The 55,728-nt window shown below is 38.3% G+C and overlaps 7 protein-coding genes across 14 annotated transcripts; 5 read left to right on the forward strand and 2 right to left on the reverse strand.

The window, feature by feature from the left end:
- Window positions 1-419: 419 nt before the first annotated feature.
- Window positions 420-6,095, forward strand: LOC110687339 (pentatricopeptide repeat-containing protein At2g37320-like). Of its 2 annotated transcripts, XM_021863978.1 has the most exons (4): window positions 420-794; window positions 1,448-1,523; window positions 3,177-4,924; window positions 5,524-6,095. In XM_021863978.1, exon 3 carries the CDS (start codon window positions 3,237-3,239, stop codon window positions 4,842-4,844), a length of 1,608 nt encoding a protein of 535 aa, XP_021719670.1. In that variant the 5' UTR covers window positions 420-794; window positions 1,448-1,523; window positions 3,177-3,236; the 3' UTR covers window positions 4,845-4,924; window positions 5,524-6,095. The 2 variants fall into 2 exon arrangements, with proteins under 2 accessions (XP_021719670.1, XP_021719669.1); XM_021863977.1 differs by lacking the exon at window positions 1,448-1,523 and having other exon boundaries at window positions 421-794.
- A 14,071-nt stretch (window positions 6,096-20,166) lies between these two features.
- Window positions 20,167-22,037, forward strand: LOC110687084 (peroxidase 29-like). The gene is made up of 3 exons (XM_021863711.1): window positions 20,167-20,473; window positions 20,859-21,225; window positions 21,506-22,037. The coding sequence occupies exons 1-3, from the start codon at window positions 20,240-20,242 to the stop codon at window positions 21,913-21,915; spliced, it is 1,011 nt and encodes a 336-aa protein (XP_021719403.1). The 5' UTR covers window positions 20,167-20,239; the 3' UTR covers window positions 21,916-22,037.
- A 2,951-nt stretch (window positions 22,038-24,988) lies between these two features.
- LOC110687340 (adenosine deaminase-like protein) lies at window positions 24,989-28,712 on the forward strand. 6 transcript variants are annotated; one of them, XR_002504427.1, is made up of 11 exons: window positions 24,990-25,372; window positions 25,529-25,599; window positions 25,685-25,776; window positions 26,399-26,458; window positions 26,559-26,792; window positions 26,913-26,989; window positions 27,088-27,157; window positions 27,268-27,381; window positions 27,559-27,686; window positions 28,065-28,131; window positions 28,227-28,323. XR_002504427.1 is itself a non-coding variant. In XM_021863979.1 (11 exons), the coding sequence occupies exons 1-11, from the start codon at window positions 25,287-25,289 to the stop codon at window positions 28,568-28,570; spliced, it is 1,107 nt and encodes a 368-aa protein (XP_021719671.1). In that variant the 5' UTR covers window positions 25,001-25,286; the 3' UTR covers window positions 28,571-28,712. The 6 variants fall into 6 exon arrangements, 3 of the variants coding, with proteins under 3 accessions (XP_021719673.1, XP_021719672.1, XP_021719671.1); XR_002504428.1 differs by having other exon boundaries at window positions 24,991-25,372; window positions 27,559-27,665; XM_021863979.1 differs by lacking the exon at window positions 27,559-27,686 and adding an exon at window positions 28,440-28,712 and having other exon boundaries at window positions 25,001-25,372; window positions 28,227-28,331.
- Window positions 28,713-31,757: 3,045 nt separating this feature from the next.
- LOC110687341 (phospholipase A I-like) lies at window positions 31,758-39,593 on the forward strand. The gene is made up of 18 exons (XM_021863982.1): window positions 31,758-32,674; window positions 33,788-33,935; window positions 34,076-34,154; window positions 34,283-34,436; window positions 34,531-34,740; window positions 34,824-35,069; window positions 35,146-35,308; window positions 35,386-35,646; window positions 35,759-35,880; window positions 35,982-36,143; window positions 36,300-36,492; window positions 36,584-36,720; window positions 36,844-36,982; window positions 37,193-37,396; window positions 37,575-38,046; window positions 38,185-38,395; window positions 38,476-38,565; window positions 38,858-39,593. Exons 1-18 carry the CDS (start codon window positions 32,162-32,164, stop codon window positions 39,308-39,310), a joined length of 3,957 nt encoding a protein of 1,318 aa, XP_021719674.1. The 5' UTR covers window positions 31,758-32,161; the 3' UTR covers window positions 39,311-39,593.
- Window positions 39,594-41,483: 1,890 nt separating this feature from the next.
- On the forward strand, window positions 41,484-42,395 carry LOC110687342. The gene has a single exon (XM_021863983.1). The coding sequence runs from the start codon at window positions 41,662-41,664 to the stop codon at window positions 42,094-42,096; it is 435 nt and encodes a 144-aa protein (XP_021719675.1). The 5' UTR covers window positions 41,484-41,661; the 3' UTR covers window positions 42,097-42,395.
- A 1,165-nt stretch (window positions 42,396-43,560) lies between these two features.
- Window positions 43,561-49,335, reverse strand: LOC110687343 (protein NRT1/ PTR FAMILY 1.2-like). The gene is made up of 5 exons (XM_021863984.1): window positions 48,678-49,335; window positions 48,379-48,523; window positions 46,364-46,581; window positions 45,096-45,646; window positions 43,561-44,648 (listed from the first exon to the last, which is right to left on the reverse strand). The coding sequence occupies exons 2-5, from the start codon at window positions 48,500-48,502 to the stop codon at window positions 43,772-43,774; spliced, it is 1,770 nt and encodes a 589-aa protein (XP_021719676.1). The 5' UTR covers window positions 48,503-48,523; window positions 48,678-49,335; the 3' UTR covers window positions 43,561-43,771.
- Window positions 49,336-51,720: 2,385 nt separating this feature from the next.
- LOC110687344 (probable serine/threonine-protein kinase PBL23) lies at window positions 51,721-55,334 on the reverse strand. 2 transcript variants are annotated; one of them, XM_021863986.1, is made up of 5 exons: window positions 55,078-55,334; window positions 54,197-54,381; window positions 53,659-53,848; window positions 52,894-53,285; window positions 51,721-52,448 (listed from the first exon to the last, which is right to left on the reverse strand). In XM_021863986.1, the coding sequence occupies exons 1-5, from the start codon at window positions 55,217-55,219 to the stop codon at window positions 52,035-52,037; spliced, it is 1,323 nt and encodes a 440-aa protein (XP_021719678.1). In that variant the 5' UTR covers window positions 55,220-55,334; the 3' UTR covers window positions 51,721-52,034. The 2 variants fall into 2 exon arrangements, with proteins under 2 accessions (XP_021719678.1, XP_021719677.1); XM_021863985.1 differs by having other exon boundaries at window positions 55,012-55,334.
- Between the last annotated feature and the right edge of the window lie 394 nt (window positions 55,335-55,728).

Consider the following 55,728-nt stretch of genomic DNA (forward strand, 5'->3'; position numbering starts at 1 on the left):
AATTGAATAGTTTAACTTATAAAAAGAGTTTATGACAGAAAAAAGATTTGAAGCATATTTTTATCCTTGATAGGTACAAACAATAACACAATGTATGATAATGTTGTACTCAATGTGTGTCAAGTGACTCAAGTCCTTATCATGGTTTGATGAATACAAGCATAATGGATATCTTGTTAGTTGTTCTTGATTTGACTTTTATTTATGATTGCACCCATCCTCATCAAGCTAGTTAATTCGTAGATTATTCTTTTTCTCAAGTATTAGAAAATTACAATTCAAATATGTTTATTTACATTCATCATTCTTCTTTATCAATTCAATTTTGAACTGTGAAATTAAATTAACGACTCTTAAAAAATCTTATAACTTATGTACACATAGTAAAAAGATACAAAGTATGTTACGGGCTAATTTTCTTATTACGCTCCTCGATTACGACAATATAACACAACTTACACAAGTGCGCTCCAATTGACAAACTACTTCAAAATAAAAATCCTCATGTCGTAGTCATTATTTTTTTTCTTGATCACTCTCTTTCTCTATAATCACTCGACGAAATTTCTCAAGAAAGTCTACTCAGTGCTCAACCAACAACTTTCTTCCTCCAGTCAATCTCTCTCCTACCCAGTTTCCATTTCATTGATTTCTCTTCAATTTCCAAAAGATCTGCAATTTTAGTCAACGGGTTTTCAAATTTACTTCGATTTTTCTGAATGAAAACACAAATTTATACTCAGCTTATGTATTGATTTTGATCGTTTGTGGTTTATTCATAGTCATGCAGTCTGGTAAGCTTTCTGCTATCTTCAATTTATTCACATTTTTCATAATAATTATGTAAGTTCTGCGAATTGCATGTTTTTCTATATGTTGTTGCTCTAGTTATTGATTGTAATTGTGAATTTGTGGGAATATTATGAAATTAGAGATTTAAAGATTGAATTTTTCGTGTAAAGTTACATTCTCTGGGTGTAATTTAGTTTATTTATGGGTGAAAACATTAAAAATTCCCCCAAATATAGTATTTTTACCCAAAAAATACACATGTACTTCGTATATTTTAGGAATACAGAAAATAATGCTCAAAAAAAGATTGGGGTTTTGAATTAATCATTATTCCTATTGGAAGCCGTACTTCAATTTTGTGAATTTGATCTTTAAAAGAGAAATGTTGCAACTCATTTGAAGCAGAGGAAATATATTAATGTAAATAGTTTTGTGTTTATTATTGTCAATTTGTCTAGGAGTATAATGAGTTGGATGGAGGTAGGTTAATGGTGACATTTTGGAATTAAAGAAATATTTGATGTGAGTAGATTGATTGTGTACGATGATTGTAATAGTGTTTTGAATTCCGAAGGTCAAATTAGCTGTTAGGTTGCAATTCCTTGAGAGAGCTTCACTTTCTAAGAAATGAGTAAAATTGCTTGGTTTATCGTAGGAAGCTGAAATTCTCATGGGGATTTTAAGTTACCACGCGGAGGGAGGGGAAGGGGAGGCGGTTTGATCGGGGGAAGGTAAGCAACTTTTTCCGTTTTATGGCAAGTAAAACTTTCTACTGGACTTTGTATGCTTGTGTCTACTAAGCAAACCTTCAAGTTATATCTACTTTCCATGTATTTGGATGTCGACCCAACAATTATTGATAGTCTAAGTCAAATTGAAAACAATTTGGTCATAACTTGTTGAGATGTTCAAAGCAGTAAAGCACATCTTTGCCCTCATATTTAAAATTGTAGAGTGTATCCTTTTCTTAAATATCATAACCTTATGTTCGTTGTTCAAAGAGTCCTGTAATTGTCAATATGGGTCTTATGGGTACTTATTTTTCCAAATAATGTGAAAAAGATAATGTAGGTCAAAGATGTGTCTCAAAGGCTTACATCTGTCAATTGGGAGTCATTTGGTTGACATACTGTGTAATCTGTACATCTCCAGAAGTAGAAACTTGAAATTGTTTAGTTGACTAGAATAAAAGTACAACTTGTTGGGAAGTTCTATTTTCTATAAGGGTTAGCTGTTTATCCTTTACCTAGCCCCTTCGAGTAAGTGGAACTTCATGGTAGTTAACTTACCAGATTTAGGCACTCATAAGGCTATAGGAATTTGGGCTACAACTTTGCAGGACTTACAATGTCTAATTTTTTTGGGAAGTGACCTGCATGTGTCCTCTTTACATGGGACATATTGGTGCAAAGTTTAATCTAAATTCTAAACAATTATCTTTATATTTTTAGGGCATTTGCTATAGTTTCAGCATAGCAGCAAATCCATGTCGAATTTGTCAATGTATCTGCCTATCTTTCTCATCCTAGACAACATTCACTTAGTGCAAGTGGGAAAGAAGTGGATTTTTAAGCAGCCCTTTTCAAAGTCTAGTATCTTTGAGATTTTTTATCTTAAAATTTGAGATGGTTAGTAAGGATTTTCTAAGCTTGATTGAAAACAAGTGATTTGAAGGAGACCTAGACTAACAGTTAGCTGTACTTTACCCTTGTCTCATGGTCCGGAGTACATCTTTGAAAGCTTTGGCATAGAGAAAATATGAGAGACAACCGCACCAGCTGTTTATTTGTTCAAAAATAAGAGATTAGTGAATTTCTTCGTTTTCCAAATCAGGCTAAGCGCTTTCTGATTAATCTCCCGAAACATTTGGTATTAGTTATTATTGTTTGGACCAAGGAACTTTGTTTGTGGTTTATATATATCAAGCTATCAACTTAACTATGTATTTGATTATTGAATCAAATATCCCTAAAATTATGTATTTTTGATTATTGAATGAAATATCCCTAAAATTATGAGCGTAATTTGATTATTGAATCAAATATCCCTAAAATTATGTATTTTTCGAGATAATCGAATATGAAATTAAATCTCTTTTCCCTGGGCCTAGGGCGGCCGCCCCTCCTGCCCTGAGACTTATCTACATTTCTACTGTTACTAATTCTAAGAGTATTTTTTTAAACTTGACACAAATTATACGTGCATCTTATATTCTTATGTCTTAACCAAAGTTGCATTTTATATTCTTATGTCTTAAGTTCTTAACTAATGTTAAATTTTACATTACTTGACAAAATCATTCAAGACCATGCTGCAATATTGTCTTGAGTGTAAACTACTTAATTGAGCTGACAATGCCAGGCTTTATTTCTCGAATATTTCAGTGATTTTAGCTCTCTGCAAGGGAGGGAGAAAAACATGGGACTGGTTTCCTTAGCTTAGGGATGAACATCTTGAATCTTTCCGGGTGCTATTGGAAGTGTAAAAGGACATTTTTCAAATCCACAGTGTACTTTACCATTTTGCAGACACTTTTTCAATTCAGGAGCTTCAGTATTCATAGACTAAAACAAAGCAGTGATATCAAAAGTCTGAACAAGGCATTGAGAATTATTGATCTTGTGTCTCCAAAATCCACCTATGTCAGTAATAACCAACATTGCCATCTTCAACTTATTCAGGACTTGCTACAAACGCATTCAAAGAATCTTAGTGAAGTTAAAGCATCCAATGACTTTGCAAATCCATTTTTCGGAAACCAAAATCCACCTGATCAAATGCTTCCATCTTTCTCTTTCAAGGATGATGTGATTTCAGGAGTTTTTAAACTACATAGGGAAGGGTTTAGAATTGATGTCACATTGCTTCCACATGCACTAAGTATTTGTGGCTATAGGGGGAATCTTCATTGTGGAACTCAGCTTCAGTGCTTAGCTATCAGAAATGGGTTGATTGTAAATGTCTATGTTGGAAGCTCTTTAATTAGCATGTACTCAAAGTGTGGGGACTTATGCTCTGCTTCTATGGCGTTTGAGGAGATGCCTGTGAGAAATGTTGTATCATGGACTGCTTTTATATCTGGATTTGCTCAAAAGTACCAAGTTGATGTCTGTTTGGAGCTATATAGCCAAATGAGACATTCATCTCTTGAACCTAATGATTATACACTAACAAGTCTCTTGAGTGCATGTGTTGGTAATGGCTCTCTTGGACAAGGAAGAAGTGCTCATTGTCTGGCCATTCTTTCGGGTTTTGATTCATATCTTCATGTTGTCAATGCTCTTGTCTCAATGTATTGCAAGTGTGGTGATGTCGAAGATGCATTTTCTATATTTGAATCAATTCATGATAAAGATATTGTTTCTTGGAATTCCATGATTTCAGGGTATGCGTTGCATGGACTAGCTTGGAAAGCAATTGATCTCTTTGAGGAGATGAAAAGGCAGAAAATGAAGCCCGACAGTATTACATTTCTAGGTGTTCTCTCATCATGTCGTCATGTTGGACTTGTTAAACAAGGTCATATGTATTTTGATTCAATGGTAGAATATGGTGTGGAGCCTGATTTGGGCCATTACTCATGCATTGTTGATCTTCTTGGTCGAGCTGGCTTGATTGATGAGGGTCGGAATTTAATTTTGGACATGCCAATAAAGCCCAATGCCATCATATGGGGCTCGCTTCTTGCTTCGTGTAGGCTTCATGATAATGTATGGATTGGTATAGAGGCTGCTGAGAACAGGCTTGCACTAGAACCTTCGTGTGCTGCCACCCATGTGCAGCTTGCAAAGTTATATGCAAGAGTTGGAATGTGGGACCAGGTGGCAAAAGTTTGGAAAATGATGAAGGACACCGATCTCCAATTAAATCCCGGATACAGCTGGATTGAGATAGGGAATGAAGTCCTCAGCTTTAAAGCAGATGACACTACCAACTCCAGAATGAATGAGGTTTTCTGTATGTTGGAGGGTTTGAAGTGTCAGCTCAAATCAGATCATGTGCCCGAATCTCACGAAGAGTTTGATATTTATTCCTGCACAAATATTTCATGATGAATGGGCAGAATTATGCTAATACACAAATTTGTTCAGCTGCTGCATGTGTCCAGCCATCCACTAATTGATTTTGTGAGGTACATGCATCCTTCTATTGGAGCACAGTTTTCAATGAGATGTTTTTGTTTCAATTTTTTCATGATGACAACCAAGTTTACTGCCTTTGTTTCTGGTTCTTTTGTTTAGCCCACCTACATTTTATAGTTTGTCTTGGACTCTTGGTGTACCTTTGTGGCCTTGTGCATGCTATGTACTAAGGGTGCGTTCTATTCACCTGATTTTCTCATATTTGAATTTAATAGAACTTAACTGAAATGATCTGACTTGAATTGAACTTATCTTTTATGGACTTATTTGAAATTAGTAAAAGTAAGGTGAACAAAATATGGCCTAATAGTAGCAAGTAATTAGTTTGTAAATCAAAACACCATTACATTACAATTCTTAATTAGCCTGGTAGGCTGTTCATGTTATCAGGCAGGGACCTATACATATCCATACACATTCAGTCAAGTATAGTCTCCACTCTGATGATTATGCTCTGCTCTAAATTCTCAATTGGCTTTTCCGTAGTTTTTTCTGGATGTCAATTGACTTGATATTGGATTCTGGTAAATCTGTTGTGCATGTAGTTTCTTCAAGAGATCTGTTCTTAATTGAGAAAATTTGACTTTAGGTGTTCAATCTCTCGTCGAATCTGGAAAAATAGAAGTTCTCATGCATCTGGCAAAAACCAAGACATGAAGACAAGATATGTTGGGTTTACCAGCCCCTATGGGATATGCTGGTTGTCTCTGCTCTGTTCTGCTCTACCTCAGCATGTAACCCTCCACAATGACACGGTAGCAACACATAGCTTCTTGGAAGAAGTAAGCAAATCATTGTTGATTTTCACAGTCCTGAGTTCATTTCCCATAGTGATAACTAATCCTGGTCCGTCAATACCTAGAAAACATCTGCTTGCAGACATTTCAGAATTGGGTTGTTTGTCCAGATTTTGGGGATCTTGTTAGGGATATAGGTAGTGGAGTTTTGAAGTATGTAGACATTTAGTCATGTATGTAATTCTCATAATATCTGCAAAATTTTGTTATGTTATGAATAACACATATGTACTCCCAATAAGCAAAGTTGAATAAAACTGAATCCATTTCTTGCACAGTATACTCGCTGAACAACTTTGAATCTCGCACACTCTCATGTAACCTAATTGATTTGATAGTGCATGACTTGTTTATAATTTTAACATCATAACGTGCACATCCATTTATTATAGTTGTTCAATTGTTGCTAAATTTATTTAACATTTATAATGCATTTTTTTTTTTTTTTGAGTCTCATCTGAAGGTAACCCTGCCGTAGAATGTCAGAGAATTCCTCTGCTGTACTTCATCTTGTTTTTGACCTCATAAACATTTAGTGTCTGAAGAACAGTTTCACAACATTTTTTCTTTGTAGTATTTGGCTGATGACAGATTCTCTTTCTTTGTGAATATCTCCCCGCCCTATTTTAGGAATCAGGAATGCAGGATGCCGCAATTATTGAACCAAAAGTGTATTATGGTACGAGTAGTTAGAAGTCCTTATCAATTATGACTCCAGTCAGGTAAAAGTGGTAATTTGAAGGGAACAGGGTTTATATTTTTCTTTTGCTGATAAAGCTATTGTGAGTCATTTTTTACTATCTAAAGAAACTTCTTGGAAACAGGGGAAAAATGATAGGGGGAAGGAATTTGGAAACATCCAATATTCATATTTTTATTTCTCTGCTATGAAAAACCCAAAACAAATGATAAGTTTATAGTCCCTATTGACCTTTACTTAATAATATAGTGCATAAAATTTGCGGTTGAAATCGAGCTTCAGAGGCCATTATTGACATAAAATTAGCACTGTTAACATATTCTGTTTGTTACTCTGTGACAGAAAAAAGTGATGACTTCCTAGGTTTGGTGTGTGGTAAATGGCTTTATGCCATTCTGGATTTCTTTTATAATTTGCAAGTTCAAATTTAGGTAAACCTGGCAGCAGGTAACATAACTCATTTGGGGGGGGGGGGGGGATGGATTGCAAGCAGTAGTATTATGAAATTTTCCGGGTTAGTCCACTTCGTCCTCTTATTATATACACCTACAATATTTTGGAAGCTTGTTTATAGGCATGAAATATAAATTAGTGAGGAGGAAATAAAAAGAGAGAGAGAATGGTTGGCTGGTTTACATCTGTGGAAAATAAGCAAGGACTGAAATATTGGGATGATTAAGCATGTTGATATATTTCTTGAACAAGTCTTTGGTGAGATTGTCTCATAAAATTACATCTTGGTCATCACCTGTAGAATATTTCATAGCAGACTAGAAATTTGAACATCAGGAAGTCCTTTCGAACGATGTTGCTGGAAAGACTAGAAATTTATTTAGACCAAAGACGGGAAAAGCAGAAGGCAGATAGCTAAAATTAGCTTGTGTGCGTAGTGCTAGATTATTATACTCTTGAGTCTCTGATGTCTGCAACGAATTTGAATGCCACAGATGTTATTAGTATTTTGTACTATAAAATAGAGTATGCATCATAAAAGAGAAAGTCTGTAATTCAGTAAAGATGTCAGCTTGCTAAAGATAGTATGCATCATCTAATATAATTTCTGCTTTCAGTTGTCTAAAATTACATATTCTGATCATGTGGTAGGTTTACAAATGTACTGTATGTTCATGTATTCATTCTTCTATAATGTAATGCATGATTGTTGTACTCTGCAAATTTATAGAGTTACTTGTTCGGTAAAATCAGATTACAGCAATTCATCTCCAAAAGAGGGAAGGTACTTCAGCCCATTACTCCAGCAATAGGAAATTACAGTTATGCTCGACTTGCTGTAAAATAAAAAACTATTTTTAGGTACGCTTGGATGTATGCATGCTTTGGCTTAAGACCTACGAAATATTTCAGAATTTAGAGATGGGGTAAACGTTTCTCCTGTGTTTATTTTATGTATAATCTTTGGAAGGTTTTATGAATTTCTTGCATTCAAATGTTCATTAAAACTTCAACCGAAAAATAATATTGAAAGGAGAGTGAACATCTATTTAGAGAATTAGAGATATTTCATAACAGAAACCGGCAAATTCATCTTTGTTATGCCCGATAATAATGACATACTCCGTATACAAGGTGAACCTTACTGTTTGGGTCCAATTTAGTCCAATTGGGCTTAGGCATTAAATGATCCAATTAAAAGCCCAAGGTCAAGGTTCATCTCTCCAATTGTGCTAAAGTCAAAGATCAGTCCTCAAGGCAAGCCAATTGGGCTAAGGCCCAACTTCTCCATGTATGCAGAGGTATAAAAGCCATCAATATTACATTTGTACATTTCATTCAAGCAAAGCCTCAAGCAATTAATTCTCTTGCATAGTGTTCTCTCTCTACGCACTGTACTGACTTTAGCATCGGAGGGGCCTTCCTCGGCAACACCCCCGAGGCTAGTTTACGTGTGTTTACTGTGCAGGAAACCTTCGGCCCAACATTTCTTGGATCGAATCTAGTCTTCACCACTTCATCGGACCTTCGGCAAGGTCCCATTGTTTTCACCCGAAACAATTTGGCGCCGTCTGTGGGGAAGACTTTAAAAAATCTTTAAGCCAAATTTCTAACCAAGATCATCTTGCAATTATCTTAGTAGCAATGACTAAGAACCGCAAGAGCAAAGGCCTCCGTCAAGGAGCGGGCGAAAAGCCTAAAACCCCTACACCATCACCCTCGCCGGACCGGAACTCTCCCAAGGGTGCCAGCTCGGGGGGAGGATCATACAGGGAGGATTCCCTTTCTCCCGTAATTCATGACTCTCATCATAGGCCGAGTCATTCTCGGTCTAGCAGGGGTGAGTCCGATCATAGGACACATTCAGTGCCCCAAAGCCAACCATCGACTGTGCGCCATCATTCCCATACTCGGCCGAGGACCCCTTTGACGGGGCCCAGCTCGGAGGAGGTGGCAAGAGCGCTGGCAGTGCTCATGGAGGCGATGAGGGCACAAAATATGCCACCACCTCGTGATCGAACTCCTCCGCATACCCGGCATCAACGGAGGAAGCTAGACCATGATGGTGGGAAGCTTCCTTCCTTCCGGGAACTGGAAGAGTGGGAAGAGGATACCTGGAAAAATGAAAAAGAGAGGAAAAAGAACCCTCAATTTTTCAAAGGATCCTCATCCTCCCGACCAGAAACGCATAAGAGCAGCAGCTCAGCTTCTCGGCCAGAATCTACTCACCGAGAACAACCTGAGACTGTTCGCCGAAGCGTCCTCGACCGACTCGGCGGCAAGGAACCGAGCGTGCGCAGTCGCCTCTCGTTCCCTGCGGCCGAGGCCCAGACTTCCCAGCCAGGGACAAAAACCACTCCTACCTCTCTAAGAGGGTGGAGCGCGGTCCCTTCGGCCAGGAACAAGGGCAAGGCCGTTATGCTACCCGCCAGTTCGCCATTCGAGCAATGGATACTGGAAGAGCACGTGCCCACAGTTAAAATACCGTCGCACATCACATATGACGGGACCTCGGATCCGAAGGACCACGTGGCCTCGTATGAGACTCATATGCATCTTTGCCCCAGATCCGAAGCGACTTGGTGCAAATATTTCCCAACCACTCTCAAGGGGGTCGCGCAAGCGTGGATCTCCAAGGGAGTAAAGCAAGGCTCCATAACAGGGTGGGATGATCTGTCCTCCAAATTTAGGAGCAAGTTTTCCACGGCAAACCGCCGAGAGAAGACTACTGCAGAACTCATGAGTCTGCAACAGGGGGAAACCGAAGGCCTCCGAGACTATCTGACCCGTTTCAGTAACGAGTCATCCAGCGTCTCTCAGCTGGACCAGGGGCTAGCCGTATTTGCAATGCAGAATGGCCTTCAGCCCGGGAAGTTCCTAGACTTCATGGTCATGCATACCCCGCAGACCTTGGAGGAAGCTCTGAATGCCTCGGATAAGTTCATCCGAGCCGAAGAATAGAACAAAGCAAAAACCCAACCTCAATTCGGGGGAGGGAAACAAAGACAAATACCCTTGTCTGAAGGCCAAGGCCATAAGGCAAAGGGAAAGTCAAAGGCCTCGGAGCAATCTTCGGCCAGCGACCCAAAGAAGGAAAAATCTGCCTCATACACAGGCAGATACGAGTCCTACACTCCGCTCTCTCTTCCACGCGCCAAAATTTACAGCGTGACGAAGGAGGAGCAGAGTTACCGAAAGCCGAGACCACTCCCAGAGTGGTATCAGCGAAAAAATAAAAATCAGTGGTGCGAGTTCCACGAGTCTCCGGGACACAACACTGAGGAGTGTATCCAACTGAAGGACCAGATAGAGGACATGGGCCGGAAGGGATACTTGAAAAAATACATCGCGGATCACCGCGAGAAAAAAGAGTCCGAGAAGTCAGCAAAGGACTCTCGGCAAGACCTCGACTTCCCCCGAAAGAACAGTAAAAAGCCGGAGGGGAAATTCTCTCCGATCAATGTTATCTCGGGAGGAATATTCTCTCGGAGGGAGCACAGGCGACACCTTAGGGCTTTGACTCACCAGGTGAACAACGCTGACATTCAGTCTCCCCAATCGCCGGTGCCGAACATGACGTTCACAGCCGCCGACTGCCGGGGGATAACGTTCCCTCACGAGGATCCGTTGGTGATCATCGCCACGGTGGCCAACCACGACGTCAGTAAGGTCCTTGTTGACGGTGGCAGCGGAGCAAACATTCTGTTCCGGAAGGCCTACAATCAAATCAAGCTGAAGCCCAAGCACCTTACGCCGGTACCCTACCCGGTATCCGGGTTTAACGGGGCTTCAACTTATCCAGATGGGAAGGTGACACTTCCTATCACCATCGGCTGCGATGAGGCAACCAGGAACGTCATGATTGAATTTTTGGTCATTGACGCTCCTTCAGTGTACAACGTGATTTTGGGGAGACCCATAATTCATGAGATCCAAGGGGTCGTCTCAACTTATCATCAGCTGATGATTTACGTCTCAGACGCCGGCTTCCCCGAAAGGATACAGGGCAACCAAAAGGACGCCCGAAGGTGCAACTACCTCAAGCCATCCAGTAGTCGCCCAGATGACGACAAGGATGAGGAGGAGAAAGAAAAAGAAAGAGAGCCAAGCACAAAAAGGTCGAAAGGCCTAAGTGCTTCGGCCCAAGGATCTGAACCCAGAGGTAAAGGGCCCGAAAGGGAAAAGGCTAGCTCTTCAGCTGAACAGCAAGACTCAGAGAGCCAGCCGAAGAACAAAAATACTGGGACACCTGCTGACATAGGCAGCAGGCCAGATTATGAAGAGTCCAGTCCATCAGCAATGGACATGGACCAACAGACTGAAACAGTTGAGTTGGCCGAAGGAGACGTTGAGAAATGTGTAACAATCGGGATGGACCTTGATCCGAACACCCGTTGTGAACTTATTCAGCTCCTTCGGGACAACAGAGATGTGTTTGCTTTCTCAGCAGCTGATATGCCCGGGATAAGTCCAGACCTCATCTCCCATAAGCTTAATGTTGACCCAATGTGTCGACCAGTTAAGCAAAAGAAGCGGAATTACTCCGCTAATAAGAACCGAGACATCGCAGCCGAGGTCAAAAAATTGTTGGAGGCAGGCTTCATCGAACCTTGCCAATATCCAGAATGGCTGGCAAATGTGGTGATGGTTCAGAAGGCCAATGGTACCTGGAGGATGTGCGTTGACTTCACGGACCTAAATAAGGCTTGTCCGAAGGATTTCTATCCCTTGCCGAGGATCGATCAGCTAGTCGATTCGACAAGTGGCCATGCCTTGCTTAGTTTCATGGACGCATTCTCGGGGTATCATCAGATCTTCATGCACCCCGACGATCGAGCAAAGACAGCATTCGTCACGAACACTGGGGTGTACAATTACAAAATGATGCCCTTCGGATTGAAAAATGCGGGGGCAACCTATCAAAGGCTGGTGGATCAAGTTTTTGCCGATCAAAAGGGCCGAAACATGGAAGTCTATGTCGACGATTCGATCGTCAAAAGCAAAAAACCTGAGGACCATGTTAAGGACCTGGCTAAAACTTTCGCCACCTTAAGAAAGCATCAAATGAAGCTGAATCCGAAGAAGTGTGTCTTCGGCGTGAAGTCAGGGAAATTCCTTGGGTTCATAGTCAGCAAAAGGGGGATTGATGCCAATCCCTCCAAAGTCAAAGCAGCGCTCGACCTTCCTGAGCCGAAAACAAAGCGGGATGTTCAGCGGCTCACCGGAAGAATGGCAGCCCTCTCGAGGTTCATTTCCAGAGCTTCGGATAAGGGGTTACCTTTCTTCAAAGCCCTGAAACTCCCGAAAACAAAAGAGCTCGTTTGGGAGGAAGAGCAAAAAGACGCCTTTAAACAGCTTCGGGAGCATCTGGCTCAACTCCCAACGCTGGCTAGCCCAGCAGAAGGAGAAACTTTGTACCTGTATGTGGCCGTTAGCCCAGCCACCATCAGTGCAGTACTGCTGAAGGAAGAAAGTAAAAGTCAGCAACCGATCTACTTTGTCAGTCATACACTGACGGATGCCGAGACTCGCTACCCTCTACTCGAGAAAGTCGCTTTCGCGGTAGTAGTAGCTGCTCGGAAGCTGAGGCCCTATTTTGATTGCCATCAGATAGTGGTCTTAACTGATCAGCCGTTGGAAAAAGTTCTCGGCAAGGTTGAAAAATATGGTAGGCTAGCCAAGTGGGCTTTTGAGCTCACCGAATTCAGCATCAGCTACCGTCCGAGGGCTGCCATTAAGGCTCAAGCTCTAGCGGATTTCTTGGCCGAATGCTCATACCAAGAAGCGCTAGACAATGAAAAGAAAGTCTGGACCGTGTTTACGGATGGATCTTCCACCGAAAACGGTTCGGGGGCAGGAGTAGTGATAACTTCTCCCGAAGGCAAATCCTTTGAGTATGCACTAAAATTTTCTTTTAAGGCCTCGAACAACGAAGCCGAATATGAGGCAGCAATCGCCGGCCTAGAATTGTGCATCTCCCTGGAAGCCGATCATGTCTGCCTGAAAACAGACTCTCAGCTAGTTGCATATCAGATTAGCGGCAGCTACGAGGCCAAAGAGCCCTCCATGATAGCTTATCTTGCCAAGACCAAGTCAGTTATTGCAGAGCTGAAAACGTTTGAGGTTCAGCTGATCCCAAGGGGTCAGAATACTCAAGCCGATGCACTCTCCAAACTTGCCAGTTCAACTCTTACCGAGTTGAACAGATCTGTATATGTAGAAGTGTGTCGAGAGAGAAGTGTCGACGAAGCACTTGAAGTGTGTTGTGCTGACCCAGAGCCTAGTTGGATGGACCCCATCCTAGCTTTCAAGCTTCGGGGAGAAACTCCCGGAGATAAAGCTTTGGCCTCCAAGATGAAGAGAACCAGCTCAAGGTTCATTGTCTTCAGGGGGGAACTTCTGAAAAAGTCCTTCTCAGCCCCATTGCTGAAATGCGTGGGACCAACAGATGCAGATTATATCCTACGGGAGATTCACCTCAGCATCTGTGGGAACCACATTGGGGGAATGACCTTAGCCCACAAGGCATTGAGGGCTGGATATTACTGGTCCACCATGATCGCAGATGCTAAGGAGTTGGTCCGGAATTGCGAAAAATGTCAAAAATACGCTCCAGTTATCCATCAGCCAGCAAGGGATCTTCAGCCGATCCTTAATCCACTCCCGTTTGCCCAATGGGGACTGGATATACTAGGACCATTTCCAGAGGCTGTGTACCAGAAAAAATGGCTGATAGTTGGTGTTGACTACTTCAGTAAATGGATCGAGGCCGAAGCAGCTTCGAACATTACAGAGCAAACTGTCAGAAAATTTATCTGGCAGAATATCATTACTCGTTTTGGCATCCTGAGAGTATTTGTCTTCGATCATGGGAGGCAATTTGATAACTTACCATTGAAGCGGTATACAGATCAGTTCGGCATCAAACTGGCATATTCAGCGGTATGCCACCCGCAAAGTAACGGACAAGCCGAAGCTGCAAATAAACAGATCCTAAATGCCCTCAAGAAGAGGGTGGAAGATCAAAAGTCCAAGTGGCTGGAGGAGCTCCCTGGGACCCTTTGGTCCCTTCGGACAACTGAAAAAGAGGCAACGGGCTATTCACCTTTTGAACTGGTGTATGGTGCCGAAGCCGTTCTTCCAGTGGAAATTGGCTCTGAGAGCCTACGAGTGCACCACTTCTCGGCTGAGAATGAGCGACTGATGAGGGAATCTCTCGATTTCCTCGACGAAGTAAGAGACTCAGCCCGAGACAGAATGGTCGCTTATAAGCAGAAAATCAGCAAATTTTATAAACGAAGGGTCCATGCAAGGCCTCTTAAAATTAGAGACCTTGTCCTTCGAAATGCTGCTGCAGTTCAGAAAGGCCGAATCCATGGGAAACTCTCAGCTGCATGGGAAGGGCCTTATGAAATCTGTGATGAGCTTCAGCCAGGGACATACCGACTTTGACAGTTGGATGGAACTGAGTTGAAAAATCACTGGAACGCTGATGTACTGAAAAAATATCATGTGTAAACCCTTCGGGGCTGAACAATCTTTGTAAGTACATTTTGAATTAATGAAAGGCCTTGGAGCCACCATTTATATAAATATTTGCAACTTTTTATCCTTTCAAAGTTTTCTTGGTTCTATCTACTCTTTAAGGGTTTTTTATTCAGCCTCGTCTGAAACCTTCGCCTTCGGGTAACTGGGTTTCAGATTGCTGACAAAACTCGTCTTTTTAAAGAACACTGGTCTTTCAGCTGAAGTCAAACTTTAGTAAGACTTGTTCTCCAAAGACATGAGTCCATGGACAATTCTGGGATATTGCCTTAACTGAGCCTTGTATCCCAGAAAGCCACTATCCGAAACATTGCCTTCAGTTGGCCCTGTGTTTCGGATATCCATTTTTCAATGATAAACAGAAAATCAAGGATAACAGTAACTGTTGGAAATTGTTTATTCAGCCTCGTCTGAATCCTTCGCCTTCGGGTAACTGGGTTTCAGATTGCTGACAAACTCGTCTTTTTAAAGTACTCTAGTCTTTCAGCTGAAGTCAAGCTTCAGTAAGGTTTGTTCTCCAAAGGCATGAGTCCATGGACAATTCTGGGATATTGCCTTAACTGAGCCTTGTATCCCATAAAGCCATTATCCGAAGCATTGCCTTCAGTTGACCCTGTGTTTCGAATACCCATTTTTAAGAAATAAAGAAATTGTTTATTCAGCTGAAGCCATACTTCAATTTCTGGGGGGGGGGCAAGAAGCACTACCAGTGCAAGTTTATGTTCAGCAGAATTGAAGAAACAGTAAAGCACTCAAAAACAAAGCAGCTGAAGAAAAGAACATCAAATTAATAATTTATGCTCAGAAATTGAGCTACAAGTTCAAATAAGTTAAGAAACTATATCGGAAGCCGCCCACAAGCGGAAAATAACAGCTGCTGAAATACGTACAAAAGCAAAAAATTAAACTGTTTTGTACGACAAGGCAAGCTGAAGCAAAAAACAAACAAGGCAAAAAATTCAGAAAGCGGCAAGTCTAAAGTTGAGCGCATGATGAACCGCAAGATTTTGAAGACGACTGCCCGAGTTCCTATGCTTCAGCTCGAGGATCAGACTGGTCAACATTGTTGAGCCTCATGGTGGTCTCAGCCCCAGCAGCAGAAGAAGCAGGCTTTGCACTCTGCCGAGCCTCCCTTTCCCTCTGTTCAGCCTCCAACTCCATTCTCTCAGCTTCTTCTTCGGCTTCCTCAGCCTTAAGGATTTCAGCTTCGACTGGAGTTGCATACTTCATATGAGGGTCTTCGGGATTCTGGACCCATTCAGCACATTTGGACCAGTCCAACTTCGGCTCAGCATGAAGGCAGACTCTTCGGCACACTCTGAACCCATTTCTGAAACCCATTTCATATTCTTCCTGGGTATAGACACGGACTTTGAGTAGAGCCTCAGCATCAGCCAACTTCTTCTGGGTCTCCTCCAAGTCTTCCTTGGATTTCTTCAGCTCATCGGCGAGCTTGAAGGAGGAACCTTTTAGCTCATTCAGCTGCTGCTGAACTTGGGAAGCCTCTGCCTGGGCCTGGGCCACTTCTTCCTTTTGGCCATCAGCTGATCCTCAGCTTCTTGGAGCTTAGCTCTCTGAGCTTCAGCGGCAGCAGCAGCCTCTGAGAGTAGGACATCCCTGGCTTGGAGCATCTCTTTAGCAGCCATTCTGCTGGCTTCAAGAGCTTCTGGCCGTTGCTGCACTTCAGCTTGTGCAGCAGCTCCTTCCTGGATTCGGCTCTCAATGGTAGCCTTGAATTTGGAGATGTCCACTCCCATGTGCTCTTGGAGGAATTTTTCCCCTTCCATCAGTGGGGGAAAAACTTCCTTCTCCATAGCGTCGCAGAAGGTTTTGAAGGCTTCAGCAGCTTTTTTCTCGTATTCCTCACCCTTCTGCTGCTTCTCTTCAGCTGCTGCTTGCTTCAGCTTAGCAAGCTTTAACTCCTCTTCGGCTACCTTTTTTGTCGTGCTCGGCAGCGTCAACCCTATCTTGTAGGGTATCTATCAGCTCAACAGTGAGAGTCTGATTGTGCACGAACTGAAAACAGGAGCACAAGTTAAAATAAAAAATAGAGCTGAATTTTAGAGGAGATAAAGGCAAGGAAAATCACCTGCATCATCAGCAGTTGGTTAGACCTGGCTGGGTCAGGAACTGATCTGCTGGATTCGCTCATCCCAGCAGTGGCCTTCAGCGACCAGATTCTTGCCCTATCTACTTCGGACGTGCCAGCAAAATCGCCGAAGTAGGCTGCAGCACCTTCTCGGTTCTGACCCCATATGAGGTCCCAGATGTGATCTGGGATTGGAATTCGGGGGGCCGAGAAACCCATTTCTCCAGATTGCAGAGTCTGGAAGGAAGGAAAGGATGACGACGGAGCTTCTTTAACTTTGGATGGCTCAGCATCCTCCTTCTCAGAAGAGTCAATTATTATGACCTCTTCTTCTTCAGGGGTGAGGACGAAAGCCTCAACCTCTCTTGCAATGTCTGCCGTGAAACCCTCAGCACTGGGCATCACGGCATCCTCATTCTTGTGCTCAGCAGCACTCTCCTGAACTTCTTCTTGGACCCCTCCCTTAGGTTCGGGAGTTTTCTGATCCACCTCCATCTCGGGAGGTGGCGGAGGGGTCTTTGGAGGTGATTGAGGTGGTGGCCGGGGAACCCTCGGCGATCCATTGCCTTCCTCGGGTTCCCTTATTCCAACGCCAATGGTCATCGGCCTCCGCTGAAAGTCATGGGGGCCGATGATGGCCATTCTTCGGCGCCTTTTCTGAAGCGGTTGCTCGTCCATGTCTGAGTTTGAAGACTCTTCTTGTATCTGGTCTTCGGGACGAATAGGGGCTTTCCCTTCTCTGTGTCTATTACTCTCTTCAGACTGTAAAAGACGGGGGAGGAAGAATGTGAGTAAAAACAAAACAAACAGAAACAGACAAAGTTAAGTCTGAAAGCTCACTGAGGTCTTCAGCAAAGCCTCGTCTTCTTCAGCTGCCCTAGCTGCAGCTTCTTCTTCAGCAGCCCTGGAGGACCCTTCTCCTCCTTCACAAGCTTCAATAACCCGTGCAACCTCTTCGGCCGTACGGGCAGCTTCAGCTTCTTCGTCCAGCAGCTGAAACCAGTGATCTCTCTTCTTCCACCAAGGCTTCTGCCTTTGATACAGAGCAACAACCTCAATTTGGAAGTGGGAAGAGTCTAGATGAACCTCTCTATGCCGCGGTTCAGTGATAGAGGGGGCCCGATCAGTTACAACTCGTTCTCGGTTGACGCCAAGACGAACGTAGTTAATGTCGACGTTGGTCTCGTCCCGCTCTGAAAAATAAAAGGGGAAAGGTCAGTTCAGTCAGGTTGGCACAGCATAAAAAAGCGAAGTGAGAGGAGAAAAAGAGATAATTTAAAAGCCTCGGCCCCAGCCGAAGAAGCTTACCATCCTTAAACTTTCGGCTGAGGCCGACAGCTGCTAGCATGTTCTCTTGGAAAACATAATGCGTATCGGGGAGCCAAGTCTCCGGGATATGCTGCATTCGGCCGCTGCCCCCCCGGTTCGGCAGCTTGCCGAAGATATTCTGTTGATTAAGGTTTGGATCTGGGCCGTTATCTGCGGGGGGACCTAGACTTCCCATGTCGGGATCAGGCTCAGCAAGGTACCGGGGAGCGCTGAAGACGCAAGGGTGGCCCGGGTCCGTGGGTGCCCTAACCCAAATCCATTGACCTCTCCAGTCCTTGTCTGAAGAGTCGTTCGGCCACATGGTTAGGTACTGGGGCCGAGACTCAATCCGGTACCACCCAGAACCATGACTTCCGTGCCCACTTTGAATATTTGGCACTAGCCGATGAAGCTTTTTGAAGCAGTGCAGGTTCGGCACATACTTGAAGAACTTGCAGACCCATAAGTATGTCATCACCCTTCGGATGCTAGTAGGAGTTAGCTGACATAGGGAAATATTGTAATGGATCAGCAAGTCTCGGACGAATACGTCCAAAGGGAACCTCAGCCCATACTGAAGTTGTCTTGTGTACACCCCCACATACCCCGGGGGTGGACGATGGATTCTATCGGATGCCACGGGCATTCGGCACCAATACCCATCAGCTTCAAGGATGCCGTAATGCAACTCAATTTGTTCGGCAAACCGATACTGTTCGGCATTCTCCACCCACCATGAGTAGGGGCGGTTCTTTATCATGGCCGAAGCTACTTCGACATCCTCCCACTCTGAAAACCCGGGGAGGATATCCCAAAGGACAGCGGGAACTTCATCGTCCCGCCCAGAAGCGCTCGGCCCCTCTGTTCTCTGAGGAGGAGCCGAGGAAATTGGAGTCGCCCTAATCCCTTCAGTAGGGTCAGACTCTGCTCTTTGTCCATTTCATGTCCCAATCCTGTTCCTAGGATCGGGAATTGGTCTTGCTCTTCTTGGAGCACGGGCTCTACCCCTAACTCCTCTCGCCATTGATAATTTCGAAGAAAAAAGTCGAAAAAAAGGGAAGGAGTTCGAATTCGAAGAAAAATAAACTAAAATCAAAGGAATTTACCTTAATCTGAAGCGAAAGTTGCCGATTTACGAATTGGTAGTGGCAAGTCTCAGTTTCTAAGCTTAATGCTCGGGGAATTTGCGAAGTTTTGATGCGGGTTCTTGGGTTCCCTCGAGAATTCTGGGTTTGTGTTGGTGAATAAGTGAGGAGAGATGACGCGCCTCTGATTATATCTCCAGAAATGGGAATACGGGGAGTCCGCGTTTCAATTTCTCTTAAATACCCCACTAAGTAACCGTTAAACACACGACCTTGCGATTAAACCGCCCATTATCCGTCCAACTTCCACAATTATCCGCCTTAACTGTTGTTATCTCATTAATTACGGTTTAATTACGGTTTAAATTCAAATTTTTGGATTAATTAAATCATTCACTTCCCTCCTTTTCTGATTAAATCAAACCCGACCCGTCATCCTTCCAAATCGGGTCTGGGGGGCAAGTTGTTTGGGTCCAATTTAGTCCAATTGGGCTTAGGCATTAAATGATCCAATTAAAAGCCCAAGGTCAAGGTTCATCTCTCCAATTGTGCTAAAGTCAAAGATCAGTCCTTTAGGCAAGCCAATTGGGCTAAGGCCCAACTTCTCCATGTATGCAGAGGTATAAAAGCCATCAATATTACATTTGTACATTTCATTCAAGCAAAGCCTCAAGCAATTAATTCTCTTGCATAGTGTTCTCTCTCTACGCACTGTACTGACTTTAGCATCGGAGGGGCCTTCCTCGGCAACACCCCCGAGGCTAGTTTACGTGTGTTTACTGTGCAGGAAACCTTCGGCCCAACATTTCTTGGATCGAATCTAGTCTTTACCACTTCATCGGACCTTCGGCAAGGTCCCATTGTTTTCACCCGAAACACTTACTATCATAATCTGCATTGATGTACAAACAACAACTCCACTCCCATCTTAAACAGGTTGCAATGCAAACAAAATAAGATAGTATGTAGAAGTTCTATAAGCTTAATGTAAACCTGTAGTTAAGATAGCTCGTAGTTGTTCTATAACCTTGATTATCAGTCTTCTTTGATTTTGTTACTCGAGTTTTAAGACATGGAGAAAGAAAGTGAAGTGAACCTTAACCAGATAAGCAAGATAATTATCACTAGTTTTATGTTTTAACTTAGAACAAGTGTAATAATTCAAACAAAAAGGTAAAATAATGTCATCCCATTTGTTAATCAAAGCCAACCCCTTTATTTTTTTCCACTTTTCTGGGGTTATAAATACACCCCCTAACCTCATATCTACTTCCTAACTACTAGTCCAACATTCCCTCCTAAAAATTTGGACTAATATTAGGAATAACATGGGTAGAATTACAATTACAAGTACACTTACTTTATCATTTTTTCTCATTATTCTTGTTTATTCAGCTAGTGCTAACAATTCTATTCCTAAAGGTCTTTCCTATGATTTTTATAACAAAACTTGCTCTCAACTTGAGGACATTGTCAGAGCTACTCTTGTTCCTGTATTTACCAGTGATCCTACTTCTGCTGCGGCTCTCCTAAGGCTGATGTTCCATGACTGCCAAGTTCAGGTACTCTTTCTCTAACACTTCCTGGCTTCCCTCGAATTCTGTAACAAGTTCATACTTAGCTTTGTACTCGTCTGTCTTTCAAATTGTTGTACTTAATCAACTAGCTGTTAAGTACTGTTTTTCTTTGTTCTACTTTTAAGAATATATTTCAGCACAATCTTTCTGCTTGTCGAAGTTATTGGTTCTTACATATGATACCTCCTAAAAGTTTTCTTATTGTGGTTTATAGTTAATAAATTTAATAGTGTATCATGGTAATGGTACAATGCAAGGTTGGCAAGTTACACTGGCCTGTTAGTACTTAGTACACGTTGTTACTAGCAAGTTTTCATGCATGATGCATCTTGGTATGAGTTTTTCTAACAGTAACATTTTTCTTTGTCAGGGTTGTGATGCATCAATTCTAATCGATGTGTCAAACTCGGCCTCCTTAGAGCCACCAGAGCTGGGGGCAAAAAAGAACTTTGGGATTAGAAAGAGGGAATCAATTAATCAAATAAAGTCAAGGATTGAAGAAGAATGTCCAGGACAAGTCTCCTGTGCTGACATTATAGTGTTGGCTGCGAGAGAGGCAGTGGCTATTTCTGGGGGTCCAAGAATAATAGTTCCTTTAGGTAGGAGAGACTCAATCTCGGCTTCAAGTTCTGAAGCCGCTGATGCTTCCCTCCCTTCACCTGATTTTGGAGTTGATGACGCTCTAAGCCTTTTTGCCAAGCTTGGGATGACTACTCGGGAAGCAGTTGCCATTATGGGTACTTTCATTTTTCGGTTAACTTTTTTCACCATAATCTGGCTCTCTACTAGTGTATGGCCAGTGAGACGGGTTGCCTAAGGCTATGTCATATATTATTGACAGATCAAGCTGACACATTGCATAACAAAACTTGAAAAATACTAGCTATGTTATCCTCAAGAAATTGAAAAAGTGTGCTTTAACATGTTTCATTTTGCGTTTCAAGTATATAATACTTTATCATTCAACATTTCTTTGATCATTTTAACATAAAGTAAACCACAAATTTATGGTTGCAGGGTCACATACTTTAGGAGTCACACATTGCTTAAACATCATGGATCGTTTGTATAGGCCATCTGACGCGAGAGGGAGCTACATGGATCCTAGATTTGAAGCACTCTTGAAATTCAGCTGTCCTGAAAACATACCCTTTTCTCAAAATATAAGTTTTGTGCTTAATGATCCTTCAGCATTTATGTTTGACAATTTGTACTACAAGAACTCCCTGCAGCGTCGAGGTGTGCTAAGGATTGATGCAGAGTTGCCCCTAAACACTCGAACTGCAGGGATTGTGGAACAATTTGCATCTAATGCCGATGATTTCTTTCAAGAATTTGGTTCTGCTTTTTTAAAGCTCTCATATGCAGGAGTGTTAACTGGTAATCATGGCATAATTAGGAGCATGTGTAACTTCGTAGACAATTAAGTAGTCATGAGTTGCTACCTAGCAGCATGTACTATTGTATTTATCACTAATATGTTGTTAAGTTATGATCATCATGTTATGTTAAAAGCTCTGTTGTGTACTTAAATTTGATTTTATGAGAATGGAAGAAATTCATAAATCATTTCTGCTTAGAACAATTTTTTCCTATATGTATATTTGTGGTATGTATTTTCCAAACAATCAGTCTCTTTTTTCTTTAGGAAATTCTATTTATTTATGTATTCTTAGGAATCAAGCTACCATTGTTTTCCTAGCTAAGATTGAGCAAGAGTTGGTTAATTGACTAACTCAGATGAATTTCTACTATTGTAATTAAATTTTATCTATGACAATATTAACCACTTTGTGATATCTATTACTTTGTATGAAGCAAAAACCAAAATCATACAAACTACAATCAAAATAAAATCTTGAATAAGAATGTTAATGAGCCTAGCTGTGTAGCTCCAAAATTTTAAGAGACTGAGCAGAACTAAGCTCAACTCAAAAAGTTTGTGAAAAAGCTCTAAATACCTTTTAATAATTTTATTTTACATATTATTATAACATCTTACTCAAATTAGTACAAGTAGTAGATATGTGTACAATAATGTTAAAAAATTCAAAATGGAATATTCAAAACGTTTATGAAGTATAGGCTTGAGGATAATCAAAGTGTGCCAAGCTGAGCCCTAGCAACCCTGAGCTCGATTCAGTTCATTAATATCCCTACTTTAAAACTAGAAACAGAGTTCCATATTCTGTACGCTTTGCATTTCTTTGTTTGACTGGTCAAACTTTTGTAGTGAAATTTTTTTTTTTGTCAAAAGTAGACTATGCAATTTTTATCAATACGAAAAACTATCCACCCTACTTTGCTTTTTTTTTTAAAAAAAAAAAAACCCTAATTTTAAAATCTAGCGATTCAGGCCAATGCTCTCACAACGAGCTGTGCCCAGTTAATATGCAATATTAACGAAACATGTTAATATGGTGGCATTTTCGCAATTATGAGCACTTTCTGAAATATTTTAATGTTATTTCTGGATATTGTTGATGTGACACTTAACTAGATGCTTCCTAACGTTTTTGAAATTCCGTTTTTGTTCTTCATTCTGGAACATACGAGCTTTCATACAACCCTGTTCCTTTCTCCTTTCTCCTCTCGCTGTACTCTTCTCCACCATATCGAAAGCCGATTTCCCTTTCCGCCATATCACTTAGATCTCCACCATATCAGAAGCCGATTTCCTTACACACAAACCAAGAAATAACACTGACTGTTGTTAAGTTCAACATTGATAATTTGTCTTCGCTATTGAAGAACTATTTTCAGTCATTAACAACTTGGTGACAATATTAGATGAACAACAACTCATAGCAAAGCTGCACCGCTGCAGATTATTGTCTGATTTGGAGATCTCACAACAGGAGAAGAAAAAAGGGACAAAAGATATATATTCACAGATCCAAATCGATTGCCGGTGAACAACACCATGATGCATAATCGAATTACCAAATTATTTGTGTAATAATCAAATTTGACAAAGTCATAATCAAATTACATATGAGACCAAAATTCTAGTCCAACAACCGACAGATTACACCTAAAACACCGACTAAATGACGAGTCTACCCTTACTAAAGTGTGCGAATTGACCACCGCACCCCATATAAAGTCTACCCTTACCCGATCCGATAATTTGTTATCGAGTACGGTTATCAGGTATCATTTTAAAATTAACGGTTACTCGATTCGATCCGATAAGCAATTTTTTTTTTCCTACTTAAATCTATTTATCCAAAATCTAAACTCTTACTTTACTTCATAATCACTTCATAATTTAAATGATTAGTATTATTATTAGTAATTTAGTCATGATCATGTGGTATTATTGTTAATTAGTGTTGAATGATATCATAATAACTAAATTATAAAGTCTAAATTTTCATTATTGGATATCATATTGGGTACCCGATAACTGATCTGAAAATCCGCGTAGCAGAAGTTCGAAGTTCAGGTACCCGAACTTATCGGTTCGGTTAATCGATATCATTTTTAGTGTTATTGGTTATTGGGTACCCGAACCGATAATGTTAACGGTACGGGTACCCGACCCATGCTCACCCCTACCGCATAGCACTAATTGAAATACGAAGGGAGTATGCGTCATATTTATTCAAAGCCAAAAATCAAATCATTAAAAATAAAAATAAAAAAGAATTCTAGTGACCCTCTAATATTGCATTTTGCCCCTCCTTTTAGAAGTTACACATTATAACCCTTTCGTAACTAGTAACTCTATAGTGACCTTGCAATTAACGGAGTTACGCTTTTTATTTCAATCACGTTAGTGGGGCCCACTCTCCACCTATTAATTGTTTTTCTCAATTTACGTGATAATTGTTGTTGTTTTTTTTTTTTTTTTTTAAAGGGTGCTAATTAAGGTAGGCATAGCTAGCAATTGTTCGAATCAATAGATAATCAGGTAGGGTTATTTCAAGCCAAGACTTTAGTCAAACTCGAATCGCGAGATTTTTTTTTTATTATTATTATATTGTGATTGTTATTGTTATAATTGAAAATTGTTAGTGTAAATATCACTGTTCTGTTTTTTTAGCTTTGTTATTGTTTAATTTGGAGAATTATCAATCTTAATTAGTTCGATTTTATCCTTTTTTTTGAGTGGTATCAATCTCGGAGTATTATCATTATGTCCAATTTGTTTTTATTTTTTGTTTGTAGATTTTTTTTTTTAAATAGTGTTTGTTGATTTTTTTTATGCCTTAATTTTGAGTTTTTATTATTTGAGTTGGTATATATATACGTAGCATTATTTAAAGTAGTAAGATGTAATTATTGAAATTATAGAAAATTCTAGATGAATTGAAGAACTTCTTGTAGCTAACTCTCTAGAATTTCTTAAAAGAAATAAAATTAAAGCAGAAACCGTTAATTGAAATATGAAAAAAAAATGAAAACCGCTAATTGAAGTATGAAAATTGCAACTTGAAGTAACTCAATTTTAAAAATCGCTGAATCGATTAAAAAAAGAATTTTTTTCTACACATTTTTGTGGACATTAAAGTGGAAATTTATTCAAAAAACAGTTATACTTTGATAATTGGATCTTTTTGTGGTATTATTTAAGGAAAGCATAAAATAAGGTAAATATTGTAAATCATAAAATAAGGTAAATATTTTCCTATGTCAATGCATGTGTTCACATGTGCAACCTTCTTAATACATAAAAAAAAAAAAAAAAAAAAAAAATCTGTAATTTTCTTCTCGATTCAGAATTTATTTGTAGAAACAGTCCCACACCAAATAGGACTGCTTCAATTCTGCAATAATTCGTAAATCAGTGAAAATGGAGATGATGGATTGGTGGGAATCCATGCCTAAAGTCGAGCTCCATGCCCATCTCAATGGTTCTGTCCGAAATTCCACTCTACTGTATAATTTTCTCAAAACCCTCTTTTTAATTTCATTTTCTTCTTCTCTAATCAATTTTTGTAGCATAATTCTAATACCCAGTTTGAATTTCTTGCATTTTCATCTTCTGGCATTTGAATTGTGTGAAATTCTGACCAAATTTGAGTTGAATTACAGAGAACTTGCTAAAGACTTGGGAGAAAAAGGAATTATTGTTTTTTCTGAAGTTGAGCATGTTATCCTCAAAAGTATGTATGATTGTTGTTTTTGAAGATAGTTTTGAATTGCCATGATTTTTGGTGGGTTGTAAGTTGTTATGATTATGTTATGCAGATGATAGATCTTTGACTGAAGTGTTCAAGCTGTTTGATTTGATTCACATTCTTACCACTGATCATGCTACTGTCACCAGAATCACCAAAGAAGTATGATGGATTTTCCTTTTTCTTGGTGTAATTTTGGATCTTTTTCCGCTTCGATTTCGTTGAATTAGCTATAATCCATGCCCATGGTAGTTTGATCACATTGATGTTAGGGAAACAAAAAATATAGATATGATTTCTCAATATTAGTTTGATTGTCCTTTTCACGAATTGAACTTTAGCATGTTTTAGGTAGAATTTTTCTCAACATTAGCCTAACTTGACTTGGATAAAGGGAGACATGATGAAAATGGGTTTGCAAGAACCCGTAGCGAAAGATAGAAGCAAATGTAGGAAGTTTGATTCTTGGTTCTTGTTGCCAACCCTATTATTTTGGTAGATTGGCTTTGATTTTTGTTATTTTTTGTTGTTTTAGCCTAAGTTGAAGTTGAACCACAATCAGGTGATTGAGATGACTGATTATTCCAACTATAGTATGTTAGGAGGAGGAAATTTAAACGGGGGGAGTTTAGTGGAGTTATTTGAAGTTGGGATTATATTAGGAAGGTTACGTAAACTTGGGATTGTTGCTGTCAATACTTAGAAATACCGAGGTATCTTGATAGGTTAGAACTTTGTTAGGATATAAACTTGTTAGTCCTTATATTTTATCTTACCTTTGTAGGTTGTTGAAGATTTTGCTGCTGAGAATGTTGTCTATTTGGAATTGAGAACCACCCCTAAGGTACTAAAGCCAAGTTTGTTGGCTAATTTTGTCCAATATGAAGATTTGAGTTAAGTTTAACTAAAATAAAAGTAACTTGGCTTATTGACTGGGAATGTAGAGGAATGATTCTCGAGGAATGTCCAAACGTTCTTACATGGAAGCTGTGATTGAGGGTTTAAGAAAAGTTGATGTCTTAGACATTGATTTTGGTTCTACTGAAGTTGGATTGGAGGAAAATGGGAAGTCAGGTCAAATGATTGATGACTGTGTCGGCATTTCTAGGACAAAGATATATGTTAGGCTTCTCCTCAGCATTGATCGTCGTGAGACACTTGCAGCTGCAATGGAAACTGTAAGTATCTTGCTTTTTCATGAGGTTTAGCTTTGTTTTTTGATGGTTCTCTGAGCAAAGAAAATTAGAAAGTTTATACTTATACTCATGGAATGTGACAACTTGCAAAAATGATTTTAGGTCAAGCTGGCATTGGAAATGAAAGATCTTGGAGTGGTAGGTATTGATCTATCCGGGAATCCTAAAGTGGGAGAATGGTATATGCTAAAACATTTTTCCATACAGTTACACAATCAATGTGCTTCACTCCATTTGAAAGTGTTATGCATGGGGGCATGTTTGAATTTTGTTGTAGGATAACATTTTTGCCAGCTTTGAGATTTGCCAGAGAACAAGGTCTTCGTGTTACTCTGCATTGTGGAGAGGTATATTGGAATTTTGCCATATGTCCTTAGTGCAAGTCCCTTTTATTGTTGTCTTCATTTTAGCTAATTTGGAATTTCTCTGATTTGTCTTTAAACGTAGTGTTGTCTAGGTCCCTAATCAGGAGGAAATACATGCAATGCTGGACTTTCTTCCTGAGAGGATTGGTCACGCTTGCTGCTTGGAAGAGGATGCATGGAGAAAATTAAAAATTTCCAAGATCCCGGTTTGTGCCCTTATATGAATTATAGAATTAAAAGTCACTATCCCTAAATAGTTAGTAATTTATGCCAAGTGCCTTATTTTAAAATCTTTGTGAAACCGAGCTATGAATACATATCATTATCTAAGGATGATGCCTTTATAGTTCTAACATATTTTTACATCACCTTTGTGCTTGGAGGCTCAACGTAACCTAACCTCATGGTCAGGGGAGTCATTTGTGGTGTGGGCCTCTGGGCTAGGCTCTCACATCACCCAGAAATCCACCCTTGCAACAATCTTTGGCTGGTTAGTTTATTTATGTTTCAGGTTGGTTATGCCCAGCTGTGTAGTATCATCCCCTCCCAATGTTTGATGCTCTGTCCTTTTTACTATTTATCGCTAAGTAAACTGCCACCATACTACTCCCTCTGTCAGGAATTAGCTGTGGCATTCTCTAGATTAATGATCAGGGGATTTGACATGATCTCACAAAAATGATCTTCATAATAGTTGTGTGTTTTTGTATGTTCTCCCACCATTTAAGTAGTGTTGTTTTATGACTTCCAATCTTAACCCATTACTTGAATATTCCAGATGGAGGGTGCATATTAGATAAACTCTGGCTTTTCTCTGTTTCTTTATGCCTATTAATGAGGTAAATGGGCAAAACTGGATTATTGTTGAGCATAATTTTCAATTTTGCAGGTTGAAATATGTTTGACATCTAACATCCGAACTAATACAATTTCCTCCATCGATGTTCATCATTTTGGTTCGGTTCCTTTCTAGTTAAATCTTATGGAACTAGTCTACTATTTCAGTGAACATAAGCTCTTTGAGAACATGATGCATTTGTTTGTTTGACAGCTGATTTATACAATACAAATCATCCACTTATTCTATGCACTGATGACACTGGGGTGTTCTCTACTAGTTTATCTAAAGAATACGCCATTGCTGCTACTGCTTTTGGTAGGATTTCTTTTCTTAGTATACAAGCACACTAAACCTAGGAGTTTATTCAACTAACCCGGTTATTGCTGCTTGTTTCCATTATCTTATCTCTTTTATCTGTGAAAGGTCTTGGGAAGAAGGAAATGTTCCAGCTAGCAAGGACCGCGGTTGGTTATTCATTTGTCGAGGAACAAGTTGCAAGTAAATTGAAAGATTTGTTTGATCTGGTAGAAAAGAGTTTAGCTTACAATGATTGATGTGTTGCAACTACATTAGGTATGGCTTATTAGTATTTTCCCAAACTCTATGTTCCTTATTTTTGTAATATACTAGCTTTGCCCTCAACAATGAAGCAGATTTATCAGGATTGAAAAAAACATCCTAGAGTGGTTATCTTAATCCCTGGCAGGTTGTTAGGACTCCGACTAGCAACAATGAATTGCGTTTGCCATTTCTTTGGCGTTTGGCGAACAGTACTATACATTTATTTGTCTTCTTGTTGACATAATTCTGCACCATACGAACTAATTAATCTAACAAAGCTGACCGAACATAAGTGAACAAACTAAAGGAGCAGTATTTGATAGGAATATAGGAGAGGTAACATTGTGTATTAATGGTAACGAGTTTACGTGCGCAGAGTATTCTGTAAGGAAAGGTGGTATCAAGAGGGAATAAAATGTTTCATATTTGAAGTATGAGTTCAGATGTTCTACTTCAAATGCTCAATTATTAATCTGATATAGTACAGAATATAACTTAGCTTACATTGCCTATAATGCTGTTATAAAAATGTACAAAAATTGTTGACTTTGTTCTGCTCATGTACGAAGGATATTATTATTAAAGATGGTTTATTGCATCTTTTTAAGCTTAATGATTATTTTGTCTTTTAATGATCTTGTAGAATGTTCAACTAAACTAGAATTAAGGCATCTTGATTTGGTGGTTGTTTGGATTGACCCTTGCATTAATTTTTAAGTGGTTGACTGGCTGATAATTTGGTATAAAGTACTCCATATAATGGGTTAGGTCAATCGTTTAATGCAAATATGTCATAAATAACGCCATCACTCTTTCCAATTATCTTTTGGAAGGGAGATTGAGTGAGTTAGTATTTTGACTTTCAGGTGGGACATTGTGGGAGAATACACTTCGAGAGGATCTTTTCTTAAGGTCTTAAGGCGTGCCTTCATTTTACCTTTAAAAAAAAAAAAACTAAACTAAAATTTACTTTCGAAGTTTTCTTCTCTCTTAGAAGTCTTATTACTTTGGATCTAGTAAACTTGCATTAAAAAAAAAATTTGACAAATTGAAAGATTGTAATAAGATGATATTAAAGCAAAAGTTTTCAAATCCAAGTAGATGTCTAAAATGATGTGGTGCTCTTTTTCTATATGCCAATATTAACACTTTACACCAATGGCATGTTTTGTTTAAAAGATTCATGAAAATTGTCAACAGTCCATAAGAAACCTTTAGAATTTCAAATTATACAACCTCAAATTATTTAGAACTATTTTGATTAAACAAAAATATAACTTGAAAATGTGGAGGGTAAGTTTCGTCTTCTGATCAACGCTTTTTTTCATTGTCAAACTTACTTGTCGAACATTTTTGTCCTCTTTTAAGGGTATTACGTGCTACTTATCTAACATGTTTGTCGGAAAATGCTTGGGTGACCCTAAGGGTTGCCAACCCTCCTAGACACAATAAAATAAAATAATAATATATGTGCAATAAATTAGAAAGAGAATTAGCATAATATTAACTAGATTAGTCTCGTGCAATGCGCGATTTGAACAAATAAAATTTTCTAAATTTGTTGATTTTTTTCATATCACAATTCAAAAAAATCCCGAAATAAATAATAAATCAAACATTAATAATACAATAGAGGTTATAGAAAAATTGAATGATGAAAGGGGTATCTAAGGAAGAGAAATTGAATAATTTAGATTATTTTTCGAAAATTGATACTAATAATAATATAGCTAATCAAAAGTTTAATAAAATAAAATAAAATAAAAGTATAAATTAATGACATCATGTATAATTTTGGAGGGTAAATTTTTAATAACAACTTGACATGTGTCTAGCATGATGTCAGCGGTTGTTATTTTAGTATTGTTGACCAAAATTTTAATAATAAAATAAAAACATAAAATGATGACATTATTTATAGTTTTGGAGGGAAAATTTTTAATAACAATATGACATGTGTCTAATTTAAAGATAAGATGATGTCAGCGGTTGTTATCTTAGTATTAGTTATTAGTTATAGATTATAGATGTTTCAATGTATTCTTGACCAATGAAAAATCAATATTAAGAGAGTTGGCAACCAAACACAACTTATTTTAGTAGGAATTTTCATTTCCAACGGAAATATCTTCCAACCAAACAAGCACTTAATTTGTTTTAAAATTATAGATCACTTTTTTTTTCTTCTGGTGGGGTTGTTATTAGGAGATGAGATGGCTCTTGGTATGTAGGTTTCTCCTGCTTTGGCTGCTGAACTGTATGCTATGAAATTGCGGATGATTTGAGGATAAAGAAGGTGCTCATAGAAACTGATGCTAAGGTTCTTGGTGATATGCTGCTGGCTTCAGGACCAAATCCGCATCATGAATGTTTGTGATGTTGCGGCTGTTCTATCTAGGTTTGAGGGAGAAGAATCAACTTGCGGTGTTTGGCAAGGATATGGATGTTGGGTATAAAACCCATTACCTAGTTCCAGAATGTATGAATCAGAGCTTGCAAAGGTGCCTGCTGCTAAGCCTTCAACTTCAAGTGTTCTTAGCTATGGATTTTTGGGTTGCTTCATGTACTGCCTCACATAGGAACTTCTCTAAGTTATGGATGCCTTTTGTTTTTGGGTTACTGAATCAACTAAATAGTAGGTACTTGGCGGATGTATTTTCAGCCCTTGTGAAGGGCTTATTTTGTTGTTGCATCAATTTTCATTATATAAATTAACTTAGCATTAGCCTAATAATATAATCTATCTTCTCTTTGCCTATGTTTGGTAAATGGCTTTTTGGTTAGCTTTTGGTTTTTGGCTTTTTTATGTGGTCAAACAACCAAAAAAAAAGTGTTTGGTAATTGGTTTTTCATTCAGCGAAAAAGTTGGCTTTTAAGCCAAAATGAAAAAGCGCTATGAGTAGCTTTTTTTTGTTGGCTTTGGGCTTGGTGGCCCACAAATTAGCTAATAAGCAGCCAATAGCCACCAATAAAATTTACCAAACACTTATATAAACAGTCAATTTCAAAAGTCATTATAAATAGCCGAAACATTCCAACTGGACAAATAAGCTAAGTGAACCAGCCAACGCTAGCAGAAAACAACCAATTGCAAAACAAGGCCTTTGTGTTAAAAAAAAATACGAAGTATGATGGACCCCTTTTCAAGAGGGAAAAAAACCCATAAAATCAGAGTCTTCTAATAAAACATTGACTTTGATGCAACGACGTCGTCGTTTTAGCGGGAGAAACTGAAAAACAAAGAAAAGTACTCATCATCTTCATCGTCAAGATTCAAGAAGACACGAAAATATTGAAAAACCTTCAATTTTTCCTTTAAAAATAAAAAATAAAATTAAAGTTGCTTCGATTTGACATTTCTGATACGTCTTTCTCTCTCGTCTTTATCGTTGTAACTACTATAAATACATCATTCAATTCCCATTTTTTCATTCATCATTATTATTTTTCGATCAAATTGATTTGGGGAATTTTCCAAAATTCTCTCAATTTTGTGCATTACCTTAACCCTAAGTTATCGATAAATTTCTGGAAATCGGCGAATTTGCATCAATTTTGAGCAAATTTTTGTGATCAAAAGCGAAATGTCATGGGGATTAGGATGGAAAAGACCGTCGGAAGCATTCCATTTGACGCTCCATTTCGGCGAAGAAGCGGAGGATGATGAAGATGAAGCGGAGAGAGATTCGATTGTTGTGGTCGACAATGGCGGCGATTTCTCGAAGAAAACGGTGGAGATGGATTGGACAGCAGGAGATGATGAGGATCAGGTGGCGTTGAGGTTGCAGTCGAAGTTAATGGTGGAGATGCCGCCACCGGAGGATACGGTTGTTGTTGAATTGGAGGAGAGAGAAAATGATGGCGAAGTTGCGGTGGAGATGAAGGTTGTGAGGAGGAGAGAGCCGTTGAGAGCGATTACAATGGGGAAAACTGCTGGTTCTGGTCAGCAGAGTGATGGCATTGGGGTTTTGACGAGGTTGTTGCGGTCTAAGGTTGCCGCGACAGCGGTGGCTACTGGTTTTGGTGATGGATGTGTGAATTTTTCGGAGCATTGGAATACTGTTACTGCTTTGAGTCTTTGTGGTTGTGGTATTTCTGTAAGTATGCTTCTAGTTATCTTGTATTGAATGAGTTTTTGTTGGATTGTTAAATTGTTAGTTAATAAGGTATTGTGATTGTTTGAATTTGATTGGAATATTTGTGATAATTGGATGATAGGGTCTTGCCTTTAATGCTTTTTATGTTACGGACCTATGGTTTAATGTTTACGCGGGTACTTGAGGTGAAAGGAAGAGTGTGAATAACATAAGCTGATGCATGTTTTGTATGCTTCCTAAGGTGTAATATTAGGGGAATTGCCAGTGGCTTTAACTTGATAGAATTACTGTAAGTTCTAAATTTCCTGCAATAAGCATATGGAAGATATGATATGATCGCGTTTGAATTGATCAAATTAAGCCTCCCACATTAATTTAAGCCTAGTAGGTGTCAAAGTTGTTATCCTGAAAGATGGCCTATGCTAAACTGATTTGAGTCTTAGAGACCTCTCAGTGGTACAGGAAGAAAGGTGGAATTTTGAAGCTTAGAAAACATTTATCTAGTTTCTGGAAGCATAAATAATGACGGTGCAAATGAGATGGTCGATAGATGTATGAATTTTCATAAGACTATGACACATACACCATTATTTATGTGGATATCTCTGCTGGCGAGTTCAGAAGTCCTTCAGAGGTCAACATGTAAGTAATTTTGCCCTGGCATTGTTTATGAGGCAAAGAATAATACAGGGTATCTGCTATGGTTACAGTTAATTGACCTAATTGACAAAACATACAAGTTGATAACATTGATGGACTTGTTATGATTTGTTACAGTGGAACAATGTGCTATTGCCTATACACAGAGTGTTTCTAAAGAATTATGGCCGTCTGTTGAAACATTCCAAAAAGTCAATTAGGATATCTGGCTTGGAAATGGGAGGGAGTAGACCAATAATTAGTACTCTGTGGTTGTTAATGCATATTTTCCACTAACATTATCTGATTCTTCGCCAATTTCACTGGTTAACAAGGAGCTTGAAACATAAATGTTAGTATTTGGAACTATAATAGCTTTCACGTGTTGGGTAATTTGTGATTTTGATTCTCTAATAACTGGTCATGACTGAGTTTTGTCAGTTGTGTGATGCAATTTTTCTGTGCATTCAACAGGTGTTGCCGGTGGAAGTGACAAAACTTCCTTTACTTGAGAAGCTATACCTTAATAACAACAAGCTATCAGTTCTACCTCCTGAAGTTGGTCAACTCAAAAACTTGAAAGTTCTAAGAGCTGATGATAATGCTCTAGTCTCTGTTCCAGGCAAGCATTATATCTATTATGTTCGTTAATTCACATGCATGGGAATGATCTTGCTAAAAACTTAAGAGTGGGAGAGCTTTTAGGTAGTGAAACTTTCTACTATTTACTCATTATCCTTTTATTTATGGACTGTGAAACAGTGGAGCTAAGACAGTGTGTTGGACTTGTGGAGCTTTCACTGGAACATAACAAGCTGATTCGTCCATTACTAGACTTCAGGTTGTTTTTTCTGTGATCAACATCTGCTACCTTTCAAACATGTGAACCCTTAGTTATTTTCTAGGTTGAAGCTTACAAAGAAATTTTGCTAGAGACCTAATGTTATTTTAATTTTCTGTTCATGACAGGGCTGTGGCTGAATTGCGTGTTTTAAGATTGTTTGGAAATCCACTTGAGTTCCTTCCTGAAATTTTGCCGCTACAAAAACTGCGTCACTTATCTCTTGCCAATGTCAGAATTGTTGCTGATGAACATTTGAAATCAGTGAATGTGCAAATAGAGGTACTAAAGAAATATGTGCTGATTTATATACTAAGTTCCACTTGATGCTGTTTGACTGTAACTTTTTCCTCCAAATGGAACTTGATGAATACAGACAGAGGCAACGTCGTATTTTGGTGCATCTAGACACAAGCTGAGTGCCTTTTTCTCCCTTATATTCCGATTTTCTTCTTGCCGGCATCCCCTATTGGCATCTGCACTAGGAAAAATCATGCAAGACCAAGATAATCGTGTTGTTGTTGGTAAAGATGAAAATGCAGTCCGGCAGCTCATTAGTATGATCAGCACTGACAACCATCACGTGGTATGTCAGGCAGTTGTGATATTTTCTCTTTCCTACCTTTCTTAGATAGTAGCTGAAGTACTATTATTGATTTTTGTTTGTAGGTTGAGCAAGCATGCTTTGCCCTTTCATCTCTTGCTGCAGATGTATCTGTTGCAATGCTTCTAATGAAATGTGATATCATGAAACCTATCGAAGCTGTTCTCAGATCTGCTGTTGAGAAGGAATTAATTTCTGTGCTACAAGTCGTGGAACGCCTTGCTTTTGCTTCTGATGCTGTAGCTCAGAAAATATTCTCCAAGGATGTAATGAAGTCATTGAAATTCTTATGTGCCCATAAGAATCCAGAGGTAATCTCTAGCAGTGTGTTAGTTTAATTGATTCATCCTGAAGGCGTTTAATGAAATTTATAAATGCCCATCTTAGGTCCAAAGATTAGCTTTGTGGGTGATTGGTAATTTGGCTTTCTGTTTGGAGAATCGGAAAAAGATGGTTACTTCCGAAAGTCTGCGGGAACTTCTTATGCGCTTGACATCCACAGCTGAGCCACGGGTCAATAAAGCTGCTGCTCGTGCCTTGGCAATTCTTGGTTTGTTCTGAGACCTAAAACTCTTCTTCTATTGCTTAGGTTTAGTGTAGTGATCATCTTTATCTTATTTGATGCAGGAGAGAATGAGATACTACGACGTGCCATAAAGGGGAGACCAGTAGCAAGGCAAGGGCTTCGGATACTCACGATGGATGGGGGTGGAATGAAAGGTCTCGCAACTGTGAAAATCCTGAAAGAATTGGAAAAGGGGACAGGGAAACCGATACATGAAATGTTTGACCTCATATGTGGCACATCAACTGGTGGTATGCTAGCTGTGGCTCTTGGGATCAAATCAATGACATTAGATGAGTGTGAGGAAATATACAAGAAACTTGGTGAGTGGCATGCACTGCTTATAGATGCTATCCTTTATCTTCCTTTAGATTTCATATATATTGGTTTTGAATCTTGTTTTTTTTTTTTTTTTTTCCTGGCGTGCTTGATCAGGCAAACTTGTTTTTGCTGAACCTGTCTCTAAAGACAACGAGGCAGCAACTTGGAGAGAGAAGTTGGATCAATTGTACAAAAGCTCATCTCAGAGGTTCAGAGTTGCTGTACATGGAGCAAAAGTAAAGATTGCTTTTATTTTCCCCACTTCCTACTATTGTTGATGTAAAATTGAAACTTTATCGTGTGTTGGAAATAAGATACAATTACTTGTTTCTTGCAGCACAGTGCAGATCAATTTGAGAGATTGTTGAAAGAGATGTGTGATGATGAAGATGGAGACCTTTTGATAGATTCTGCTGTGAAAAGAATACCTAAAGTGTTTGTTGTATCAACTCTAGTTAGCGTGGTTCCTGCGCAGCCTTTTGTATTTCGGAATTACCAGGTTTTTAGTTATTTTTAACTTTTGTTTTAGCTTTTCATGACGTTGCTACCACTTGCACATCAGTCTAATTGGAAAAATTCGTAAAATTTGCATGTGGTGTATGTTTGTTGATTAAAGGTTTGCACACTATTTTTACCCATTAAAACTATATTTCAGTATCCATCTGGAACTCCGGAGATGTACCTGTCACCTTCTGAAAGCTCAGCAATCAGTATGTCAGGTGGAGACAACACAAATGCAGAAGTTGGATATAAACATAATGCTTTCATTGGGAGTTGTAAACACAAGGTCTGGCAAGCTATAAGAGCTTCATCTGCCGCACCATATTATTTAGATGATTTTTCAGATGGTAATTTAGTGTGCTGGTTTATTTCCTTCCTTCACTTAGTTTTGTTTTTTCCATTTCTCTCTCCCTTCTGATCTTTCTTGTCTCCTAGCAGATGTCAATCGCTGGCAAGATGGTGCTATAGTGGCAAACAACCCTACCATTTTTGCTATACGGGAAGCTCAACTTTTGTGGCCTGACACTAAAATTGATTGTTTGGTTTCTATTGGATGTGGCTCCGTTCCAACAAAGGTTAATAAGGCTATGATCTCAGCATCAATATCATCTTAGTCTTAATTTCTCATAAAATTAGAAGTAAAACAAGTAATAAAGGAACATGGTGAAGAGAATTTTATTAATCGTCTAATTTTGCAGGCACGGAAGGCTGGTTGGCTTATTTGGGATACAGTGCCAGTGTTAATTGAGAGTGCATGTTCAGTGGAACGAGTTGAGGAAGCTTTAAGTACACTACTACCGATGCTTCCTGATATACAATACTTTCGTTTTAATCCTGGTTAGAACTCGAATGCCTTGCTTTTACAATATATGCCTATTGTTGCCAGCAATGTTTCTTTCCTGTCTGTAGTCCACAATATTGTGGGAAACTTTTGTTGTTGTTTGAGCAGTTTGTGGTTGTATTAACATCACATTTATCATTCCCCTTATTTTCTTTAGATTATAATGAGAAATGGATCTCTTTGAAAATTTTCAATTGTGTGCTCAGTTGATGACCGATGTGATATGGAGCTGGACGAAACCGACCCTGCTGGTTGGCTGAGGTTGGAAACAGCCGCAGAGGACTACGTCAAAAATAATTCAGAAGCATTCAAAAGTGTTTGTCAGAGGCTAACATTGCCATACCAACAGGACGAAAGATTTTCAGATGGTGTGAAATCTCAAAATCTGTCAAAATCAAAGTCAGAGAATGGTACTAATCTAATATTTTATGATTAAATTTTTTCAGCCGGTAACACAGATTTTTATCTTTTTTTTTCCTCTTTTGGTTCTCCATTCTTCATGCACATATAATTCCGCTGTAGGCCTGAATCTAAAAGGCCTCAGTATATACCACATTCAACCTTATTCTGTTGTTTTTACATTGCTAGATGATAGTAGTCCTTCCTTGGGATGGAGGCGGAATGTACTCCTTGTGGAGGCTTCTAATAGTCCAGATTCTGGAAGAATCACACATCATACAAGATCACTTGAAACATTTTGTTCCCATAGTGGAGTAAGATTGTCTACTGTAACAGGAATGTCAAATTCTCCTAAGCCTGTGACTGGTACTTCCATTAACTCACCATTTGCATCACCTATGTTTACTGGAAGCTTTCCATCAAGCCCATTACTGTACAGTCCAGAAGTTGCTCAGAGGATTGGCCGAATTGACTTAGTTCCTCCTTTGAGCTTGGATGGCCATCAGGCTCCAAGATCAACTTCGTCACCTCCAAAGTCTCCTTCAGGACCCAGGCAGCTGTGCTTGCCTGTGCAATCATTGTTAAATAAGCTGAAGAATTCACCACAAGTCGGCATTATTCATTTAGCGCTCCAAAATGACACTACTGGTGCAATTTTGAGGTCGATGTCTTTGTCCTGCTACATTTTAGTTTCTGCTTTCTCCATGGCTTCTATCTTGTCCCAGTTTGTGTAGATAGGCATTAGATGTTAAATTTTTTGCTTTTGAGCAGAGCTTGACTCTGGTAAAATGTTTTGTAGCTGGCAAAATGATGTATTTGTGGTTGCTGAACCTGGGGAGCTTGCAGACAAGTTTGTACAGAGTGTTCGTTTTAGTTTGTTGTCAACTGTTCGGGGTAGAAAGGAGATGTCAAAACTTAACTCCATCTCAACCATAGCTGACCTGGTGGCATATAGGCCTTATTTTCAAATTGGCTGTGTTGTTCATAGGTATATAGGACGCCAAACCCAGGTATGCTTTTTAGTTTCCTTACTGCTGCATATTTGTCGCTTCTATAATCGCAAGCTTATCAAGCTTTTTACTTTATGAAGGTTATGGAAGATGACCGTGAAATTGGGGCATTTATGTTTCGGAGAACTGTCCCATCCATGCATCTAGTGGCTGATGATATCCGCTGGATGGTATGTGTACATATGATTCTTTGATTTATTTGTGCTATACTTGGAATTACTTTTGTGTCTTTCTGATCCATAAGATAAACCTGTAGTTCTTGAAGTATTAGATCAAAGTATTTGTTACTGTTGGAAGGCTGTCCTCGTTTAACATGAGCACCCTTTTTTTTAAAAAAAAAAAAAAATCTTGTTCATTATATATTAAATAATACGTATATAGGATTTCTTTAACTTTTATATCCTTGAATAAGTTCAACGTTATGCATCCTGGACTAATTTTATGTACCATGTCATCTCTCAGGTTGGAGCCTGGAGAGATAGAATTGTAATTAGCACAGGAAGATACGGGATGGTTAAGCCTTTAATTAAGGCCATTCTAGATTCTGGTGCAAAGGCTGTTATATGTCCATCCAGTGAACCTCCTCAAATGCAGTTAGCGTCATTCCATGGATCAGGCGATTTTGATGATTTGGAGAATGGCAAATTTGAGCTTGGGGAGGATGAAGCAGAAGATGAAGAACCAGCAGAACCAGGGAGTCCTATCAGTGACTGGGAAGATAGTGACCTTGAGAAAAGCACAGAAAATACATCAAAGGCTTTCTGGGACCACGAGGAAGAGGAATTGTCTCAATTTGTATGTCATTTATATGATTCAGTTTTTCGGGAAGGAGTAAATGTGCATACTGCACTGCAAAATGCGCTTGCTTCACATCGGAAGTTGAGGTATTCATGCCATCTACCAAGTACGTCCTAGCTGTTTAATTAGTTGACACAGATATGTTAATATTTGAACGTGATTATACTGAAAGTCATTACTTATAAGATTATAAGGGGATTAGGGAAGGCAATAGAAGTAATACAGGGGTGTCGGAAACTAGTAATAAATTATTAGGCTAGTCTGTACAACCCACCCCACCCACCCCCTGTTCTTTTGGGAGTCAACTGTGTATTTTGTCTATCACATTGGAACCTCGGGAAATTGTTGATGAGTGTAAATTTATAGAGAAATCATTTTTGGATTCTTATACTCATTGATACACAAGTGTCTTCTTTTCTAATGCCCTCAGTGGAATTGCACATTTTTTATTTTCTCTCTCCATATTTAACTTAGATCCAATGGAGAAATTGTAAGGGGGTTGGTTCTTGCGAGGGGTGAAAATCAAACCCCTCTCACAAGGTTTGAAGAGGACGGCCTCATTGATTTTCAGATAACATCATAGTTCCATAGCATAGGAGTATATTTCCTCTGTTTTTTTTTACTTGCAACACTTTTTTTTTTTACGCCTGTCGATACATTATTTCAATCGCTAATATCTTTAATTGTGAATATGTAAAAATTATACATTAGATACTAAAATAGTATAAATTGAGACGAATTTAACAAAATTTCACGTGACTATATTTTTGTTTAACCATAAATCGTTAAAGCCAGTCAAAGTAGTGCTTTGAACAGTATGAAAATCAAACTGTTGCAATTATAAAAAAAAAATGGAGGACGTATATAATAAGAATTGAGGAAGGAAATATTAGAAAGCTCAAAAAATGTCACAATGAAATTATTACCGATGGAATACCTTACATCTCTTAGAATAAGTTTGACCCTCGTTTTAGAAAGCTCAAAACATGTCTTTAAATTCCAGAGTGGTATCAATGAGAATTTTTCCCTATTCGAAAGCTCAAAACATGTCTTTAAATTCTAAAAGATCTAGTTAGTAATTACAATGAAATTATTACCGATGGAATTCCTTACATCTCTTAGAATAAGTTTGACCCTCGTTTTAAATATATCAGTAGTCACTACACCAACAAATCATAAACTAATTTCGAACCTTTGTCTTGTGTATGACTCTTCAAAACTTTACTACTCCGTGCAATCGGAAAAAGAAATGTGAGGAAATGATTAGAGTGAGCACTAGGAATGTGCACCATCAATTACAATTATGAATTATGATGGTCCTTCATAAGGTAATACCTAATAAATTATAGCTAACCTTGTTGCCACTATTGATATTGGACAATAGGCAAACAAAAGGAATAGAAGAAAGATTAAAGAAGGCCGACCATTAAAGCCATGCCTTAGGGCCAACGCACTCGAAACCAATCACGTTTGTTACATTTCTTAATAATAAATCACATACACTACACATTCTAATCATTGACTTTGACTTTTACCCTATGAATTATTCACCAAAAATTAATCACTTTTATTTATTGTGTACCTTTGTCTGGTTAACTGAGGCTTGATTGATCGAATAACTTGATGAAAGATGCGTGACTTTCGGTTCTAAATTACTATGATCATAAATTCATTATATGAAACTTAAAAAAGAAAAAATTCCTCTTGAACATTTCAAATAATTAGAGGCTTTGTATTGAATTTTACAAGTCGATTTTAAAAAAGGTACAATCATTAAAAAGAACTAAATTCTATGAATTACTTGTAATATTTTATAAACTTCGCTGATTGATTCTTTCTTTATTTTAATACTTAGTACTCGACTACTCGTAAATCGTAATTGATAGATTTCATTAAATCTAGTTACATTAAATTAGTATTTTTGTAAACATACGTAACATTTTTAATTAATATAAATTTTATTTTTTTGGTGAATAGAACAAGACTTAGTGACGTAATCTCTTAAAAGAAATTCATCAATATGAAACTACTCATCATGATATTTGTGAATTTTTAACATATACCTTTAGAAAGGTTAAAAAGACACCATTTCATACAAATTTATAACCCAACTATTGTTAATTATCGCAAACATTTTTAAAATTTCCGGGGCGTTGTATGATTATATTTAAAAATTTTAACATTTTTAATATCCCTTGATTTATGCTTTACTTTTAATAATGCTATGATGAAATTTATGGTAATCCAAAGTCCTTATCATATGAAAAAGAAATTATCATGCTGCTTGCCCCCTTTACAAAAAGCAGACATATACAACTCTATAAAGCAAAAGATTAGAGATGCCTAAATCCCAAAGCAATCCTCCTAAATAGACAAAGACTCAGAGATCCATCATACTGTGCTTCATTTCCAAGCCTCTCTTAAAAACACAAGTTTTTAGTATAAGAAAATAACAACTTATCTTAAAAATGTTATATAAGGCAAGTACCTCAACAAACATACTCATCAAAGAAAAAATGGGCACAACAGCTCCTATTGCAATAGGCACCAGAGGGACCGTTGGATCGCTTGTCAGACGAGAGATTGAGTATTTTCGTAGGCTTGAGAGAGATTGTGGTGATACATCTAAGAAACTCGAGGCAAAAACTTATGTAGGAGTCTCTAGGAAAACTACCAGTTTACCAACTAGTCGAGTGAAGACAGCTTCATTAGGATCGTTGCTGAGCATGAGCTGGAGAAAGAAGAGGAGAAGCAATAATAACTGCAGCAGCAACAGCAGTAGTAATAATAATAGCAGTAGTTTTCTGCCTAGTATGTGTTCTGCTGTGGATGTCTCAGAAAGCAAGAGGTTTGGCGGGTTTAGTTATAGAAGCCTCAAAACAGATGTTGGTATTGATCCTTAAACTTTTCATGTGTTTAAGGCTCGCTATTATTCTAGGCATAAGGCTTGCTTTCTTTCTTTTCCTATATCAGTATATAAATTTTCTATTTGTAAGTAGTAATATGTTTTTAGTATCCGAAACCTTAGATGATCTTTCGGTTGTTTGTTGCACAAAGCTTTAGATGATCCTTAGTTGTCTTATGACCATTTCTTGTGTTCAAAAGGATGCTTGTAATGAATCAATTTGGTGATAGATCTTTCAGAGTTTGCAATTTTCAATCTTTTATGATAAGAATATCAGAAACAACTGGTTTCAGGTTAGTCTTGTCATGTGTCGTATCTGATCCACTTCTATTTGGACTTCCTCATTTTAATTGGATTCTATATACAATATTGATTGGCTTTGGATCGTATTTAATTAGATTTAAACTTCGGGTGGGGATGTGCTTTCATCAGATTCAGACTAAATTGTCGTTTAAGATAACAATAAGAGTTTGATAAAGATCCTATTATGAAAATATGACAATCTATCCAATCCGAATTCGATTTCTTTAGTCACTTCATCACCTTACACATATATGCTTGATGATGTAAGAAAGAGACGTCAACTGAGATAAGTAAAAGGAAGAAAGCTCTGTTTCATTTGTTTACAGTAAATCTGTCTTTTTTTTTTTGGTATCATTTTACTGAAAGAGGAATTTGAGCATTTGTAAAGTGCTAAATCTACCTGTATTACACTCGATTATGTTTTATAGTATAAGGCTATCAGCATTCTATAAGTAGCAACTATAAGCGCTAATTTATAGAAATCATCATCTAAAATTACCTTCATCTTTCTTCACCATGGAATATGAAACACATGTCGATGCTTGAAAGTTTGGATCGAAAACCTGTCTGTCCTGGGTGCTTTGTATTATTACTCAGCTTTCTCCCATCTAGCTGGTGGGTGTTCTTGCATCATCTATTAGAACATAGATCTTCCTACCTCTTGTCAAAGCAAGAAGGTCCATTACTGTCATTCTAGAACCCAATACGATGCACTGTAGATTGGAATCAATCTAACGATAAATGAGACGGTCTGAGGGTGTTATTCCAAGAAGAAACACTCTGAAACTTCATCTAAGAGCATAGTTAAGGCAACATATAAACCACATTCAAATGGTACATGAATTAAACTGATAAATTATAGACAACATCACGTATTCACGATTATCACCTATATTACTATATATCTTTGAAGTTAAAGCTCTCATAACAGTGTTGAATAGAGGTTAGACATTAGTGCAGTTGCATAAAGCTATTCTAACTGTATACCTTTCACCAGCATAAGATTACTCTTGGCTGGTGATTTTTCCAGCCAAACGAAGTAGTTCGCGTTTTATGACTCATGAATATTCAGCAACCTTGAGGTTTATGAAATATTTTCGATTCTTGATCATAAAATTGTAAAGTCAGAATACGTCAACTCAAAATTAGACGACAGACAAAAGTAATACTAAACTTGTTAGATCAATAATGCTACAGATTAGATCAATAATGTCAATCCAAAAATACAAAAGAAGCTTAAAAGTTGCTCTCGAAGGAAAAAAAGAAGTGAAAGCTATCGTTCTAACATTATCTGATCAATAATGTTACAGATAGTAATACTAACAAAAGTTTACATAAACAACAAAGGACCCAGAAAGGGCACGTAGTAATCAAGCTGAATTGTGTTCTACAGTATCATAACGCTTACTTCTGTGACTGTGACTCTCGGATGGGCCGTATGCTCGACAACATAGAAGAAAATACAGGAAATTAATCAAACTCAGAAAAGCAACCAACCAGTAATAGTAGTCCACATGACCCTTGTTCAGATTGCTTGATAACCAGCTCACCTTTCCCCCAGTGCTTGTAAAAGTATCAACAAGTTTAACCAAGAGGCCACCCACCACACTTGATACCGCCATTCCTAGTGTGAATATAGCCATCACAATGCTTGACATGCTCTTAGAAAGGTGAGCATAATAAAACTCTATCTGACCAACAGCGTTAAAGGCCTCAGCAAATCCTAGCAACACAAGCTGTGGCGCCAACCACATTGCTGACATGTTGACTACTGCATTAGGTTTATCTTCCAATCCCTCATCAATGGCAACTTTTCGTCTAATGGATTCCACTACTCCAGCAATTATCGGTGACACACATGATAACAGTAACCCAGTTCCCATACGAACTCTAGGTCCAAGCCCGCGTGGCATGCCAAGGTACTTGGCCATCAATGGCACGACAACACGATCATAAAATGCTACCCATAACGTAATAGTCACAATTGAAAAAACTTGAAAAGTACCCGCTGGAATTTCAAAACCTGAAATGATATGTCGATCCATACTTTTTGCTTGAAGGGTTGTATAGCTGTTGTTTAGAGCTACTAGCATCATGATTCCTGTAGTCCACATAGGCATAATTCTTAAAATAGATTTAAGCCATTCCACTCGCTCCACAGCGCAGAGGCTCCAAGGGTTTGATGCAGATCCATCTGCATTTAAGTCCCTTGCAGGATCTATAATTACACAAGCTCTGTTTAAACACCTACAAAATGCAACAGATACAACACAATCAACTACATATGGATAGCTAAAAATACACTTGTAGAAGTGTTTCACAGTAAGAACCCGGGAAATTTGAGCTATATTACATGACTCTTCATTTCACCTTAAAAATCCATGTGGACAATGTCAAAGTGGACACTCTAACATGGAAAAGGGCATTTAGGCACTTAATTTTAGGCCAAATTTTATAAAAATGAACAAGTTAGCCACTTGAATCCATATCAATATAAATTTTGGTATTCTGAGTTCTATATAGCTTCAATTGAATCAAAAAACAAGAAACCTCAAAGCATTGTGAGGCTGGTTGCAGAAGTACATAGACAATCAGTGATGAAGAATGTCAAACTAAACCATAAAACACTGTGAGGTCGGTTGCAGAAGTATTCAGACAATCAGTTATGAAGGATGTCAAACTAATTAAGTGTACCTTATGTGATCACTTGGGGTAGTGGCCTCAGAGTCATTTTCGCAATAGTAATGCACTTCAGCAGCATCTACAGGGAAACTAATTTTCCTTCTCCGGTATGCAGCTACTGGAACTTGAAACAAACCAAGAAATAAGTTTTCTTTGGCCTTTATATGTACATACAATGGAGAACCGAGTAGGAAGGTCACGAGAGAAAGAACCATGAGAATTGCAGGCACACCAAATCCAATTTGCCAGCCAAATTTATCTTGGATATACACAATAAATGTCAGGGCAATGATAGTAGACAATCCTGTTGAGGCATAATACCAGTTAAAGAAACTATCTAAAACCCTTTCATTATTGGGGTTCTCTTTATCATTCACTTGATCAGCCCCAAAAGCCAGGGAACAAGGTCGCACACAACCAGCTCCAATGGAGATTAGGCCAAAAGAGCCGAACAAAACAAGATATTGAAGCAAAGTAGCTGTGTCACAATCCTTACTATACTTTGCACAAGGTGCAGGTTTCATCCAAGGGGTCATAGAAGTTGACCAAAGCATAATTGTTCCCTGTAGAAAATGATCACACAGATTCTCAGTTTACTGATGCATACTGTGTTAATTAAAAACGAGTCAAGTGAAGGGTTAAGCATGATAACTTTTTTCTCCAAGAAATTACTACAGATTTTTCAACTTAATGCTGCCCACTAACAAAAAAGGAATTCCTCTTTAGATTCAAATTATATATGAAGTCCGATAAAAGCCTATCTCTATGTTCAAGCAAGAGAAGTATTCACAATTTCCCTAAACCTTGTGGAAATAACCCTATTCCACATAAGAACTCTAATTACAATGTATAGTTTACTAAAATGACAGTACGTTATTGCCTTCATAAGAAATCTTACCATGGATCTTTCCTTTACAATATCATCTAACTCGCTTAATAGTATAATATTAATTATCATTTACAGAGCCATAAGTCACATACTCCAATAACAGAACAAACATAGAGTTTTATACTTTTATGCAAGGGGACCGAAAAGCTTCTAGCAAGGCAGTAGGAAAATTAACAGCATTGCCATCAAATGCCGTCACATTGAGCATAAATACAAACCAACATGTCCTACTTTATCAAATACTCTATTAAGTACTTACTATATAAATGATTTCAGGCACAAAAGAAGAAAGAAATATTCAGAATCCTAATAAATTACCCCAAAAATAGTAGGAACCCTGAATTGGAAATATTTAAAACAAGACATTAAAACAATCCAAAAATCAACTTACAAGAAGGCTGCAAAAAGTCCCAAAAGCGATGACCCGAAAACGACCCAAGTAAGAATCAGAGAGAAACCCCCCAAAAATGGCCAGTACATTGGAAGAAGCAGACCATAGTGACAATATGATACTCCCTTTTGCAGCTTCCAAGTGATACACATTCATCAAGTAAAATATCATGTTGGGCAATAAACCATAGCTTGCTACCTTCTCAAATGACTCATTCACTGCCCACAAAAATCAAAATGCAAAACCAAAAAATGCAAACAACCCATCAAAAGTATAAAAATTAAGCATTAATTACACCAATTGAAGCATGAATATGTTATATCCTACGGAGTAGTATTTCTAATCCAACAAACGAAATATACTTAATGATGCAAAACCAAAAAAAGGCAAACAACTCACTAAAAGTGTAAACTTTAAACATTAAATAAGCAATAATAACACTGATTGAGGCGTGATTTTGTTATACTACCTCCGTTTTTTTTTATGTGCAACTTTTGTCATTTTAGTCCGTTCACTATTATGTGCAACTTTCCTTTTTCATTCTATTTTTGGTAAATAAAAACCCTGAAAATTACAAACTTACCCTTACTTAAAAATTCAGATTTTCTTAATGCTATCCTTATCTTATTTTAATCACAATAACTTTTTTATCTAATCTAAAATCATTAACCTAATTGTACCTTCTCCAAGACTACCTCCCCTCAGAAATTCATTCCCAATTTCTTCATCACCTCAGAAATCCCAAATTCCCCCAAATCTGCCATTTTCTCTCTCCTCTCTTCACTTCTCCTTCAATGGCGTCATCGTCGGTGACCTCCATTTTCTCTCTCCTCCTGATCTCCACCATCCTCTCGGTCGTCTCAACCCGCCCCGACCTCCTTTTCCACCCCTGCAACACCCTCATCGTTTCCACCTACTCCTCTTTCCTCCCTCAAAACCCTAACTCCGACCTCCCCAACAACCCCCATTTCATCGTCGTCTCCGCCGATCTCCGCCCTCTCCACCACCACCATTTCCGCCACCGTCGTTTCCTCCCTCTCATCGACAAAACCCAGAAACACGAATCCAAACCCGAACCCATCAATGAAAGACCCGAATTCTTGAACGAAAACCGGGTCTCTTGAACGACCCTTTTTCGAATGGTAACGCCTGCAAGTTTGTTCACGGCGCCGGCGGTGGTGGGTTCTCGGATACCGGTGATGATTCCGGCCCAATTGTTGCTCCCTATGACCACCGGCTTTCTCTCTTTCATCTTTGATTTTGATTTTCAGGGTTTTGATTTTGATTTTGATTTTCAGGGTTTTGATTTTGATTTTCTGGGTTTCGATTTTCTGGGTTAGAGGTGGGTTTGGGTGGTGGAGTGGTCTGGGTTAGGGTTGGGTCTTGGTGGCGTAGGTGGTGGGGTGGTCTAGGTTAGATGTGGGTCTAGGTGGTGGGGTAGTCTGGGTTAGATGTGGGTCTAGGTGGTCTGGGTTAGATCTGGGTTTTTTGGTTAGGGAGGGGGCTGCCGGAAAAAAGAAGGAAAGACGTGAGGGTGGTGGTGGTTTCGTGGGGTCGGTTGTGGTGGTGGTTTTGTGGGGGTGGTAGTGGTGGTGGTGAAGCCAGTGGCGGTGGTGGTGAAGCCGACAGTGGTGGTGGTGAAGGCGGCGGCGGTGGTGGTTGGTCTTGGTGGTGGCAATGGGTGGTTTGATTAATTATTCAAACATTCTCTCTCCACCTTAATTACATACTCTTATAATATATTAATCACCATTATACTTTCTTAATCTTTGCCCTTCAATCTTTTGCCTCGTGAACCGTTTTATGTGCCAAAGTTGCACATAAAAAAAAACGGAGGTAGTATATTCCTACCCAACACGGGAAATATATTCAATGTATATTAGTCCTTAAGGTTGCATATATCAAAACCGTCAAACAAAGAATATAATCCAAATTCAAAAATTCCAAAATCAGAAAGAAGTATAAGCTAATAAAAGAATTGGGAAAATGCTTAAAAAGAAGAAATTAAGTTGTACCAATAATGAAAGGCAGAGTAAGTAGACCACCCCTTCTTCTGGGTTTAGGGGATTCATGATGTGAGTTCTGATGATTTAATAAAAACGCCCTTTTTTCCTCTTCTACACTTTCATCAATCGCCATTTTTTGATTTGTTTGTAATTTCTGAAATTGCAAAAACAAAAAAGATGATATTGAGCTACTGAAGATTTTATATAGTTTTTAAAAGCTGAATAAATGAGATTGAAGATTTAATTTGAAACGAAGTTGATATTGTGCAAGAAATTAGAATCCAAGTCAATGGGATAGTGAATACGACCGTCTTCGCATGATTTAATTACACAACGCGAGGCCCTCGTGGTTTCTTTGGTACCTACAAATTACAAATTTTATGTCATGTTTTTCTGTAGCTCTATTCTTTATTTCAGATATATAATGGTCAAGAGATGGCCTATGGCTATGGGTCGGTCTAGGCTGGGCTGGGTTGGGTTATGTTGGGTGTAAGTTGGGATGGGACACGAGGTAGGATCGGGTTGGTTGAGAGCCATCCAACTTTGGTTAGTTTGTGGTCTGATCGAATTATGTATGAGTTGAGTAAGATTGAGCAATTTATGGGTTAGGAAACGAATTTGAAACTTTTTTTTATTTGTATTTGTACAAGAATTTAGAATCCAACTCAATGGGATAGCGAATACGACCGCCTTTGCATGATTTATTTACACAAAGTGATGTCGTGGTGTCGTTGGTACTTGCATAAACAAATTGTGAAATGTGTTTTTTAGCTCATCTTTTCTTTATTTCGGATATGGAATTGTCAAGAAATAGCTACCACGTCAGGTTGGGTGGTGTTCGGTGTGTGTTGGGATGAGCCATAGTGACACAGATAGGATCGGGTTGGTCTAGGTTGACACAGCTTAGGCTGGTTTGTGGGTTGATCAGATCAAGTGCTTGGTTAGATTGAGCAATTTATGGGTTGGGAAGCGAATTTCAGTCTTTTTCCTTTATTGTTCGTACTTGGGGAATTTAGTTCAGGTGGGCCAGATTCATGCGGGTTTTAATGGGTGAAAAGTTGTAGATTGGTTAGGTGTTAGGTTGTGACAAGTCAAATCAATCATAAGCTAACATCTATCGCTAGTTTTTGTGAATAGATTTAAGTTCAAAATACTCCCTCTGTTCTAGAATATATGACACAATCAACTTTGCACACATGTCAATGCACTAGTTTGACTTCATTTTTATATAATTAAATATGAATGAAAATTATTTTTAAAATTATATTATGAAACTTTATATTAATACCTATCTAACAACATATTTAATGATAAAATATGTTTTTACTCAATGTTAGTAAAGAATTATGATCAAAACTATACATGAATAATGAAAAAAGTCTAATGTCCCAGATCTTTTGGGATGGAAGGAGTACAAAAGTATTAACTTTGTTTTTCACAAAGTACTTCCACTGTATGTGTTCTTTTTTTTGTTTTTTTGTTTTTTTTTTTTTAACTTTGTTTGCATGTTTACCGACACACAAGTATGACTAAGATTATCATAAAATATGACAATGTGTGATCAAAGTTTCTCTGGTCTTTGCAAACATGTAACCATTAAATATGTAAATAGTGACAAAAATTTTATTAATAACCGTTAAAAGCACAAAGTGTATAATCATTTGCAAACATAAAATTAAGGGAAATTCTACATGATGACCTCTAGGTTTCACTTATTCTACGTGGAAGACAAACTTTTTTTCCAACTCTCTCAAGTGGCACTCTGGTTTTGCAAAATTAAGTGTAGTGTCCTTTTTTTTGTTTTATGGCTAACTTTTTTAAGTCACTTGACAAGTGTCAAGTCGTAAGTGATCCAAAAAAAAATTTAAAAGAAAAAATTATTAAAAAAAAAAACAAAACAAAACCAATAACCCAGCCACCCATGGCTAGCTTTCTTCCCCCCGGAGCGCCGGCCGCCGCCCAGACCCCCTTCCCCTCCCCCGGTGCCGGCGCTGCAGCCATCACCAACCAGCACCAATTTACAGCAACAATTACACCCTACAACACCAATCCGCAACCACCATCTTCAGCCACCGAGACACCAACATGCACCTGGTCGCAACTCCCCTGCTCCCTAAATTCGCCATCTCCATCCTCCACAGCAACCCAATAACAACGCACAGCAGCTACGCATCCTTGCAACAACTAGATAAGCCACCGCAACAACACAGCAACCACTTGCGACACTCTAGCTGCCACCAATTAATTCCACCAACACGCTAACAACTGCCATCACCTCCAGCCGCAACATTAAAGCAGCCCTGCTGCTTCTCCCTCTCCGCGCATCAACAATAAATCGCAACCACACTTCAGCCCGCAACAACCAATCACCGTCCAAACTTTAATCGCACTCATTCCCACCAATTCGCCATGGAGCACAATAACAACTGCTAAAAATTGCTAAAAATAATCTGAACTTTTTAGGGTTTTGCAGTAGGGGTGGCGGTGGTTTCGTTGGACTTCGTAGTTGTTTTGGGGATCGAGGTGGCGGTTTTGGGGGTCAGGGCTAGGTCAGGTGGGGTTGTGGAAAGCCGGCCGGCCAGTTTTGGTGGTTTCAGTGGTCGGGGGTTGGGCTGGGAGGTGGTTTCGGTGGTCGGGGCTTGGATGGGAGGTGGTTTCGGTGGTCAGGAGTTGGCTAGGAGGTGGTTTTGGAGGTCGAGAGTTGGCTGGGAGGTGGTTTCGGTGGTCGGGAGTTGGCTGGGAGGTGGTTTCGGTGGTCGGGAGTTGGTGGCTGACCGAATTCCGGCAAGGTTAGGGTTTGCGGGGTGGCTGGGAATTTTTTTGTTTTTTATTTTATTTTATTATTTTAAAATATAATTTAATTAATTTTTAAACTATAAAACCTTAGGTTAACCATTTTAATTATAAAAGTTAGCCATAAAACCAAAAAAAAGGACACTACACTTAATTTTGCAAAACCAGAGTGTCACTTGAGAGAGTTGGAAAAAAGTTTGTCTTTCACGTAGAAAAAGTGAAACCTGGAGGCCACCATGTAGAATTTCCCTAAAATTAAAGATATTCATTTTTGAAATTTGCATTATTATTGAGATTTTTGGAACTTCATCAATAGTCCATTAAAATTGCATGCTCAATCGTGATTTCATGATCTATAAGTAATCTTGTTTGAAACAAAGATAGGATTAAAGGCGTGTGTGCAAGGAACAATTGAAATGAGGTGATAATAGAAAGTTGATAAGCCCATCCATCTAGCATACTAGCTACCACCAACCTAATTGACTTGTGATTTGATTGTGAGTTTCAACAGTTAAGGAATCAATTCTACATGTACCATTTAAAAATCTCGTGTTTCTTAGTTATGAGTCACGATTATACAAGACAAAATAATCGTACTAATATATATTGTAATAATTTCTCGACCTATGGAAAAATTATCACACAATTTAACCATCTTCAAAGAAAAGGGTTTAGCTATGAATTTACCTTGAATCATCTAGTACCAAATAGTAGGAGTTTAAGAAACAAGTTCATAATAGACCCTTTAATAATCTATTAATGTTCATTGAGGGAGAAATTTTAATTTGGCTACTACAATCTACAATCTCTAGCATTTCATAAATACAAAGGAATGGCCCAAAATGGGCAAAATCTACACCACAACATTCGTATCATGCATTACTATCCGGCGTAGGAAGAGGGTGACTAGTTTCGGAAGGCCGGTTAGGCGAGGACTCGTCTATATCTACCACATAACCACGTTGGTGTACCTTCTTATTATCATCTTCATCTTCATTTTCGTCGTCTTTATAATAATCTTCCTCGTGATCATCCTCCATGTCTTCCTCTTCGACGTCATGTATGATGACAGAATTCCTAGGGCTTTCATAGTCATCTTCCGGTTTTGATAGGAATGCCAAAGCAGTTACAACATCACTAATTAAAGGTCGTGTGCTAGCTTCTTCTTGTAGACACATTGCTGCTACTGCAAGGGCTTGATACAAACTTTTGACTGGATACTTGTCTTTTAGTAGTGGGTCTGCCATCTTTGTGAACATCTTTCTATCCTTAAAGAGTGGTTGTGCCTACAAGATGATAAAAATTTAGGCGTTACAAACTTCAACATGAGATAAATAGTTTTTATGCATAATAGAGCTGGTCATGGGTCGGGCCATACAAGGTTGTAATACAACCATTTTGTGCCAATTAAATATGCCCAAATCCACAAAATTTGAGAAAGGGGGATCAGGTTAGGTGAACTATGACCAAACTAGGTTGAAAACGCTTTTAAATCCAATATTTCCTACACAAACTTGATACGAATAATCAGATTGATTTTGATTAGTTGTTAAATGTAATAAAAAAAAATTTGTGTAACACAATGCCTAAACATTATTGTTAATGTAACAAATTTCTATAGTGTCTACTAATAGATAATTAAACATAATAATTGTCAAAGCCACTACAAATTTGCACAACTAATTATTTAAACAAATTAAGAAGAGTTGCTAGTTAAGAATTTAGACATACCCAAGAAATGAGGTTTTGTTCAGCTGTTGGTTTAGTAGTATCAACAGCTCTCCTTCCTGAAATGAGCTCAAGGAAGACAACTCCAAAGCTGTAAACGTCCGATTTTGTGGTGAGCTTACCAGTCATGGCATACTCGGGTGCACAATATCCATACGTGCCCATGACTCTAGTCGAGACATGTTCTTTATCCCCAGTTGGACCAATTCTAGCTAGCCCAAAGTCTGAGAGTTTAGGATTAAATTGTTCGTCTAATAGGATGTTTGATGCTTTAAAATCGCGATAGATCACTGGTGGCTTGCTAGTCTCGTGCAAATACTCGAGCCCCTTGGCAGCTCCCTCGGCTATCTTCATCCTTGTCTGCCAAGACAAGGGCTCCGTGTTCGGAGGAAGATCTAGAATAGGTGTCAATAGACTAGTCAAACAATTGACTCGGCCTGCTAAAATCCGACCATAAATAACTTGATAGCCCTTGAAAATTTATCTAAAAAATGCACTATTAAGCTAAAAAAATAACATATAAGATCAAATGATTATATGAACTTGAGAACGAAGTTGACTCAACCTAAACCCAATAATTTTAAGTGAAGATTTCGATAACCCTAAAAAGTTGGCAATACAAACAAAACACGAACTGTACTTATGACACGTCTAGCTATATAAAGATTAAGAATGCTCAACAAATAAATTGACATAATCTAGCATTTTGATTGACATGATTATACTAGAAGATTGCAACTATTCCATAGTAAAAGTAATTGATATTACCTAAAAGATGATCTTCCAACGATCCAAAAGCCATATATTCATATACTAAAATTCTTTGATCACCATCTGCACAATATCCAATCAAATTGACAAGATTTGGGTGATCAACTAGGCTTAACATGAAAACCTCTGATAGAAATTCTCTGTTTCCTTGCAGTCCATTCCTGTCAAGTTGCTTCACAGCCACAACCTGATTCAAACAACAACAACAACAAAATGAAATTGAAGATCATGCTTCCATATTCGCGACAAATTAAGCTGATACATTGGTTTTTCAATAATGTATGATTCAGGACTAACCATAATACTTCATTTTCTTAAAACTGCAATTGTTTGACCAGCATATTTGTCAATGCACAACTTAAGTCATTAATATTTAATTATAACTTAGTAAATATTATAAAACTTTGGTAATACAAAAACACTTTGAGACAAATCCAACTAACATCCTTCATAATATGTTATCAAAATTCGTATAAAAAAAATGTAAAAGTCAAGGTGTTGCAATTTTTAAAAAACAAAGGAAGTACGAGATTACCTTGTCTACACCTTGAAGGTAACCTTTGTACACCCTCCCGAATCCGCCTTCACCTACGAGATTATCAATGCTGAAGTTATTGGTCGCGTTAGCCATTTGTCGAAATGTGAATGTTTGAGCTGCTGAAATCTTTTGGCCTGGGATTGATCTATCAGAATAATCAATCGTCTGTTGTTTCTTCTTACCTATGACATACATTGATACACAAGAACACAAATATGATTATATGATACAAGAAAAGTTAGGGACTTATGAGAAAAAAAGACAATATTATACAAATCTTAAGCAATAATTATTTTGATGACATTATACATGGCATTCGGGTTATAAGGTGTTGGGGTCAATTTAGATCATTTATAAATAATGTATATTGTCTTTTCTTGTAAATATACATGTATCAATATATTGATTTAATTTTAAGTTGGGTCAGGTCAATATCGATGAGGATTAATATCGTATGGTATAATTTCTACCATGACATAGGGCTTGAATTGGATGATTAACGGCTGCATTGTTACAAAACCTTTTTCAATGCTAAAAGGAGGCAACACTCAATGCAAATCATATAATTCGATTCTTAATTAATTCAATCAATAATCTAGACAACATATATACGTATATTAATATTACCATCATCTCTAACATCATAAGTTCATAACATATTGACATACAAATTACAAACCAAATAATTATCACGTAAAATCATTTTCAAAATCTTTAAAAAAACTAACTTTAAAAAATTAGCATTTTCAAATAAAGAAATAAAATTCAAATTAAAAAAAAAAAAAAAAAAAAAAAAAAAAAAAAAAAAAAACCTTTGGTAGTAGTTCTCATAGAGAAGGTCTTAACAACGGTAGCAATAGATATCTTAGCATCAGTACCATAATTTCCATTCATAGTGGATCTCTTACTCCTCCTCCTCCACCTATTTTTCTTCCTCGGCGTCGACACGAGGCTGCTACTGCTGCTGCTACGGCCTTCCTCGTCGAGGATTTCCGCCCTGCAGCAGCCAAGAAAGATCATCTTCTTTCAGCTTATTATGCCACCCCCTCCTTATTTTCCTTCAAAAAAACAGACCCCCCAAAGTTAACTTTGCCTCCTTTAGCTTTTTATCATAAACCATTCATTACTAAATCAAATTCCCTCCTTTAAATTTATTAATATAATAAAAAATAATAATTATAATAATAAATAAACCCCTCTATTTTCTCTAACTTAATTTTATAAATAAATTTAATAATTTCCCATTTTATTTCCATTTATATAAAATTTAATTAAATTGAAACAGTTGGCATATTACAAGTCTAGGCCTGCAATTTTTGTTTGTTACAACATTACAACTATGTATTGGCTGCACGACCATATGTATGTGATTAGGTTGACAATTTGTTTTTAACAGAATTAGTTATCTGATCTATTATTTTTTTTTTCCTTTTTTATTCAAGTTTATCTCTTTTTTTCCGTAAACTTTTAACTTTTTATTGGCTGATTTTTAAACTAAGGTGTATATAATATCTGATCTTGGTCAACCT

This window comes from Chenopodium quinoa, unplaced genomic scaffold (assembly GCF_001683475.1).
Source record: "Chenopodium quinoa cultivar QQ74 unplaced genomic scaffold, ASM168347v1, whole genome shotgun sequence".
NCBI classification, from domain to species: domain Eukaryota; kingdom Viridiplantae; phylum Streptophyta; class Magnoliopsida; order Caryophyllales; family Amaranthaceae; genus Chenopodium; species Chenopodium quinoa.

Coding starts and splice junctions, on each gene's coding strand:
- LOC110687344 (XM_021863985.1), bottom strand. CDS start 55,219: ATGATCTTTCTTGGCTGCTGCAGGGCGGAAATCCTCGACGAGGAAGGC. Junction 54,382..55,011: donor TATGAGAACTACTACCAAAG/GTTTTTTTTTTT, acceptor TGTATGTCATAG/GTAAGAAGAAACAACAGACG. Junction 53,849..54,196: donor ACCTTCAAGGTGTAGACAAG/GTAATCTCGTAC, acceptor TGTTTGAATCAG/GTTGTGGCTGTGAAGCAACT.
- LOC110687342 (XM_021863983.1), top strand. CDS start 41,662: ATGTTATATAAGGCAAGTACCTCAACAAACATACTCATCAAAGAAAAA.
- LOC110687341 (XM_021863982.1), top strand. CDS start 32,162: ATGTCATGGGGATTAGGATGGAAAAGACCGTCGGAAGCATTCCATTTG. Junction 34,155..34,282: donor CGTCCATTACTAGACTTCAG/GTTGTTTTTTCT, acceptor TGTTCATGACAG/GGCTGTGGCTGAATTGCGTG. Junction 34,437..34,530: donor CAGTGAATGTGCAAATAGAG/GTACTAAAGAAA, acceptor TGATGAATACAG/ACAGAGGCAACGTCGTATTT.
- LOC110687339 (XM_021863978.1), top strand. CDS start 3,237: ATGAACATCTTGAATCTTTCCGGGTGCTATTGGAAGTGTAAAAGGACA.
- LOC110687340 (XM_021863979.1), top strand. CDS start 25,287: ATGGAGATGATGGATTGGTGGGAATCCATGCCTAAAGTCGAGCTCCAT. Junction 26,793..26,912: donor TTGCAGCTGCAATGGAAACT/GTAAGTATCTTG, acceptor AAATGATTTTAG/GTCAAGCTGGCATTGGAAAT. Junction 28,332..28,439: donor CATTGCTGCTACTGCTTTTG/GTAGGATTTCTT, acceptor TATCTGTGAAAG/GTCTTGGGAAGAAGGAAATG.
- LOC110687343 (XM_021863984.1), bottom strand. CDS start 48,502: ATGGCGATTGATGAAAGTGTAGAAGAGGAAAAAAGGGCGTTTTTATTA. Junction 45,647..46,363: donor GGACTTTTTGCAGCCTTCTT/GTAAGTTGATTT, acceptor CATTTTCTACAG/GGAACAATTATGCTTTGGTC. Junction 44,649..45,095: donor ACCCCAAGTGATCACATAAG/GTACACTTAATT, acceptor TGCATTTTGTAG/GTGTTTAAACAGAGCTTGTG.
- LOC110687084 (XM_021863711.1), top strand. CDS start 20,240: ATGGGTAGAATTACAATTACAAGTACACTTACTTTATCATTTTTTCTC. Junction 20,474..20,858: donor TCCATGACTGCCAAGTTCAG/GTACTCTTTCTC, acceptor TTTCTTTGTCAG/GGTTGTGATGCATCAATTCT. Junction 21,226..21,505: donor GGAAGCAGTTGCCATTATGG/GTACTTTCATTT, acceptor TTATGGTTGCAG/GGTCACATACTTTAGGAGTC.